The sequence below is a fragment of the Cololabis saira genome, chromosome 14 (assembly GCF_033807715.1).
Source record: "Cololabis saira isolate AMF1-May2022 chromosome 14, fColSai1.1, whole genome shotgun sequence".
NCBI classification, from domain to species: Eukaryota; Metazoa; Chordata; class Actinopteri; order Beloniformes; family Belonidae; genus Cololabis; species Cololabis saira.
This window is the reverse complement of record NC_084600.1, coordinates 46,220,596-46,292,684: the sequence shown is the minus strand read 5'-3', so window position 1 is coordinate 46,292,684 and position 72,089 is coordinate 46,220,596. Positions and strand designations below refer to the sequence as shown.

Sequence of the window (72,089 nt, the reverse complement as noted above, 5' to 3'; positions counted from 1 at the left end):
TGATGTTTTTTAGTTAGTGCCACGGTTACATGATGTTTTTTAGTTAGTGCCACGTTTATGTGATGTTTTTTAGTTAGTGCCACGGTTACATGATGTTTTTTAGTTAGTGCCACGGTTATGTGATGTTTTTTAGTTAGTGCCACGGTTACATGATGTTTTTAGTTAATGCCACGGTTACGTGATGTTTTTTTAGTTAGTGCCACGGCTACATGATGTTTTTTAGTTAGTGCCACGGTTACGTGATGTTTTTTAGTTAGTGCCACGTTTTTGTGATGTTTTTTAGTTAGTGCCACGGTTATGTGATGTTTTTTAGTTAGTGCCACGGTTACGTGATGTTTTTTAGTTAGTGCCACGGTTACATGATGTTTTTTAGTTAGTGCCACGGTTACATGATGTTTTTTAGTTAGTGCCATGTTTAAGCAATGTTTTTTAGTTAGTGCCACGGTTACGTGATGTTTTTTAGTTAGTGCCACGGTTATGTGATGTTTTTTAGTTAGTGCCACGGTTACGTGATGTTTTTTAGTTAGTGCCACGGTTATGTGATGTTTTTTAGTTAGTGCCACGGTTACGTGATGTTTTTAGTTAGTGCCACGGTTACGTGATGTTTTTAGTTAGTGCAACGGTTACATGATGTTTTTTAGTTAGTGCCACGGTTACGTGATGTTTTTTAGTTAGTGCCATGTTTACATGATGTTTTTAGTTAGTGCCACGGTTACGTGATGTTTTTTAGTTAGTGCCACGGTTACATGATGTTTTTTAGTTAGTGCCACGGTTACGTGATGTTTTTTAGTTAGTGCCACGGTTACGTGATGTTTTTTAGTTAGTGCCACGGTTATGTGATGTTTTTTAGTTAGTGCCACGGTTACGTGATGTTTTTTAGTTAGTGCCACGGTTACATGATGTTTTTTAGTTAGTGCCACGGTTACGTGATGTTTTTTAGATAGTGCCACGGTTACGTGATGTTTTTTAGTTAGTGCCACGGTTACGCGATGTTTTTTTAGTTAGTGCCACGGTTACATGATGTTTTTTAGTTAGTGCCACGGTTACATGATGTTTTTTAGTTAGTGCCACGGTTATGTGATGTTTTTAGTTAGTGCCATGTTTATGTGATGTTTTTTAGTTAGTGCCACGGTTATGTGATGTTTTTTAGTTAGTGCCACGGTTATGTGATGTTTTTTAGTTAGTGCCACGGTTACGTGATGTTTTTTAGTTAGTGCCACGGTTACGTGATGTTTTTTAGTTAGTGCCACGGTTACGTGATGTTTTTTAGTTAGTGCCACGGTTACGTGATGTTTTTTAGTTAGTGCCACGGTTACGTGATGTTTTTTAGTTAGCGCCACGGTTACGTGATGTTTTTTAGTTAGTGCCACGGTTACGTGATGTTTTTTAATTAGTGCCACGGTTACGTGATGTTTTTTAGTTAGTGCCATGTTTATGTGATGTTTTTTAGTTAGTGCCACGGTTATGTGATGTTTTTTAGTTAGTGCCACGGTTACATGATGTTTTTTAGTTAGTGCCACGGTTACGTGATGTTTTTTAGTTAGTGCCACGGTTACGTGATGTTTTTTAGTTAGCGCCACGGTTACGTGATGTTTTTTAGTTAGTGCCACGGTTACGTGATGTTTTTTAATTAGTGCCACGGTTACGTGATGTTTTTTAGTTAGTGCCATGTTTATGTGATGTTTTTTAGTTAGTGCCACGGTTATGTGATGTTTTTTAGTTAGTGCCACGGTTACGTGATGTTTTTTAGTTAGTGCCACGGTTATGTGATGTTTTTTAGTTAGTGCCACGGTTACGTGATGTTTTTTAGTTAGTGCCACGGTTACGTGATGTTTTTTAGTTAGTGCCACGGTTACGTGATGTTTTTTAGTTAGTGCCACGGTTACGTGATGTTTTTTAGTTAGTGCCACGGTTACGTGATGTTTTTTAGTTAGCGCCACGGTTACGTGATGTTTTTTAGTTAGTGCCACGGTTACGTGATGTTTTTTAATTAGTGCCACGGTTACGTGATGTTTTTTAGTTAGTGCCACGGTTACGTGATGTTTTTTAGTTAGCGCCACGGTTACGTGATGTTTTTTAGTTAGTGCCACGGTTACGTGATGTTTTTTAGTTAGTGCCACGGTTACGTGATGTTTTTTAGTTAGTGCCACGGTTACGTGATGTTTTTTAGTTAGTGCCACGGTTACATGATGTTTTTTAGTTAGTGCCACGGTTACGTGATGTTTTTTAGTTAGTGCCATGTTTATGTGATGTTTTTTAGTTAGTGCCACGGTTACGTGATGTTTTTTAGTTAGTGCCACGGTTACGTGATGTTTTTTTAACTAGTGCCACGGTTACATGATGTTTTTTAGTTAGTGCCACGGTTACGTGATGTTTTTTAGTTAGTGCCACGGTTACGTGATGTTTTTTAGTTAGTGCCATGTTTATGTGATGTTTTTTAGTTAGTGCCACGGTTACGTGATGTTTTTTAGTTAGTGCCACGGTTACGTGATGTTTTTTTAACTAGTGCCACGGTTACATGATGTTTTTTAGTTAGTGCCACGGTTACGTGATGTTTTTTAGTTAGTGCCACGGTTACGTGATGTTTTTTAGTTAGTGCCATGTTTATGTGATGTTTTTTAGTTAGTGCCACGGTTACGTGATGTTTTTTAGTTAGTGCCACGGGGCCACATTTCAGGCCAATCATATATCAATATATCAAACCCTGCGTATCCATCGGGAATAGTGGGCTATGACTTTAGGGGGTGAAATTCCCATTTATCCCAAAGTTATTCCCAAAAAAACGGCCAAAAAACTATGGAGGTAGATTTGTGTCTTAATTATTCAATCAAAAACAAGTTTTCTTCAATCAAAAAATATATTTTCAATTAAAAAAATCACTTCAATCAAAGAAAATGATTTCAATCAAAGAAAAATAGTGTTTGAATGTAAACAAATAGTTTATATTAATATAATGTTTTTTTAGTTTGAAGCAATTTTTTATTGAAGTCGTGTTGTTTTGTGTTTGGGCCATATTATTATGGGATGGACATTTGTGTCTTCATCATTTCATCAAAAAAGAAGTTTCTTCAAAAAGAAAAAAATATTTTCAATGGAAAAAAAAAAACTTCAATAAAAAACGTTTTTAATCAAAGAAAAAAAGTGCTTGAATGCAAATAAATATTTGAGACCCCAAAAATTGAATTTGGACACTTTTTTGGATTGAAAATATTTTTTTCGATTTGAAGTGATTTATTTTTTTTGGATTGAAGTGAAAAAAGTTTTGAAGTCTTTTTTTTAATTGAATCATTTTAATTCGCAGTGGGCGGAGCTTCCCCATTCAAAGTGGATGGCAGGAGGTAAAAAACACACAAAACCTTTTTCTGAGTCACCTAACTTTCTCATACCTGCACGTAGGAATGTCATTCAACTTCAAAACGGAGGAAAACTTATCTTCTCTCCAAAACACCAAACGGTCTTTTCCTAAGATGTAAACTAAACAAAATATGAGCACTCAAGCGAGGACTGGAAATCACCTTTTCCGTCAAATCTAGAGTGCGGAATGTCGGTTGATAGATTGCTGAAACAGTAAAAAATAACCCAAATATTTATTTGTAACTCGAGCTCACGGCCAAACCGTAAAAAGGAGACAAATCATTTTTGGTCAGAATGTAGACATAGGTGTTGGGATTCATAAAATGTGACTTTGACAGGCGGGGTATGCACAAAATTTAAACGGGGGGGCTTAGAGCGGCGCCAATACCTGTCTAAGTCCCCATTCACAATAATGTAATCAAACGTTTTCTTCAAAAGAATCTCACTCTGTCTTCGCACTGAGCTTACTCACTCATTTTAAGGAATATCTGAATAAAAGGAAGATTGTCAGAATCTGCCGGCTTCCGTGTCTCTCACGATGTTTTCGTTTTTCTGCTACGAGCTACGGTTTGATCACAAATCGGAGTTATTTCAGAGCTTGTCAGAAGTTTATCACCATGGCAACCGCAGATTTCCCTCCACAGGGAGAGCTGTCACTTGTCTCTGGGCAGAAATTGAGACTCTTGTCTGTGATTGGCTAAATTTGATACACACACGACACATAGACAGACACATTTATATTAACTAAAATATTACTTCTTCTAAATTAAAATATATGAAAACATATTAATGTATTGTGTAGTATTATGTTATGTAGAATTAGACTTAGGGTAAGTATTTCAGTTTAGGTCAGTGTAAGATGGATTAGATTAGTTCACAGATCAAAATAAACATAACAAATAAATTAAATATGATAAGATGAATGATAAATGATAAGAGGTAAAATAATAAAAAGCACAAGTTGTTAAAAATAAGGGCAGTAGAGTCCAGCAGGTCAGTATTTAATTAAACAGTAATGTTTTTATCCTGATGTTAGGATTTCATGAAATTGTTAAGAGTTTGAAGGTGGTTTTCTCTATATATGCAAAGTAATCTCGTATTCAGCAGTCAATGTCAATGTCTTACCTATTATGTGACCAACTTTGAGATGCATCCGCTCATCTCGCTTGGAGCACAGATGCATACTAGAAGACATGACAATTCCTGGTGCCAACAGGTGGCGCTACAACCGATCCTGAATATTCCACCATAGATGTCTTCAGGCTCAGCCTACAATCATGCACATACGTTTTCAACCACATCAAATCATGTATTGCTGAATTACAGCCAATTGATGTTTGATGGCGAGGCTTAAAAATGACCTCAAACTTCGCCGGATCACTACGGTCACGCCCTCTGGCAGAAACTTAAAAGCTTTGCAATTTAGCGTCGGCCATGTGTCTAGATTGTACAAACCAAGTTGTGAGCCAATCAGATAAAATCTCTAGGAGGAGTTTATTAATGTACGAGCCCTGGAAATGACCAGAATTCATGAAAAATGACGTTTTCTGTTCAAAATGCTGGACTTCCTGTGTAACTTAGAGCATGGGTCCAAGAGACTTTTTTGTAGAGCTTTGTCTGATACAATAGACACATAAAGGTCATTGCTGCAGGTCAAACTGTAGAATTAAAAATCCTGTTATAAGACCTTTGTCCAATTTTTCTAAGTTTTTAAACCTTTGGTCCAAGATAAAAAAAAAAACAAAAGTCGAAGTTTTGGCTGATGTTCGTCCCAGTACTGTGACGGTCTTTATTGCAAAAATACAATGCAAGACTTTTACACAGGAGAGCGATCACGGGTCCGGACGCGGAGGCTCTGAAAATCTCTCTCTCTCCCCTCCTTATATACCTTGTTTTAGATAAAGTAAGACATTATCTGTACTTTCTATGCACCGATCCATACATATCGCCCGAGATCCCTTTGAAGTCATGTTTTCCAGCACCCTCTTTATCATTTTTAATGAGCTCTGCCACCCTGGGGCCCCTCTCAGACTTACAGCTACCCTATTCTTCCCAGTTTGCCTTCTACCTCTCCTCAAGGCCGTTGCTTCCTTGCCTGGTGCAACGGGGCCCCCCTCCTTATCAGTGTATGGCAGGGTGTTTTTCCACTCTCTCTTTCTCTCCTCATACTGATAATATCTATCAACCATAGTTAAATGTTTTACTTAGTTTAAGTGATTATATAAAATATATGATTATAACAATATTCCATCTTGAACAAAACCATATTATGGGGCTCTTCAAAAAACATAAAATAGTTGGCGCTATGGAGCCCATTCTTGTCGACTGTTGTGGAAATTTTATAAATTGCACAAAGTAAAGTAGCTACTGATCCTTAACAAAACCACAGCACTGGTGCACCAGGAGAGTCAACTGCAGCCCGCAGGCTGGACGGTGAGTCTGAGGAAACATGTTCTTGACTTCTTTATATAGGAATGGGTCAGACCTGACACATCATTGGATGAAACCTGACAAATCATTCAATGGAAACTGTGGTCTCCTGCATCCGACACATCGGTGCTAGTTCTCTTAGAGAAAGGCATACAGTACAAAACAGATGACACCAACACCTTTTATCTGCATCCCCATCCTCCATATCCGCCCACCAGGCCAGCCGACAGTCCTGCCGGGGCCCCGGACAAAATAATCCAAGATGGGCCCCCCTGCGCCCGGATCTCTCCTTCTCTCCTCTTCCTCTCCTCTCCCTCTGTTCTTCAGGTTTTTATATAAGCTAATGGACGTTAGCATTAGAGATAGCCAGTTAGGTTAAGTTACAAGGTTGGTAAACGTTGTTTCTTACCTTGCTCTACGCTGACTATTAATTCCAGCTTCACCGTCACCACCTTTTAAAATATTTGTGTAGAGAATCTCTGAGGCCTCTATTTTCTTCTTCTCTTCTTCTCTTTTCTCTTCTTTTCTGAGCACCAGACTTGTGCTGACCGGACATTTTGACCATTCTAATGGTTGAATTAAATGATAACATCAAATTTTGATCAGCAGCCAAACCATTTTTGTGTTGGAGGTTCATGACCACAAGGACAATTAGGAAGAAAAGAAATAACAAGCTTTTATGGAACTCAAATACTACATATTTGTTCCACAAATAGGCATATTTTGAAAAATTTTGATAAATGATTCCATAATTTAATGAGTATTAAAGCAGCAGAATGTAACTTCCAGCTTTTGTTGAGTTTGGCGGCTCCTTTGGGCAAAAGCAGTAGTGCTTTACCAGTAGTGTGGCAGGGTTCCTACCATGCTCCTCAAAGTTACATAGTGCCAGTGAAGGAGATACAGACCCCTCAGACCATGACAGAGGTTCATTAAACCTGTTGGAAGTTGATGTTCCATCACAATGATGATGATGGAATATTAGATTAAGGTGGAAAAGTTACATAGTGCTGCTTAGTAGTATTTGCATTAAAACAGTTGTTGATCTTTTGTTAGAAAAATACAATGTTTGAATTTTTCCATGACAATCATTTAGCTTCTTTCCACATATGCATAACAATACTGGAGCAAATGAATGATAAAGTAAAAAATCAAGTACTGAAAAACACATTCATTAATGAAGTAGATCATTCAGATCATTAGCTCGTCCAATAAAGGCAAAAGATAGGTACCTTTATTGACAGCAATCTTAACTTTAGTAACAACACCGACCACATCTTTAAATCTTGTAATCAACGGCTACATTTACTACACAAGCTCAACTCTTTTAGTGTGAGCAGCAGATTATGGAGACTATAAGAAGCTCATAGAGAATCTGAACCTTTAACATGGCAACCTTAACACAAGAGAAACTTGAGTGGTATTTACCGTATTGGCCCGAATATAAGACGGTGTTTTTTGCATTGAAATAAGACTGAAAAAGTGGGCCTCGTCTTACATTCGGGGTCTAGACGTTATACCTATTCACAACGCTAGATGGTGCCAGATATCTTTAAAGCGAATGCTGAACTGAACTCCCCAGGCCAAAGTGAACCCCTGTCACAAAGAATAAAAATAAAAATAGCGGTAGCACAAAGAAGAAAAATTAAAAATATCGGTAAGAAACAAAAGAGAAGAAAATGAGAGAAGAGATAACATAAAAAGGAGAAACGTAGCGACAATCTGGAGAAAAGAGGGTGGAAGATCGGCAGGTGAACCGGCAGCTGAGGAGAAGTTATGATGCAAACTTCAAGATAATGATTTGAATGAGGCAAAATAACATGCTTTTTCTCTCCAATATATTGTTATAGTCATTTGTTTCAGATGTACTTTAATTATTTTCTGTATAAAAATAGAATTTGGTGTCCAAAAAGTCTTTTTTTAAACTTGAGTCTTGAAAAAGAGGGAGGTCGTCTTATAATCATGGTCGTCTTATATTCGGGACAATACGGTATAAGGAAGTGATTATTAAAAAAGCTGCCAGGATTAAATGATGGACATGACAGACTCCACTGTGATGCAATAAAGGTCCGTTCCAGAAAACTCAGCTGATAAATAGTTCACAGTTCTGCCTTCATCTTACCGAGCAAAGTAGAAACATCTGAGAAACCTTCTCATGTTATCAAGGTTTAAGAGTAAAGAATGAGTAAAGAAGAGAAACTTTCACACGACTCAGACTTGGCTGTAACATAAACTCAAATAAATTAATCATCAGCATCAAATCTGTCAATTACATTTTTCTTGAAATTTCAACAGCTTATCAATCTTGTTCTGCAGCATTATGCATGAAGAACATAGTTTGAATACATATAACTAAATTTAAAAAACAGGGTTTTCACATTTACCATTTATCATTACGATACAGATTAATACAAATGTTGACTTCCAAAGAAAGAAAAACCAAAAAAATGTACTTGTGGATTTAGTTGAGATTAGACGGTCACAATAATTCCCAGCAGGAGGAAAAAGTAAAAGTAAAAGTAAAGCCTGTGTTAAGAACAATATCAATGAACACGGGGTAACTAAAGAACTTATTGTCGTGATGGGAGTTCTTTTCAGAATTGTGGTGTTCAACTGAAAACGACTTCACGGCCATCTGCCATCTGAAAACATAATTTTGCCTCTTTTTGAAGTTATGTATGGGCAGAAATATGTGCCACTAGAAACTGAATTTGTACTTTTATACTTTTACTCGAGTAAAACACTTGGGATGATACTTCAACTTCTACAGGAGTATTTTTAAGCTCTAGTATCTAAACTTCTATCTGAGTAATAAATGTGAATACTTTTGACACCTCTGTTAAAAAGATACACACACACAGAAAAAAACATTGCTTTAATAAGATATTTAAACATGGGATTTCTGATAAACAGTTATTATTAATGTGAATATGATGACAAAGGAGGTAGAGCCAAAAATAGATCAGCGAAAACAGTTGCAGTGCGACCTGGATGCTCCTCCCCCTCCCCCGTCTGCCCCCCTCTCCTCCCTGTGCGCACTCATCACGTGTCAAGGCTGATTTATGGTTCTGCGTTACACCAACCGTACCGCACGCGTCGCCGCGTAGTACGGCGTAGGTTCTGCGTCCATTTAACGCAGAACCATAATTCAGGCTTCACCCGTTACCGCAAATCTTCACACACTCCTCAGCAGAAATGTTTCTACAAATCCGCAAGATATAAATCTACACTTTTTACACAGAATGGAAAAAACACAATAGGTTTAGAAATATCTAGCTCCCATTGGTCGTTTATATCGTTGAAAGAAAATAGAGGTTATAGTAGGCTACTTGAAAAGGAGTTCTATGTATCTGCACTCGATTGCTGTTCCTGCAGAAGACCCGGATGTCTGGCACAGTGACATTGAAATTGAATTGCAAGAACTGAATTTGAATTGTGAAAACTGAATGTAGATTCAGTTTTTCAATGCAATGATTCAAATTAAACAATACAAATTCAAATTATGAGATTCAGATTCAGTTTTTTTATGAAATTATTCAAGTTGAGCAATTCAAATTCAAATATAAATTATTCAAATTCAGTTTCTAGTGGCACATATTTCTGCCCATAGTTATGCCTGTAAATTCCTAAAGGATCTGAACCATAGAACATTCGAGCAAAACATGAGGAGCCGACATTCACATAGTTATTTACTCAGAAGCTGACGACCTCACGTTTCACGCTCGTCAACAGTCAATCCAATCATACACATCTCATACTTACAATGGCAAGAATTATATTTCTATACGATCAAAACATACAAAGACCCGGTCAAATACAGTATTGCAAAAGTAATCTGTATCAATTTGAACGGTGAATTAAACCAATTTCACAATTCTACGTCATTATGCCTGCATTCAGGGCTTAGAATAATTCAAAAATACTTTATTACTCTATTTCTGTTTTTCTTTTTTCAAAAAGGGAGCCTCTCACTTGAAACACTAGCAAATAAAAAGTCTCCCTCGTCAGACACCGATTACATCATCTAATGTCCAAATGGGAACAAATACGTCTACATGCCTGGATGTCGTCTGTGGGGTCCCACAGGGGTCAGTCTTAGGCCCTAAGCTATTTACTCTATATATCAATGACATAATCAAAACATCTGATTTATTAAAACTTATTTTATTTGCTGATGATACAAATATTTTCTGCTCAGGAAACGACTTGAATATACTGGAAAAAGCGATTAACAGAGAAATGACAAAACTAAATACATGGTTTAATATAAATAAATTATCACTAAATCTGGCAAAGACCAAATTCATGTTATTTGGGAGAAATAATGTAAAGAAAAGCATAAACTTGCAAGTTAATGGAAACAATATAGAAAGAGTGAGGGAACATACGGTTCTGGGTATATTAGTGGATGACCTCTTGACATGGCGACCACATGTAAAAATAATTCAAAATAAGATGGCAAGGAGTGTGTCTATTCTGTGGAAATTGCAGAAATCTCTCAATTTAAACTCGCTTAAGACCATATATTCGGCACTAATAGTCCCACATATGAGTTACTGTGTAGAAAATTGGGGTTTCACTTACAAGGGCATTACAGAACCAATATTTAAATTGCAAAAAAAAGCGCTTCGCATCATTCATTCTGTCCCAGCCAGGGCACATACGAACGAACTGTTCATAAAGACGAAATATCTAAAACTGAGAGAGATACTTCATTTTCAGATACTACAAACAATTTACAAAGCAACACAGGAGGCATTACCAGTAAATGTTCAGAAATTGTTCACTCTTAGTCAAGGTCCTCACAGCATGCGCAGCTTGCTGCAGTTTAAACAGAAAAAGATAAGGACAACGATGGGAAGCCATAGTTTGTCAGTAGCTGGTGTGAAAATGTGGAATAGCCTAAACAATGAATTAAAGTTAGCAAGAAATGTAACTGTTTTCAAACATGAGTTAAGGAAGCTGTTATTGAAGGAATATTGAAACTAGGTACAGGAAGGCAATGTCTGGCTATGTGTACAAAACAATGGCAATGTGGGAAATTCAGCACTGGAACACCTGGCATGGAAACAAAACATGGAAACAAAACAAAGTCACTATAAAATGTGTGTGTGTGACATTGAGCTAAAAATAACTGAACAGTGGACACAGTAGTAAATCACGGGAACGGTGATCAGGATGAGTGGACTGGACACGTGTACAAACATACATGCTATCTGGACTGTGAAGGATGAAATTAGACAAATTGCTATGTGGTAAACTATGTATCTTACTGAATTCTGTTGTTGATGTGATCATGAATCTTACATAGAACGGGGCGGGACTTTGATAAGCGTCAGCTTCTCCCGTACCCTTTTCGTCATGTGCTGAGTATGTAATGTATAATGTTCTGGAGATGAAATGTGTCTATATAAACATGCCGAAATAAACGAAATAATAATAATAATAATAATAATGAAGCTGGTTATTTGTATTATTTTAACAAAATGTTAACAGAGAGGCTCATAGGAAATTTAACATTTTACTTATGGAGATCTAGTCTTAAAATGAGAGGATATTTTCTATTCTCAGGCATCACTAAACCTCCCACTACAACCCTGGGGCGCGCACACACTGCTGCAGCTGTTACACACACACCCTGCACCATGGCCGTTGACCCTGCAACTTTTACGTATCTCTTTTACTTTTTCTGTCTTTTTCCAATTTCGCATTTTAAAGCCAACTACAAGGTCAATAAAAACCTATTTCTCTTTCTCTTAAAATGACAGAATGTATCTACTTTCAGCTGTTCACAAAGTCTACCATTTACACAGCATCTCATCAATGCACGTGAAAAACGTTGGTACACAGACGGCACATGCACAACCGAGCAGCACTGCACACACACACAATCACAGCCTGTCACACACACTCACTCGAGTACTTGTTCCAGCAGTTACTACCCTGCAACTCTTTTTTTTTTTTTTTTTTTTTTCTCGTCTTATGCCACTTGAGCCGGTCTGAAGATATGGCACGCTATTTCCCGAGTACCAGACCCTACCAGCCTGGGCCGTAAACCTTTGGCTGGAGACACTCAAGCCAGAATTCGGGTGGTCTCAATCCCGGGCCTCTAACCCAGCTTCATCCATAACACCTGTCGATGCTACGGTGGAGTCGCCACACTCAAGACTTTGGAATGCCAACGGTAACAGGGCCTAAAACCCTGCACCTCAAAAGGGCCTCAAACCCCGACACCCCGGGCCTCTAACCCTCTCGGTGGGCCTCAAACCCCCTTTATTGGCTTCAAACCCACTTTCTGGGCCTCAAACCCACTTTGTGTACACTTCCTCTTAATATTTATTTTATTATTTGTCTCCTTTTGTCATTAAATTTAGAAGTTGTCATAAATTTAGCAGTTATTAAATTTAGCAATTGATCTTAAATTTAGCAGTTATTAACTTTAGCAGTTGTCATTAAATTTATCAATTGTTCTTAAATTTAGCAGTTATTAAATTTAGCAGTTGGGTATTTACTAAGACTTCTGGACACGTTTCCTTTTAGTGGTGTCCAATGCAGATGAAAGGGTCTGCTTACCCTGTTTGTTCCGCGGCCCGTGTCCTTGGTTTGTTCGTACCCAGCTGTTTTGTCCTAATTACCTCTTTTTCCTCCTACTCGATCCCGGACGAGCCCCCAAATTGTTGTGTTCGAACCTGATCACCCCGGATCTGTTGATCGAGCTGAGCTGGAAAAGTTAAAGAAGGACAGAAGACTGGGATATAATTTAATAGTCCTTTGTAGAAGGAGAAGTCAGCCTGCTCCGCTGAGTTCTGACCGCTCTGTGTGTGAGACTAGATTTTCTTGGTTTTTCAAAGTGGGTGGATGACATCTCTTATCTCGTGTCTGGTACAGAATGCTCCTTTCAGAGACAAGTCAGAGTAACTCACACTAAGCTCAGCACATACACACATTCAGTTAATCGGTACATGCAGTTTACATATTCAGTGTGGTTATGAATTATTTTATTCAACACCACTAACGTTCAAGAATACTTTATTGCTGCAATGTTTCAGTGCTTTGAAGGTCTAGCATTGAACAGCGGTGGCTTGCCATATTTGGTTTTTGGCCAGTATATTTTTTTCTCCTTTTGTTCCCCCGAAGAGGGAGTCCCGCTGTTGCCACACTTCATCGACCAGGATGCCCATCTCCTCAGCAGTGAATGCTAGTGACCGCTTGGCCCGCTGCTTCTTAACTTCTGCCATTCTGTCTTAAAACCGTGGGGCGGGGAGTATTCGGCCACGCGGGACAGTGTCTCCCACGCACCCTTGGACGCCCCAGACCCCCCCACGCCCCCTCAGACCGAAGAAAGAAACTGAAGAAAACACTTTGTTAGAACATCAGAAGTTTTATTTCTCACTAAATATCCAGATTGTTAAACATGAAACATGGTCAACAGATTTGGACATCAGCAACATGTGATGTGCAGATCTAGTCTGGTCCTGCAGCTGCAGCGACGACTACCGGCCCCAACACACTCACACCAACTACAGGCTTCACTCAACCGTTTGCTGCGTTGCTGCTGTCACTAACGTCTCTGGAATCATTTACTTTGTTCTCATGGTTGGAAAATAGTTGTATCTTTAGAAAACCAGGACCTTTGGTTTGCTAATGAAGAATGCAGACGTGATATCAGAGATGAAGAAGGTCTGGTGGCTCGTCTGTTGGAGTCCATGAAGTGGAAGAAAAGAGAAATACAACATAGAAACACATCCAAACTAGTAGTTAACAACAATTACAACACAGGCTTATTTCTATGTTTTTATACTGAAATAGAAGATGTTAATATTATTAATATTTCCCAGGTGAAACTACAAAAGAACGACTTTCACCTCCAAAAGAGGAAATAACAACAAAACATCAACTTATAGAACAAAAACGTCCCTCTATCCATCAGAGTTTGAGACGATCATCTCTGAGAAGAAAAGAAAATCAATAAAGACATGAAGAGGGGGCACGGTGGCGCAGCAGGTAGTGCAGCCGTCTCACAGCAAGAAGGTCCTGGGTTCGATTCCCGCCGGGGACGCTGTGGGCGCTGAAGTGCGTGTTAGTTCAGCGCCCACACCTAACTAGTAGTTAACAACAATTACAACACAGGCTTATTTCTATGTTTTTATACTGAAATAGAAGATGTTAATATTATTAATATTTCCCAGGTGAAACTACAAAAGAACGACTTTCACCTCCAAAAGAGGAAATAACAACAAACCCCTGGGTGGGGTTGGTGAAAGGATCTTTCTGTGTGGAGTTTGCATGTTCTCCCCATGTTCCCCAGGGTAGCTAATGGGAGCTACCCTCACAAAAACATGCACACAGTCCTGGGCTCTACTGCCCCCTCTGGCCAACCGGGGAACAGATGGGGTGGGGAGGATCCGGCCGAAATAACGTGATCCTTCCACGCGCTACGTTCGGCCAGAGAAACCCCACCCTGTCTGGTGAAAAGATGCTGCTGCTCCTCAGGTTAAGGAGGAGACCTGAGCTCAGTGCAGGGCCCTCCCGGGGTTGGTAGAGGATGGCAATGCACAGGACTGTTAGGTAGGAGCACTGGGTGATAAAAAATGGGGAAAAATCCGGGATAAAAATAAAAATAAATAAATAAAAATAAAGACATGAAGAGTAAATAAGTCTATTTGAGTTTACAGAACTCAGCTGATCTTCCAGGATTTAAGTAAATCCTGACTCCAGCGCGGAGCGGCTCAGTGAAGGAGGTCTGGACTCTGTGGAGGAGGGTCATGGTTCCAGAGACGCTGTAGAAGGACAGAACTCCTGCTCTGTGATCCAAGTAAACTCCTATTCTGGAGCTCCAAGGACCTGAGATGGAGGTTTGGATGTTGTTGTACCTGAACATATAACTGTCTGAGGAACAATATAGTGACCAAGATTTGTCATTATATCCAAATAAACTTTCATTCCCTGATCTGCTGATATTCTTGTATGAAACTGCTACACTAACTCCATCTGCTGTCTCCACCTCCCAGTAATGACGTCCAGTCAGACTCTCTCTACTCAGGACCTGAGGATATTTGAATCTGTCTGGATGATCAGAATAAGACTGACGTTGGTCCAAAAAAGTCACCTTTCTGTTCTCCTCTGACAGTAACAGCCATGTGTGTACTGTGTTTGGATCCAGAGTGATTTCACATGAATACTTCAAGAATCCAGCTCTGCTCTCTGTTTCTGACAGTAAAACATCCACCTCAGTAACGGCCAGTGAGACATTTTTCCACGTGTCTCTCAGGATGTCCTGTAGTCGACCTCTGACCTCTGAAACAGCTGCTGTCACGTCCTGAAAGTACCTGAGAGGACGGACGCTGATGCTGGAGGAGTGTGTGAGAGGACGGATGCTGGTGCTGGAGGAGTGTGTGAGAGGACGGATGCTGGTGCTGGAGGAGTGTGTAAGAGGACGATTGCTGATGCTGGAGGAGTGTGTGAGAAGACGATTGCTGATGCTGGAGGAGTGTGTGAGAGGACGATTGCTGATGCTGGAGGAGTGTGTGAGAGGACGATTGCTGATGCTGGAGGAGTGTGTGAGAGGACGATTGCTGATGCTGGAGGAGTGTGTGAGAGGACGATTGCTGATGCTGGAGGAGTGTGTGAGAGGGCGGATGCTGATGCTGGAGGAGTGTGTGGACTCACTGAGTGGTGGCAGTGAGGGCCAGCTATGGAGGAACTGGTTGTGGTCCTCGGTGTCTGAGAGCTGCTTCATCTCGGCGTCTCTCCTCTTCAGGTCCCTGATCTCCTGCTGCAGCTTCTCCTCCAGCTCTCTGACTCTCCTCACTTCAATTTCCTGCTGGGATCTGACCTGCTGTTTCACCTCAGAGCTTCTCTTCTGGAGGAGAGAGATCAGCTCAGTGAACATCTCCTCACTGTCCTCCACTGTTCCATCAGCAGACTGATTGATGGCCTCCACCTCCTGCTGAAGCAGCTTCACATCTTTCTCTCTGTCCTGGATCTCCTGCTGGATTTGTTGTCGTCTCACCACCACCTCTCTCTGCCTCTCCGCCCTTTCTGCTGCAGCCGAGACTGTGTCATGGCCTTTATGTTCCTCCACAGAGCAGAGATAACAGATACACTTCTGATCAGTACGACAGAACATCTTCCTCAGATCACCGTGACGGGGGCAGATGTTGTCCTGCAGGTTCTTGGAGGGATCCACCAGCTGGTGGTGCTTGAATGTAGATGAATCACGGTGAGGTTGAAGGTGTTTCTGGCAGTAAGAGGCCAGACAGACCAAACAGGACTTGACAGCTTTCAGTTTCCTCCCAGAGCAGACGTCACAGGCCACATCTTCAGGTCCAGCATAGCAGTGATCAGCAGGAGCAGCTTGGAGTCCCGTCTTCTTCAGCTGCTCCACTAAAGCAGCAAACATGGTGTTTTTCACCAGCGCAGGCCTCGGGATAAATGTCTCTCTACACTGAGGACAGCTGGGGAGTTTCTTCTCTCCTTCATCCCAGTGGGTTTTAATACAGTTCATACAGTAACTGTGTCCACAGGGAATAGTCACCGGATCCTTTAAAACCTCCAAACAGATGGAACAAGAAAAGCTTTCCTGGTCCAGCTGATCTCCTTTCTGCGCCATTTCTCCTCTCGATAACTGAGACTGAGAGAGTTTTACTTCCTCAAGATGAAACTCGTCGAGTTCTGATCTACAAATCACGTGTCTGTGCAGAGAATGAAGGCTGTCAGCTCAGTGTTCAGCTGTTTTTGTTCAGACCCGTCTTATAGCTGCAGATCTGCAGGGGAGGGAACCAGCAAACACTGGTCAGACTGGATCAGCTGGTCTGAGCAGGAAGAAGAGGGAGGTTCATCGGGGTCAGATTTCAGCAAGAGAAGTTCTCTGAGAAACATTTATAAAAAACATAAAACTTTAAAAACTACTGTCACGTTCCAGGTTTCCAGACTGTTTCTAGAAGCGGTTTCTCAACAACGATAACATAGATAGGTTAAAGTGTCTAATGTTCTTATGTGAATGAATCCAACTTGTTGATAATTATTACATAAACAACGGCAGGTAAAAACTCCCCTTTAAGAGGGAAGAAACCTGGATCAGGACCTGGATTACGTTGTGCCACAAAGGGAGTGCTGGTTCAGTTATTAGAGCGTTATCAATAATTGTCTAATGATAATTATTAATAATTAATAAAGACGATGAATTATCAAAATGAATGAATCAGAACTTGGCACCACCTGACTTTGTCAGGAAATCATAACTAAACAGCAAAATCAGTCTCAAAGTAGCTGTTATTCCATACTAACAGCCTGTTGCCGGGGGTTACAGAACAACAGTGAAGGAAGGAATCCGAGCTCAGACCTTTAAACCAGCAGCTGTGACAAATATGTATTAAGTAAATAAGATGCTGTCATTTTCTTCCTTGTAACTTCCTGCTTCACCAGCCAGCGCCACCGTCAATCAGGTACGGCAAGGTACGGCAGTCGCCACACCTTGGCTTCAGGGGAAAATGTAAATGTTTGTTTTTTAAATACATTTATGGAATTACTTGTGAGGTTAATTAACCTTTAAACTTGTTTTTGTCCTTCTGAAGAGTGTCACATGCTTTGTCAACAGATGTCAGAACAGCCACTTCCTGATCTACTCAGGTTTTGAACTGTCCTGGTTCAATCACTCTACTGTAATGTCATGACTCAATCACATGTTATCACTTCCACCCATTGTTCACTGTTCACTGTCCATATACAGTCAGTTCCTGTCAAGGTTCTCAATAAAACCATCATGCAGGAGGAGGAACTTTGGGGAAGCTCAGGAGTTCTCAATGAGAGCCTCGTTACTCTGCACTCCTCTGCTCCCCCCTTCTGCAGAAGTGCGTTAAAAGACCATTCCAAGCTGTCTCTATGTTTTTCCTCGTTACAAACTTATGTAATGTTGATTTAGACCTAACATTTTCTGGTGCCGAAACCCGGGACCCAAGATCTGTGGCGTCAGGACGAAGTTGGATCAAGTGGCAAAACTCCCCATCGAGCCAGGAAGGGCACCTACGATTGGTAGGAAAACGCTCCTCTCGAAAAATACCTGGGATATTAAATGTGTTTTATGGTAAAATACGAGGGTCTGGGACCCACTGTAAAGTCAGGGACTTTAAAGTAATGTTATGGAAAAAAAACAAGAAGAGGTTTCTATTGGGATGGTTTTTTGTCTAATGTTTGTTTTTGTCTAATGTTCATGATTGAACTGTTTATTGCAAATGTTGCGGTTTCCAAAATTACGAAGTAAAGTTTCGATTGTTCACTAAATTAATCAGCGCTAAAACCAAACTGTCAAAACGGAAACTTATGAGCTGAAAGAAAGTAAAAAAAATTGCTAAAATAACAATTACGTGATTAAACTGAAACTTATTGTGAACCTAAAATAATTTCCAAAAGACTCTTGGTCTACGGGATGTCCCTAAAAATAGGTAATAAAAGATTGTGGAAAAATATTGTGCGAAATAATATATGGAACTTAACAGATCAAAAATAAAGTAATTTAAGGCTAATAGCAAAACTGATTTAAACATTCAAAATGGGACAAAGTTCCAGCCAAAAACTGCCGCCCAATACATGGTACATGATGCAACATTTACCTGAAAGTTGCGAACCTGTAAAAGAATGGCATAAGAAATATGGTTTTGATGGGAAATTGGAAAGTGGAGAAAAGTGAGCTGCCGCAAAGCTGCAGCAGGGCCAAAGGTCATGGTGTGTGTGTGTAAACGGCTGCAGTAGTGTGTGTGTAAACGCGCTCCATTGCCGGTCTGGCTGCACGTTCACGAGAAGCTGCGTGGGTGAGAGGCTTAGGGCCCGATTTACTAAGATCCTAAATAAAGAGTACTAAATTGCGTGTGCACTGAAAAAGTTTGCGCGTGCTGTTGTTGCGTGGTTTGCGGGTGATCAACTAAGATTGCGTGCGCAATTGATAACAGGTGCAAACAGCAGTATTTAAATGAGGTGTTGCGTGTCTTGCGGTTTGCGAGCGCAAACTCTGCGCCATGGAGAGTGGATGGAAAGCACAGTCACAAGCGCAAAATGAAATTTGACAAGTTGGAGTTAGAGATATTAGTGGAAGAGGCAATTAACACATTCATGAACTACAGCAAAGAAATTTAAACATTACCAAAAGAACCGCAATATCGGAGAAAACCTGCGATAGAATAAATGCAGTTGGTAAAACAAAAAACGGAAAAACGTCTGGTTTTTCATATTTCAATTTTAGGCACAGATCAAAAATACGAAATAGAAAAACGGGCCACAGGACTGAATTTGATTTTAATATTGAATTGGTCGGGTTTACGTGACCCCGCGGTGCTCGGCATGATCTGAGGAGAAAAAGACAATCAGACACAGAGCTGGAGAGCGCTTTGATTCAATCTATTTATGAGTTAAGTTTTTATTCAGATGTCCACAGTATATTGCAAATATTATATATTATATAGCAAACACTGACAGTAAATGTGTGACAGACGGGACCATCATATGGCAAGAAGAGAAGAGAAGTGTTCAGAACAGCGCACAGAGCGCACAGAGCGCACACAGCAGAGAGCGCTTTGCCACCTCGGTGGCAAAGCTGTATCCTGGGGTGCCAATGACGTGATCTGTAGTTTGCATTATTCGTTTTGGAATACTCAATTTAGATATATACTGCATGGGATTTGGACTCAGAATAATGGCTGTACACAAGTATTTACAGCTGATAATGAATCACTGTGAATACATCAATGTCAGTTACGTGTATTGAATGGATGGATGACAACTAAAAGCGTAATCAGACAAGCTTTTCAGTGTTATTTTGGACATAGACTAACATGACAGCTCGGACATAATTTTTAATCATCTCTCCAGTCTTGATGCTCCGGTCAGCTCGAGACAATTGTCTCCAGCTGACCGTGGCATGCCGTGGCAATTATAGCCATTATTCTGAGTCCAAATCCCATGCAGTATATATCTAAATTGAGTATTCCAAAACGAATAATGCAAACTAGTAGATCACGTCATTGGCGCACAATAAGAAACACTTTTTTCTCCATGAAAACACGTGATTTATTTATTATCACAAATAAAAAAAAAATAATGTGCCTCCTGTGGCAACCTTTTGCTGAATAATACTCGATTTAACATTCAAATAAAATATTTCTCCTTTTGCATGTGGAGAATCCTCACCACAATAGTAATGCTGTGCAGATTAGCACCTTCCTTTCGAACGTATTAAATACAGACGCAATCACAATACGCGCAAAAACTTTCAGGCTTGGTAAATCTCATTGCGCGTGGTAAATGGAGATATTTGCATCTTCCCCTCCCAGTATTTAGCGCGTTCTGGTGGGTACGCCCCATATTGATTATTCATCAGGGCAAAAGTACTAAATGGATTGCGTGTGTTACGCTATTCTTTGCACGCTGTTAGTAGATCAGCTGGCACTTTGGTTTGCGGGTGCTGTCAAGTTTGCACAGGTTTTTACACACGCAAACCTTTAGTAAATCAGGCCCTTAGTGTAGCCTGAGAATAGAAGTGTCCTCTCATTTTGAGACTAGATGTCCATGGGTTGAATGTTGAATTTCCTATGGGCCTCTCGGTTGACATTTTTGTAGAAAATTATACAAATAACTGGCTTCTTTAGATATTGTGGTCTGTGTCTGATGAGGGAGACTTTTGTCGGCTGAAAAACACAAGAGCTAATTCAAATTCAAAACAACTTTATTAATCCCTTGAAGGGCAATTTGATTTGGCAGCTCTCACCCAAACACACACATAACACATTCAATAAAACACAGAGAGAAAGTTGGCAGCTGTGTGCAAAAATCTGCAATTTGTTGCATTAAAAAAGTGCTGATACCAATACATTAATTAAAAAACAGTCTATACAAACACTGTATAGACATTCCTAGAAGGTACACAGTACCTAAGTACATAGTCCAAACAAATTCATAAGGATAACTTTAGCAGCAGTGAAAATTCTGTTCCTAAGACATGCCCAGAAGTTCCCAGAATACTCTGAGTCTTCCTCAAATGGCCGGGACCGTTGTGTGATTAACCGTTTTGTCACTGGACTGTTATGTTATTAACTCGTGTGTTGTTACTTCAATAAAACCATAACCCACTTGGGTTGATATAAGAAAATTCTGTAGTCCTTGACTAAGGTAGGAGACAGAATTTAACGGGTTTTGCCACACCAAGTTATCTAATCTAAGGTGACAGCGGGGGGATCTGAGGGACATAGAGATTAGTTAATTATTAAGCCAGACCCCCGACCTGCCAGGGTGCAGAGGTCACGAAGTGGGACAACCACTTATCTGGGGAGAAGTCAGGACTCTGGCAGCCCTGACCCTTCCAGGGAAAGGTCAGGAAGAAGAGGATGATGAGAACAAGACCCTTATCCCTGTTGACATCCAACTCAAATTCTTTTTTATTTATCCTTTATTTATACAGATAAAACACTTGAGTCCGAAGACTCATTTTCAAGTGTGACCTGTTCACATCCACACAGTTGCATAAAACATAAAAATGAGACATGACAAGATATGACAGGACATAACACTTGAAACTGATGCAGAGTGGAAATGACAATACACTATGACCGTTAAATAGCTGGAAAATAGAGATATCAGGTTAGTACACTAGCCCCAGACAAAAATAAAACTTGTAGAACACAGACTAGCTTATGTGCTTTAAATGCTTAGCTGCGGCAGAGGTCATCTAGTGTAAGTACAAGATAAAGATGCACTCTCCATGTCTCTAAGCAAAAGCTTAAAACTAGCAATACTAGCAAAATTCTAGTTGACATACAAACCAGTACTTCCAAAAAACTGTTCCCCCTGGTGGCTAAATTGAGCCATGGGAAGTCCCATGTCCCAACAGGAGGGATGTGGAGTATGGTACACAAAGTACAAGGTATTCCAATACCTACCTTAAAAGATTTTGTAGGAGCAGGCCTAGTGGAACGAACTAATGGCACTGTTTAGCTGAGGCTCAGGAAAACCATGGAAGAAACTGGAAAACCATGGCCTGAATGCCTGCCATTAGTCAAAATGTACATGAGAATCGTCCCAAACCCATCAGGCCTCACACCCTTCGGGGTAGTGCATGGTTGTCCGTTCCAGCTCCCTCTATGGGAAGGGGAACCATGGCAAGAGAAAACCGAAGAGGCAGATCCACTCTCGATGTGGATGAGTAAATTGTTTGCTGAAAAGATGTTCAAAGTTCTTGTAAGCTGCCGCTTTCCCCTCTCTCTCCTACGCAGGAATTGCTGAAACCAGGTGACCAGATCCTGATTCGAGTGGTGAAAGGTCATCACCCCGTTGGGACGGCCCCTTCGTTGTCCAAATCGCGACCCCGGCAGCAGTAAAGGTTGCTGAACGATCTATGTGGGTTCACCAGTCACAGTGCAAGCTGGTAAAAAACTTTCCAGGCCCTGAGTAGGCCGGAAGTCAGACGTATCAAAACCTTTGTCCGCTGAAGAACTCATCTGACACCTACTCACCAGCCACAGGTCAGTGCCCCCTTGCACTGCCATCATGAGTCCCACTCATCATCATGGCCATTGTGGCCCTCCTGACCACAATCTGGTTCCTGGTGGAACAGACTGGAGAGGAGCTCCGAGAGAAGAAATCAGTAACGGCCATACAAATCTGCAAGTGGTATGAAGTCAGACAAACCAAAACTCGGTTTGAAATTTACATGTGGTACAATTTTGCTGTGTTTATAGCCAAGGAACAAAACACTGGTATGTGTGTAGCCAAATGCCTTTGTTAGCAGGTAGCCCACCAGTACATCCCATTCCCATAGATCCACGCAATGGTTCGTACTACCCGGATATATTGAGATCCAGGTACAGCCCAGGCTTGTTGCCAAATTACTTTAAAGGAATCAACAGCACGGCCCCAGCTAATAAAGGCCTTGGGTTTGACCATTTCCTATCATACAATTGGTCGCCCCCAATCATGATACAGAAGATAACGTTCCCACAACACCTTAAAGCAGTCTGTTACAGAAACAAAATAGATTGGGGGAAACCCACACCCATAGCTCCGTCAATCTAGCCGCTTGCGGCCGGAACACATCTGACCCTACCAAATTTAATGAAACCTTATTGCCCACGAGTGCCACTTGTACTGAGTACTAGGCAGCTCCTGATGCAGCTGGGACTGACCCACAAGAGGATGTCTCTTGGATGTGTGGCAACTCAATCTATCTGCTCCTTCCACCGGGATGGACAGGTAGATGCACGATGGTGAGATTGGTCCAAGACGCATTTGTGTTTCATGGACATCATGTCCCTGCACGTACTAAACGTGCCACAGGTGTCCTCCCCCATGACTCAGTCTGGGGTAGAGATGTCCCTGACGACCATAAACTCTGGTCGACAAGCCAAAAGATAGTTCTTTCAGCCCTTCCCCAGTTGGGAGTCGGAAAGACCATGTTAAGGATTGAGACTATAAATTATCGCATGGGTCTGTTCATTAACTCCACTCTTAAAGCCTTAGGGGGACTGACAGCTGAAGTTACTGCCATTAGAGAAATGGAGCTCCAAGATAGAACTGTGTTGGACTTGATAACTGCTAAGGATGGTGGAGTCTGTGCAATGATTGGGAAACACTGCTGTACGTTCATCCCTGATGAAACTGGTGCTGAAGGTAATGTTACCAAAGCTATAGCCGAATAACGTCAGTTGGCCAAAGTCGTGTCAGAAGACAGACGCTCAGCAGGCACCACTTTTTGGTCCTGGCTGACTTCCGGCCCCTGGACTGACGTAATGACTAAAATTATGATTCCGATTATTACTGTCCTTGTACTGTTCTGTGTTTTCATTACCTGTATCATTCCGTGTCTCCGTGCAATGGTCCAAAGAACCATCCAAACTTCCTTAGTCCAGTATTATGAAGTCTATTACCAACAACTCCAAAGAACTAACTGATGACAAGGATGATTATGATGACACTGGACTGTGAACTGTTTCATTTTGTTTACTGTGATTTGTTTTAAGCTTGTATGTGTCTTGGCCATGAGTGACCGCTCATTAGGAGGGACGGAGAGGAATTTTACCCTATATAATCTGGGTTTTTTCGCCTCTCCCTTGACATATAATTACTTGTTAACAAGCTTGCATTAAGTGTGTTATAAGCTCTCCTTGCTATTTCTTAAATGTTTGAACTTAATATGTTCCTGCATCGGCTCCTGCACCCAACATGGGTCCATTTAACTCAGATTCAACTATTTACTGTTTTAATTCACTTATTTCATCTTTATTTACCAGGAAACCAGGATTGTGGAGATTTAAAGCCTCTTTTCTGAGTGAAGTCTGGCCAGAACTAGAGCAGTGAAATCAGTAAAGACACATTTAAATCCAGAAATATGATCTGTTGTGAACATGAACTCTGTACTTTGGGATGTTTCAGGAGGAAAACTGCCTCAGTTTTACTTGAATATTAGATTCATGTTTTCTCCCTCAGATCTGAGTCAAATCTTGGAATGAAGACTGAAGAAAACAGTTAGAACATCAGAAGTTTTATTTCTCACTAAATATCCAGATTGTTAAACATGAAACATGGTCAACAGATTTGGACATCAGCAACATGTGATGTGCAGATGTAGTCTGGTCCTGCAGCTGCAGCGACGACAACTACAGGCTTCACTCAACCGTTTGCTGTGTTGCTGCTGTCACTAACATCTCTGGAATCATTTACTTTGTTCTCATGTCTGGAAAATAGTTTTATCTTTAGAAAACAGGAACCTTTGGTTTGCTAATGAAGAATGCAGACGTGATATCAGAGATGAAGAAGGTCTGGTGGCTCGTCTGTTGGAGTCCATGAAGAGGAAGAAAAGAGAAATACAACATAGAAACACATCCAAACTAATATTTAACATCAATTACAACACAGGCTTATTTCTATGTTTTTATAATGAAATAGAAGATGTTAATATTATTAATATTTCCCAGGTGAAATTACAAAAGAACAACTTCCACCTCCAAAAGAGGAAATAACAACAAAACATCAACTTATAGAACAAAAACGTCCCTCCATCCATGAGAGTTTGAGACGATCGTCCCCAGGCCAAAGCCAACACCTGTCACGAAGAAGAAAAATAAAAAATAGTATAAGAAAGAAAAGAGAAGAAAATAAGAGAAGAGATAACAGAAAGTGGAGAAACGTAGCGACAATCTGGAGAAAAGAGCGTGGAAGTTCGGCAGGTGAACCGGCAGCTGAGGAGAAGTTATGATGCAAACTTCAAGATGATGATTTGAATGAGGCAAAATAACATGCTTTTTCTCTCAAATATATTGTTATAATCATTTGTTTCAGATGTACTGTAATTATTTTCTGGATAAAAATTGAATTTGGTGTTCAAAAAGTCTTTCTTCAAACTTGAGTCTTGAAAAAGAGGGGGTCGTCTTATAATCGGGGTCGTCTTATATTCGGGACAATACGGTAAGTCTATTTGAGTTTACATAACTCAGCTGAGTCTCCACTATAGTTAATCCTGACTCCAGCGTGGAGCGGCCGAGTGAAGGAGGTCTGGACTCTGTGGAGGAGGGTCATGGTTCCAGAGACGCTGTACAAGGACAGAACTCCTGCTCTGTGATCCAAGTAAACTCCTATTCTGGAGCTCAGAGGACCTGGGATGGAGGTTTGGATGTTGTTGTACCTGAACATATAACTGTCTGAGGAACAATATAGTGACCAAGATTTGTCATTATATCCAAATAAACTTTCATTCCCTGATCTGCTGATATTCTTGTATGAAACTGCTACACTAACTCCACCTGCTGTCTCCACCTCCCAGTAACGACGTCCAGTCAGACTCTCTCTACTCAGGACCTGAAAATAACCAGTGAATCTGTCTGGATGATCAGGATAAGACTTATTTTTGTTCATAACCGTCACCTTTCTGTTCTGCTCTGACAGTAACAGCCGTGTGTTTACTGTGTTTGGATCCAGAGTGATTTCACATGAATACTTCAAGAATCCGGCTCTGTTCGTTGGTTCTGGTTCTGGTTCTGGTTCTGGTTCTGGTTCTGGTTCTGGTTGTGACAGTAAAACATCCACCTCAGTGAAGGCCAGTGAGACGTTTGTCCACGTGTCTCCCAGGATGTCCTGTAGTCGACCTCTGACCTCTGACATAGCTGCTGCCACATCCTGAAAGTAGGTGAGAGGACGAATGCCGATGCTGGAGGAATGTGTGAGAGGATGGATGCCGATGCTGGAGGAGTGTGTGAGAGGACAGATGCTGATGCTGGAGGAGTGTGTGAGAGGACGGATGCTGATGCTGGAGGAGTGTGTGGACTGACTGAGTGGTGGCAGTGAGGGCCAGTTGTGGAGGAACTGGTTGTGGTCCTCGGTGTCTGAGAGCTGCTTCATCTCAGCGTCTCTCCTCTTCAGGTCACTGATCTCCTGCTGCAGCTTCTCCTCCAGCTCTCGGATTCTCCTCACTTCAGTTTCCTGCTGGGATCTGATCTGCTGCTTCACCTCAGAGCTTCTCTTCTGGAGGAGAGAGATCAGCTCAGTGAAGATCTCCTCACTGTCCTCCACGGTATTATCAGCAGACTGATTGACGGCCTCCACCTCCTGCTGAAGCAGCTTCACATCTTCCTCTCTGTCCTGGATCTGCTGCTGGATTTGTTGTCGACTCACCTCCATCTCTTTCTGCCTCTCCGTCCTTTCTGCTGCAGCTGAAACCGTGTCGTGGCCTTTATGTTCATCCACAGAGCAGAGATAACAGATACACTTCTGATCAGTACGACAGAACATCTTCCTCACCTCACCGTGACGGGGGCAGATGTTGTCCTGCAGGTTCTTGGAGGGATCCACCAGCTGGTGTTTCTTTAGTGGAGCCGCATCACGGTGAGGTTGGAGGTGTTTCTGGCAGTAAGAGGCCAGACAGACCAAACAGGACTTGACAGCTTTCAGTTTCCTCCCAGAGCAGACGTCACAGGCCACATCTTCAGGTCCAGCATAGCAGTGATCAGCAGGAGCAGCTTGGAGTCCAGTCTTCTTCAGCTGCTCCACTAAAGCTGCTAACATGGTGTTTTTCACCAGCGCAGGCCTTGGGATAAATGTCTCTCTACACTGAGGACAGCCGGGGAGTTTCTTCTCTCCTTCATCCCAGTAGGTTTTAATACAGTTCATACAGTAACTGTGTCCACAGGGAATAGTCACCGGATCCTTTAAAACCTCCAAACAGATGGAACAAGAAAAGGTTTCCTGGTCCAGCTGATCTCCTTTCTGCGCCATTTCTCCTCTCGATAACTGAGACTGAGACAGTTTTAATTCCTCAAGATGAAACTTGTCTGAGCTCTGATCTACAAATCAGGTGTGCAGAGAACGAAGGCTGTCAGCTCTCAGTGTTCAGCTGTTGTTCAGACCCGTCTTATAGCTGCAGATCTGCAGGGGAGGGAACCAGCAAACACTGGTCAGACTGGATCAGCTGGTCTGGGCAGGAAGAAGAGGGAGGTTCATCGGGGTCAGATTTCAGGAAGAGAAGTTCTCTGAGAAACATTTAACCCTTTTTAGATCAGAAAACTTTAAAAACCACTGTCACGTTCCAGGTTTCCAGACTGTTTCTAGTAGCGGTTTCTCAACGATAACATAGATAGGTTAAAGTGTCTAATGTTCTTACGTGAATAAATCCAACTTGTTGATAATTATTACATAAACAGCGGCAGGTAAAAACTCCCCTTTAAGAGGGAAGAAACCTGGATCAGGACCTGGATTACGTTGTGCCACAAAGGGAGTGCTGGTTCAGTTATTAGAGCGTTATCAATAATTGTCTAATGATAATTATTAATAATTAATAAAGACGATGAATTATCAAAATGAATGAATCAAAACACGGCACCACCTGACTTTGTCAGGAAATCATAACTAAACAGCAAAATTAGTCTCAAAGTAGCTGTTATTCCATACTAACAGCCTGTTGCCGGGGGTTACAGAACAACAGTGAAGGAAGGAATCCGAGCTCAGACGTTTAAACCAGCAGCTGTGACAAATATGTATTAAGTAAATAAGCTGCTGTTTCTTTCTTCGTTGTAACTTCCTGCTTCACCAGCCAGCGTCAGCAGCATCGGTTTCCAATGAATTTCCACCGTGTTTCCTGCCTGGAGCAAACCCTGACGAACGGCTGCAGGAGGAAGTGAATCCAGGGCCGTCAATCAGGTACGGCAAGATACGGCAGTCGCCACACCTCGGCTTCAGGGGAAAATGTAAATGTTTGTTTTTTAAATACATTTATGGAATTACTCTGTGTCTATTTGTATTGATTATTCTAGTATTTAATACATATAAAATAACTACAAATGCAAATCAGAACAACATGATGGATTTCACTAGGTATTATCTTTCCCAACACTCATATCTTGAAATGTGATGTCCCAGCATCCCTGACGACAGTGGTCGCTATCAATCTGGTTTTTAGCGCGCTCTGCAGTGTTACTAACTTACAAAAATGAAAAGGAAGCAGACAACCCTGCAATTTCTTTTCAAAAATAGACGTCAAGTGATGGTTCAATTTTTCCCCCCCAGGGAGGGAGTCAGAATATTAACGAGGCTGTTAGCCACGTATGGATTAATTATGCAAGTTCATCTTAAGGTAAGATATAAAATCATCCTACCCTCTTATAAATCTGTTTAATGGAAATTTTTTACTCTCTATTTCTTTCTCTCTTCTGCTCCTCCCTCTCCTTTTTGCATTTGGACTTTAACTGTTTGAAGTTAAACTGGGATGTCCACTTGATAATGTTGCACTGACTAGTGAATGAAGTGAAGAGAATGAGTTAAATTGCTTTGTCAGATACGAGATTTCTGCCTATTTTACCCAGTAAGTACTAGGTATTTTCTTGTACCATGTAATTATGTGTATTTACCATGTAATTACATGGTAAATACCTGGTTGTTTAAACTAAACATTACTAGGCAATTACAAAGACATTAGATGGGAACTATGAGGGAAATTACAGCTATTTACCAGGTTAATATTGGTAACTACCAGTCAATTTACCATGTAATTACTCTGAAATTACATGAATTATTTCTAAGTAAGTACCAGGTAATTACTAAGTATTTTTCTGCAAACTACCAGGAAATTATAACCTATATTTGAGGTAGTTACCAGCTAATTACACTTCAATGACCTTGTAGTTACCTTGTATTTACTATACATTTCATGGATAACTACCGGGTATTTACCCATTCATTATTGATTTATGTATTATCTTTTTTTTTTTTTTTTTTTCCCTTGTCTGCACCCATATTAATGATTGATACCATGACGGTAGAAACCAAAAGTATATATATGTGCATTATTACTATATTTAATATATATACATATATATACGCATACATATGCGTACACATACATAAATATACACATAGAGACCCAGTGATTTTTTTTTTTTTTTTGGGGGGGGGGGGGGGGTGACGACATCCACTGCCAATCCAGGAAGCAGGAACACACGGAAACACACGTCAAGCACTGGAAATCTGCGACAAAAAACCACAAACAAAGCACGAAACCGGCACGGAGCCAACCAAAACAATAACAGCAATCAACCTAAATCTTGAGATCTGATTGCAGTCTGAGCTAAGCTACCGCTACCGCTACCTAACCCCAAAAACTAGAGAGCCAGCATGCAGGTGAACAAGCCAGTGTGTATGTCTATGTGTGTGTGTGTGTATGTATATGATCATGCGTGTGTGTGTGTGTGTGTGTGTGTGTGTGTGTGTGTGTGTATATGCATGTGACTAAGTGACTATGTGTGTGTGTGTGTGTGTGTGTGTGTGTGTGTGTGTGTGTGTGTGTGTGTGTGTGTGTGTGTGTGTGTGTGTAATAAACCAAACAAAGCTCCACCTGAAGTGTATCTATAGTGGGGGACGGGGGGGAGCAACCCCGCCACCCGCGAGACCAGAGGCCGACACGGAAGAGCCCGGAACCCAGGCCACCGGCAACCCCACAGAGGGGAGGAGTAGGAGGGAGGCAACCCACCGCCTGCGAGGCCCCCCCCCCCCCCGGCGGCGGCCGAGGGGGCCCGCGGGCGGGGCCCCCACGGCGCGGGAAGAAGCAGCCAGGGATCCCGCGGCGGCGGACCGCGACCCAGGCAATCCCCGGCCACCCGGTCCGGGCCGGACACGCGGCCAGGAGGCCCTCACCCTTCAGGCCAACGACCCCCACCCGGCAGGGGGCCAGCCTGCCCGGAGAGACAGAGCCGCCCCGGCCGCCGACGCGGGCAGGCGCACCCGCCCCCCACGAAAGTGGCCCTCCAAGACCAGAGGGGCGCCCCGCCGTGGAGGCAGCGGGGGGGACCGGAGACGGGCCCGGAGAGAGGGAACCCCCCAACAAGGCGACACCCGTGCAGGCCCGACAACAGAGGGCCCCAGACCCAGGCATCCCATTCATTCATGCATTCACCTATCCGATACCTATACTAATAATAAGATATACTATACATAATAATAATAATAATAATAATAATAATAATAATAATAATAATAATAATAATAATAATAATAAAACAACAAAAATGTGCAATACCATTCTCTGGTATTGTAAATATCCTCTGTAATATCATCTGTAAATATCCATCTGTTTTTCTTTTTGTATACTAGTATTTTTTTTTATTTATTACTATTTTTATTCTCCTTCTTCTTCTTCTTATTATTATTGTATATACTGTTTATAGTGTTTTTCTATTATTATTATTATTGTATATACTGTTTATAGTGTTTTTCTATTATTATTATTATTGTGTGATATTGATGCCTCTTGTGTTTTGCACTATCCACTTTGCTGCTGTAACCTGGAAATTTCCCCTCTGGGGGACTATTAAAGGATTTCTTATCTTATCTTATCTTAACCATCTTTGTATAATATAATATTGATAAATTATTAAGTTTTGTTGTCCTGCCAATGGAGGCCCAAATCCTCCATGGCAGGACCCTTCCACACCGCATTCTCACCGACACAGACACACAATCACGCACCGTTTCCCCGTCCCCGGGGGGGTCCAGCACCGCCAGAAGGCGCCCCAGGCTGCACGGCGGGCCCCGCCAGGCCCGGGTATCCCGACCCACCTATCCCAGGCCGGTGAGGGAGCACGGGTGATGTGGGACCCCCTCCCGCCCCTAGTGTTGAGTGCATGTGATTAATGCCATAAAAACGGGGAGGGGGAGGGCCAAGTATCGATTGACACCGACCCCCCCCCTCCCGAACTACGTGTCCTTGTCAAATGTATTTATTAAGTGTTGAATGTGCAGTGTCTATTTTGCTGTTAAAACCGTGAGGCGGGGAGTGCCGGGCCACGCGGGACAATGCCCCCCACGACCCGGACCCCCCGCCCTTCGCCTATGTGCGTATGAATCGTGTAGGGGGGGAAAGAGGGGGAGCGGAGGCCGAAGCCAGGAAGCAGGACCAGCAAAGCCGGCCCTGATAAGACACCCGCGTCCCCCCACCGGCCATCCAGTAGACGGGGGCCGGCCCTCCGAGCCCGGCCAGGGCCCCAACGTACCTCCACGGGCGCCCCCGGCGCCGCCGGAGCCCCCAGACGGAGGGGGAAATGGTCCAACATTCCTCCATTCATACTGACAACATAAGACATAGACACCTGGGAATGGTGCCACCCCGCCGCCGCGCCCGCCCGTGCACCCCCCGGTCAGGGGAGGCCCGATCCCCGGACCTATCCCCGATCCCCCAGATTTATGTATTATCAATGGATTGGTGCATGTACCCCCGAGGGTGTAAATGACTCTATTGACCTTGTAATTAACCTGATAGTTACCATGTTTTACCTGGCAATTGGCAGGTACTTACCTTGTAGTTACTTGCCCAGTAATTCTATTTCCTAAGTATCTACCCAATAAGTACAGAAATGTTTACCTGGCTTTTACTCAGTAATTAAAGTGAAACTGGATTGTAAAAGAAAGCGTGTGTTGTTTCCATAATATTACCTAGTAAATTGTAGATTATAATTATAAAGATTTGAACAATTGGCAAAACGTCTGATAATTACCTCCCCTTTACCCCGCAATTAGAAAGTTGGACCACACCCCCTCACACACACCCCCTCACACACACCCCCTCACACACACCCCCTCACACACACACACCCCCTCACATACACCCCCTCACACACACCCCCTCACATATACCCCCTCACATACACCCCCTCACATATACCTCCTCACATACACCCCCTCACACACACCCCCTCACACACCACCACCACCTTGTAACAAATACGCCAAAACAGGTGATCTGTATTCTGTAAGTTCTGTATAAAAACATATTGTACAGTGTAAAACGTATTGCATAGTGTAAAACATAAAACTAGGCACAGTGTTGAAAATATAGGCACATTCAGTCAATCAATGCAACAAATAAAAAATACAGTGCATTCAATAACAACATATTTAGATCTCAAACTTGCATGTCAAGGACCCCAGTATTATCTGCATTTGGCCATCACCCTTAATCTCTATTTTTTTTTTCCAGAAACCCTCACAGAAGCGAAACAGAAGATTTGAGACATGTAAACAACAAAAACACGGGACGAACCACAATAAAATATGACAAGTTAATCATTGCTTGCATATTTTACCAACTCTGGAGCAGCGTTAGCATGCTCGGACGGGAACAGGAAGTTAAGCTTCGTCAATAACGGAAGTAACAGAGGAAGAACAGTGCTCTTCAAAATAAAAGCATAAAAATAAAACGTAAACACCTACTTTAAATATTGTAAAGTAGCTGTTGAAAAATAGCAAATCTACAAGCTCATATCGCTGCACTCAGGGCAGAGTGCTGCGATATAAGTTTGTAGATCTGCTATTTTTCAGATGGTGGTGCGTGTAAATGGCAGCAGATTACGTGCAGAGTGAATTAAGCACTTCTGTCATTTTACGTTTTATTTTGTGTGTGTGTGTGTGTGTGTGTGTGTGTGTGTGTGTGTGTGTGTGTGTGTGTGTGTGTGTGTGTGTGTGTGTGTGTGTGTGTTCGCGTGTGTGTGTGTGTGTGTGTGTGTGTGTGTGTGTGTGTGTGTGTGCTGGTTCAACAATCTGCTGGGTTTCTTTCTTAGCTGAAAGGGAGCAGCTTTACGGGGGGAATCAGCTGCTCTTTGTTAGACCTGCAGTTCTTTACTGAAACCTGAAACCTGAGGATCCAATCAGAGCAGAGATCCAGCTGCACCAGGTCCTGGTCCAGGTCCTGGTCAACGTTCTGGTCCAGGTCCTGGTCTCCAACACCAGCGGAACAGATCTTAGATAAACCGGGACATTAAATCTAATATAATATCTAATTCCAGAGGTTTTAACTGGTTTTATTCCAGTCCCACCATTAGAACCAGGTTTATTGGTTATTTATTTGCATCAGTGTATATTTTCACAAAAAATAATAGTAAATGCAAAATAAATTGAGTCTAAAGAATAAATATATATTTTTAAAATGATTATTGTTTTCCATTTACAATTTCACGGACGACCTGTAATACCGCCACAGACCACCAGAGGGCGGCAACCACCGGTTGACAATCCCAGGACATTAAATCACTGGCTGCTGATGATTCCTGAGAAACTAAAGTAACAAAACACGACCTTCATCATCCTCTTCTTCCTCCGAACAGTAAAGAGGGGAGGAATCCGTCCATCGATCTGCTCGGATTTCCCCCCAGACCTCCCTCTGACCCCTGACCTCTCTTTCTCTCTTTCTCTTTCTCCCCCACCTGTTCCCCCGTCCCCCCAGCTCTCCCTCATGTCCATCTGCCGCTGGGATGGAGGTCTGGAGGAGGAACCAGAGGAAACCAGAGTTATTCTGCTGCCTCCTGATGCTGCAGCAGAATGGGGATCATTTACAGCCAGACTCAGACCCGTTTCCACGGAGCAGAAACGGTGGTGTTTTCATGCGTTTAGGCCGTTCGTTTACACCAAAACGAAGCTCAAAGTCTCCAAAAACCATCATTCCAGTAAACTCCGGCCAAAGTGTAGATTTTTCAAACCTCCGTTTTCACGTTTGCTTGTAAACGGAGAGAAACGGACATTTATTCTTCAGAACGTCACATTATGAGACAGAAACGTCACCAGCGTCATGAGTGACACCTGTGGTTACAATTAGTTTGTAACCGTCAATATTTTCTTGTATTTTACCTGTTTTATATTCTAAAGTCACACTTAAAAGTAACTCCACTTCTCTGTCACTCCAAACCAAAGACTCTGGTTCATCTTGGAAGTAACTGGAAGTTACTCGTGTCATTTGTTGATGTTTTTTTCCAGGATTCTGATTGGCTAGCATGACTTTATCTTCTGGTTACACTGCCCCCTGTAGGTTTGGCTGCTCATAGCACCTTAACAGATATTTATGCAGGTTCCTGGAAATGATGGTATTTTTACAAACGTAGAGGGGGAAATATCTGTTTTTGTAAATACCCGGCTACGTGGAAACGTGGCCTTAGATGTAAATACTATTTCCATTAAAGATGTAAATACTATTTCCAGCAAAGATGTAAATACTATTTCCAAACAGATGTTAATACTAAATACTAAAAAGACGAAATTTTGAGAAAAAAGTCGAAATATCGAGAAAAAAGTCGAAATATCGAGAAAAAAATCGAAATGTCGAGAAAAAAGTTGAAAACTTGAGTAAAAAGTTGAGAAGAAAGTTGAAATTTTGAGAAAAAGTCAAAATGTTGAGGAAAAAAGTCGAGAAAAAAGTCAAAATGTCGAGAAAAAAGTCGAAATTAAAAAAAAGTCCAAATTTTGACCAAAAATTCAAAGTTTTGACAAAAAAGTCAAAAGTTTGTGAAAAAAGGTCGAAATGTCGAGAAGAAAGTCGAAATATCGAGAAAAAAGTCGAAATGTCGAGAAAAGTGTCGAAATGTCGAGAAAAGAGTCAAAATGTTGAGAAAAAAGTTGAAATTTTCAGTAAAAAGTCGAGAAGAAAGTCAAAATGTTGAGGAAAAAAGTCGAAATGTCGAGAAAAAAGTCAAAATTTTGAGAAAAAAGTAGAGAAAAAAGTCGAAATGTCGAGAAAAAAGTCAAAATTTTGAGAAAAAAGTCGAGAAAAAAGTCAAAATTTTGAGAAAAAAGTCAAAATGTCGAGAAAAAAGTAGAAATGTCGAGAAAAAAATCTAAATCTTGAGAAAAAAGTCAAAATGTTGAGAAGTCACTCCAGACGAAAGACTCTGGTTCATCTTGGAAGTAACTGGAAGTTACTCGTGTCATTTGTTGATGTTTTTTTCCAGGATTCTGATTGGCTAGCATGACTTTATCTTCTGATTACACTGCCCCCTGTAGGTTTGGCTGCTCATAGCACCTTAACAGATATTTATGCAGGTTCCTGGAAATGATGGGATTTTTCAAATGTAGAGGGAGAAATATCTGTTTTTGTAAATACCCGGCTACGTGGAAACGTGGCCTTAGGTGTAAATACTATTTCCATTAAAGATGTAAATACTATTTCCAGCAAAGATGTAAATACTATTTCCAAACAGATGTTAATACTATTTCCAGTATCTTCTGGATAGTATCTTTTTGCAGTTTCTTTCCTCCATAAGTCACTTCTTCAGAGGAAACAGGAAACTGCAGCAATCAAGCTTCAGTAGATGTAAATGATATAATTCTTAAAAAGCTGCTTTACACGTATGAAACTTGTTTGGGGGCAAAAGAAAGCAGGTTTCTACATGTAGGGTTTGGTATTTAGACTAATGACCTCTGCTGAGAAGTCTATGTGGTGGTACTGAATGAGTTTCTGTTTGGTTTATCAGTGGATCTCAATAATATTCCCAGTAACACCAATGCGTGTGTTGCTGCTCGGCTGCAGCACCAACTCCCCCCGTCTCCAGACGTCCCTCCACCTCCTTTGTTCCTGGGGGAGACAGCAGGCCGGTGGAGGAGTGACCACAGCGTTTCCCCTGGGGGGGTCATGTTTGCTGCCCCCCCCCCAAGCCCCACCCCCGGGTCCCTGGGGGCGTCCGTCAGTGTACATGAATGAACAAAATGTAAATGCACCCAATTGAAGCCAAAAGGCTCATTTCCACTGGCAGACGGAACACAAGGCATAGTAGTAAAAGCAACAAATTAAAGTAAAAACAAAGACATGTCATGCACTACATGCACTACGGGTAGTTCAGGGACTACATGCACTACAGGTAAATCAGGGACTACATGCACTACAGGTAAATCAGGGACTAGTGCACTACAGGTAAATCAGGGACTACATGCACTACAGGTAAATCAGGGACTACATGCACTACAGGTAAATCAGGGACTAGTGCACTACAGGTAAATCAGGGACTAGTGCACTACAGGTAAATCAGGGACTAGTGCACTACAGGTAAATCAGGGACTACATGCACTACAAGTAAATCAGGGACTAGTGCACTACAGGTAAATCAGGGACTACATGCACTACAGGTAAATCAGGGACTACATACACTACAGGTAAATCAGGGACTACATGCACTACAGGTAAATCAGGGACTACATGCACTACAGGTAAATCAGGGACTAGTGCACTACAGGTAAATCAGGGACTACATGCACTACAGGTAAATCAGGGACTACATACACTACAGGTAAATCAGGGACTACATGCACTACAGGTAAATCAGGGACTAGTGCACTACAGGTAAATCAGGGACTAGTGCACTACAGGTAAATCAGGGACTACATGCAATACAGGTAAATCAGGGACTACATGCACTACAGGTAAATCAGGGACTACATGCACTACAGGTAAATCAGGGACTACATGCACTACAGGTAAATCATGGACTACATGCACTGCAGGTAAATCAGGGAGTAGTGCACTACAGGTAAATCAGGGACCAGTGCAGTACAGGTAAATCAGGGACTAGTGCACTACAGGTAAATCAGGGACTACATGCACTACAGGTAAATCAGAGACTACATGAACTACAGGTAAATCAGGGACTAGTGCACTACAGGTAAATCAGGGACTACATGCAATACAGGTAAATCAGGGACTACATGCACTACAGGTAAATCAGGGACTAGTGCACTACAGGTAAATCAGAGACTACATGCACTACAGGTAAATCATGGACTACATGCACTGCAGGTAAATCAGGGACTACATTCACTACAGGTAAATCAGGGACTACAGGCTCTACAGGTAAATCAGGGACTACATACACTACAGGTAAATCAGGGACTATATGCACTACATGTACATCAGGGACTAGTGCACTACAGGTAAGTCAGGGACTAGTGCACTACAGGTAAATCAGGGACTACATGCACTACAGGTAAATCAGGGGCTACATGCACTACAGGTAAATCAGGGACTACATGCACTACAGGTAAATCAGGGATTACATGCACTACAGGTAAATCAGGGACTAGTGCACTACAGGTAAATCAGGGACTACATACACTACAGGTAAATCAGGGACTACATGCACTACAGGTAAATCAGGGACTAGTGCACTACAGGTAAATCAGGGACTAGTGCAGTACAGGTAAATCAGGGACTAGTGCACTACAGGTAAATCAGGGACTAGTGCACTACAGGTAAATCAGGGACTAGTGCACTACAGGTAAATCAGGGACCAGTGCAGTACAGGTAAATCAGGGACTAGTGCACTACAGGTAAATCAGGGACTACATGCACTACAGGTAAATCAGAGACTACATGCACTACAGGTAAATCAGGCACTAGTGCACTACAGGTAAATCAGGGACTACATGCACTACAGGTAAATCATGGACTACATGCACTGCAGGTAAATCAGGGAGTAGTGCACTACAGGTAAATCAGGGACTACATGCACTACAGGTAAATCAGGGACTACATGCACTACAGGTAAATCAGGGACTAGTGCACTACAGGTAAATCAGGGACTAGTGCACTACAGGTAAATCAGGGACTAGTGCACTACAGGTAAATCAGGGACTACATGCACTACAGGTAAATCAGGGACTACATGCTCTACAGGTAAATCAGGGACTACATACACTACAGGTAAATCAGGGACTATATGCACTACAGGTAAATCAGGGACTACATGCACTACAGGTAAATCAGGGACTATATGCACTACAGGTAAATCAGGGACTAGTGCACTACAGGTAAATCAGGGACTACAGGTAAATCAGGGACTAGTGCACTACAGGTAAATCAGGGACTAGTGCACTACAGGTAAATCAGGGATAAGTGCACTACAGGTAAATCAGGAACTAGTGCACTACAGGTAAATCAGGGACTAGTTCACTACAGGTAAATCAGGGACTACATGCACTACAGGTAAATCAGGGACTAGTGCACTACAGGTAAATCAGGGACTACATGCACTACAGGTAAATCAGGGACTAGCACACTACAGGTAAATCAGGAACTAGTGCACTACAGGTAAATCAGGGACTACATGCACTACAGGTAAACCAGGGATTACATGCACTACAGGTAAATCAGGGACTACATGCACTACAGGTAAATCAGGGACTACATGCACTACAGGTAAATCAAGGACTAGTGCACTACAGGTAAATCAGGGACTAGTGCACTACAGGTAAATCAGGGACTATATTCACTACAGGTAAATCAGGGACTACATACACTACAGGTAAATCAGGGACTACATGCACTACAGGTAAATCAGGGACTAGTGCACTACAGGTAAATCAGGGACTAGTGCACTACAGGTAAATCAGGGACTATATTCACTACAGGTAAATCAGGGACTACATACACTACAGGTAAATCAGGGACTAGTGCACTACAGGTAAATCAGGGACTAGTTCACTACAGGTAAATCAGGGACTACATGCACTACAGGTAAATCAGGGACTACATGCACTACAGGTAAATCAGGGACTACATGCACTACAGGTAAATCAGGGACTACATGCACTACAGGTAAATCAGGAACTAGTGCACTACAGGTAAATAAGGGACTAGTGCACTACAGGTAAATCAGGGACTAGTGCACTACAGGTAAATTAGGGACTACATGCACTACAGGTAAATCAGGGACTACATGCACTACAGGTAAATCAGGGACTACATGCACTACAGGTAAATCAGGGACTACATGCACTACAGGTAAATCAGGGACTAGTGCACTACAGGTAAATCAGCGACTAGTGTCGACAAACGTAGCTGTCGATCAGCCATTTCTTTAGATCTTTCTTAATTGATCTGCATGAGTTGGACTCTCTGATGTTTTGAGGGATTGTTTTCCACTCATTAGCTGCCCAGGAGGTAAAAACTGAATCAGAATAACAATCAGAAAAAGGTTTATTGCCAAGTTTGTTAAGAAAACACACACAAGGAATGTGTTGTGGTGATTGGTGCAATACAATACAAGAGCAAATATATAATGAAAAGAGTGAAAATGTACAACATGAGAAGTGTTAATGAGTCCGTGCAAAAGTGACCTAGGATTTGCGTCCGGTCTGTTTGACCAAATACAGTTTTCCTGAACGGGATCTCACAGTCCCCTCCAGCAGCTGGGGGGGTCATGTTTGCAGCCCCCCCCCTCCCCGGGTCATGTTTGCAGCACTAACCCCCCCTCCCCGGGTCCCTGGGGGGGTCGGAGCTGCTGTTGGGCTGGAGAAGAGACAGATGCTACTCAGAGTAATAATAATGGGAGGTCCGGGTGGGTGGGGGGGTCCTCTTAGGTTCCCAGGCCCCCCCCCGGCCCCCCCCGGCCCCCCCCGGCCCCCCCGGCCCCCCCGGCCCCCCCGGCACACTTCTGTCACACTCCCCAGTAACACAAACACCAGCCGGTCCATCTGCTGCCTGATATCTGAATATCTGAGGTCTGCTTAGCGTAGCATAGCCGCGTCCCCCCGCCAGTGGGGGGGGCAGCAGGGGGGGTGTAAACGTATAAACGACAGGCGTCAGAGTCTCAGAACATTCAGAAACACAGAAACGCTGTTAGACGTTGTACTTGGTGAATGTGAGAATATTAACAGACTTTCATCATTTCAGTATCGAGGGTTTTATTTCTTCCTCCCGGTTGATGTTTCTGGTAGAAATCCGTCGTGAACCAGGTCCCCCCAACCCTCCCAACGTCTGACTCCGTAGCCACGGTACCAGAATCAGAATCAGCTTGAACATTATCCAACAAAGAATTTGACTCCGGTTATTTCGCTCACTGTACCAGATTTAAAAGTAACAACAGTAAATAACAAATGTGGCACTTATTAAAAAGTGAAAGATGCAACAGGATGAGGTAGATGTGATTATTGTTGGAAGGTGCGTTGTTACAGCATATGATTGTGTTATCATAATTACAGTTATTATTAATGTATCTGTAGGAATTGTTTTCCTCGTTCTTGTTTTCCTTGTTTTTCTCGTTTTTATTTTTCCGACGAGTCGGGGAGCATTTGGACGTGGTCGTGAACCAGGTCCCCCCAACCCTCCCAACGTCTGACTCCGTAGCCACGGTACCAGAATCAGAATCAGCTTGAACATTATCCAACAAAGAATTTGACTCCGGTTATTTCGCTCACTGTACCAGATTTAAAAGTAACAACAGTAAATAACAAATGTGGCACTTATTAAAAAGTGAAAGATGCAACAGGATGAGGTAGATGTGATTATTGTTGGAAGGTGCGTTGTTACAGCATATGATTGTGTTATCATAATTACAGTTATTATTAATGTATCTGTAGGAATTGTTTTCCTCGTTCTTGTTTTCCTTGTTTTTCTCGTTTTTATTTTTCCGACGAAATGAGGGCCTTTTTTCCCCCTAAACGTTCCCCAAAAGTCACCAAATGTTGCACCAAGCCAGTCCTGCTGAAAAATGTGATATTTAATGGTTTGTATTAATGGGCGTGGCCTAACGGCTCAACCGCGCCCCCTAGAAAACTTTGTGCCTCAAGCCCCACAATACGGTTTGACGTACATGCACGAAAATCGGTACACACCTGTATCATGTCGCAACTTAAAGAAAAGTCTCTTGGCGCCATGGCCGAAACCAAACAGGAAGTCGGCCATTTTCAATTAATCGTGTTAATTATGGCGCAATTTATGCCATTACTTCGGCAGTTAATACGCCCCGAAACGTAACGTGCACCCAGGTGTGTTATACATCAAAATGTGCGTCTCCATCCTGCGACAACACGCATTACTTTTCTCAGTCAAAAGCGTTACCGTGGCAACGCTAGACGCCAAAAAGCGCGCCCCCCTTCATCTGAGTGGTCCATATTTGATAGTTCCTATTTTCTGCCATAACTTTTGAATGGTTTGGTATAGAGTCGTGGGTGGTTTCATCCGCTAAATGTCCAGGTCTGAAGAATTTACATGTAAGTCATACAAGCTTCCACTGCAGCCTGAATTGGCACAAGAGTGGAGGCCCGTTCATCCGTTCATCGCTGTTTACAGCTTTAATTATTATTATTATTATTATTATGGGCATGCCAAGTAATGGCATGACCATATTGCAATCGTCCAGAATAGCCGAAGGGCAATGTTGCTAGCATTTTGCTAACAAGCTAAAGCCACAAAAGTCCCACGTCACACCAGCGGGTGTACAGCCTGACCCCGCTCTGATGTGGGAAAAAAAATCCCCAAAAAATAAAACACCACCCGAAAAACTGAAAAATGAAGGCGATATATTAATATACAGAAATGGTTTCCCTTTTCTTATTCTTATTATTCCGCACTCTTTTTTCGTCCGTTACGGCCCGAACCGGAACGTGCACCCATGCATGCCATACATCGTTAGATGTGTCTCCATCGTTGCCTTGATGGGCATTACTTTTCTCAGTCAAAAGTGTTACCGTGGCAACGCTAGATCCCAAAAAGCAAAAAAAAAAGGCGAAAATTCGGACGCTTATTGCTTGGCCGAACTTTATCGTAGAGACATCGTTCAAACTTTCAAACACTCGGCCCGATTGGCACTAACGGACCCTACAACCTCATTATGCCAATTATTACAGTTTTTGTGATATTTACCTTTAATTTTTTTTATAATTTCCATTTGAATTTGGACACTTGTTGCTAGGCAACAGGATATCGTAGAGACATCGTCCAAATGCTCCCCGACTCGTCACGCTGTGGACTTCAACATATCCAAATTTCATGAATCTGTGATTTAAGGAAATTTTATGTCAAAACCCATGCCAAATGGCCCCATTCATTCGGATGGGGTTTTTTACCACGGTGAAAAAAAAAACAATCCGTTAACGTAGCTTGAACCGGAACGTGCACCCATGCATGGCATACATCGTTGGATGCGTCTCCATCGTTGCCTCGATGGGCATTACTTTTCTCATCAAAAAGCGTTACCGTGAGGATGCTAGACGTCAAAAAGCGCACCCCATTAATAACTATTGGGAGCACAGGAATGAATGCAATACAACCGTAAACACCTCAAACTGACATAGAACCACCCCGAACACAAACACTACAGCCCCAAATCAAAGCAGCGAGAGGGGACGAATGGGCAGTAGGGCATGCCCATATCAAAATTTCCTGAAATTTTATAGTTATTGTTATTATTGCACGGGGATTGATTCTCTGAGACTCTATGAGTGATGATCATCAGAGCAACAGTTGGGGGAAGAAACTGTCTCTGAGTCTGACCACGGGGAGGTTGTACCGTAGAGGTCTGAGTTTCCTTCAGGACCAGAACCGGAGGAGACCAGAGTTGTGAAGGAGCTGAAACTAAACAGAGGTCAAACATTCATCTGTTTTTCTGCTTCCTGCTGCTTTGTTGTTGTCCTGCCTGAAGTGTGCAGGAGGTTTGGGGGGGTGTTGGCGTTGGGGCTCCTCAGGCACGCGTCCCCCCTTTCTCATGGTAATGCCCCCCGTCCTAACCCCCCCCCAACCGACCAGCTGCTGCTGAAACTCCTCTGTGTTCAGTCCTTTAATCACTTTTAATGTTTCACTGCTGCAGCTTTTCTTTAAAAGTCTTTAAGACCTCAGACTTGTTTCTTTATTCAGAATGGACAGGTCCTTCTACATCTCTAGAGACATTGGTTAGATCACAGAAGTCCTGGGAAGTGTCTTCCTGCTGACGGAAGATCCCTTAGTTCTTTGATGTGATCATCGTCCCACCGGTAACTTAGTCCTTTTTGAAGAAACTGTGGTTTCACATCGTCCTTTTGGAGAAAGCTTACATATTATATATAAAATCAACCGTCTTAAACAGTGTGTCTACTTTTGGACAACCCTGATTCCACTTATTCAAGGTAGAACATGTAGCTGAAGAACGAAGGACAGGAGGGTCACCTGCCGCTGCATCACATGACAGAGTTCAGACTTTTATCGTCATCATACGAGGCGTACGAGGAAATTAAAGCAGCACGGAGTGATGTTTTCTACGGAGCCTGTGAAGGATCATGCAATATATTGTTAATGTTGACAGAATCGAGCGCACGTTTTATTAACTCGTTCGCGTGATTTAATAAAACGTGTGCACGTTTTATCAACTCGTGTGCACGTTTAATTAAATTGTGCGCACAAGTTAATATAACGTCCTCAGAGCCGGATTAACGCAAAGGCAAAGTAGGCATGTGCCCAGGGCCCGGACAGGGGGGGGCCCAGACAGAGGGACAAAAAAAAAAAAAAAAAAAATTTTTTTTTTTTTTTTTTTTTTGTCTGCACACATATTAATGGTTGATAACATGCCGGTAAAAACCTAAGTGATATATATATGTGCATTATTACTATATTTAGTATACATACATATATATATACGCATACATACGCAAGGGATGTGCGAACCGTGCGACCGCACGGGGCCTCACGCCCCTAGGGGCCTCCCTCGCGCCCCAAGGGGCCTGGTGCTATGGGCCGTTTTTTTTTTCGCCCAATTTGTTTTGTTTTTTTTTCGTTTTTTTTTCGTTTTTTCCCTTATAAATATCAACAGTCACGTTCCATTACAGACCTAAATGTGTACTAGTCTGTGCATATCAATAAATATATGTGCAATGATGACGCGTGTCTGTTGTTCAATACAACTGATCAGACCAAGCGCAGACACAAGCTGCTCTGATCCAGACGGGTGGAGTTGGAACAAACTGTCACACAATGTCCAGAGAACGAGAAAGATTCAGGAAATTTCCATCAGGGGATGAAAAAAGAAAAAAACTAAAGAAAATGGAAGAGTTTAATGCCTCTCTGAAAGCCACGTTTGATAAATTTGTTACAAAAATCACCGATCCGCCCGGGTCTCCAGCAGCCATGGGGCCCCGCGTCGAGGCAAGCCCAGATGATGATGACGAGGCAGGGGAAGGTATCCAGTATTTTGCTAATTGGAGAGTTAAAATTGCGTATATAGACACCCGATCCGACCCGAAAAACCCAAAAATTTCGCGCACGCTCGCTACGCTCACGCGCGAGGGCCCTTCTGGCTATTTCACACAGGGCCTCGCAAATCTCCCAAACGGCTCTGCATACGCATAAACATACATACATATACACATACAGACATACATACTGCAGCACACTTTGTCTTACTGCAAATTTTATTGGTCTTTGTAGATTTGACTTATTATTTAACTATTCAATTTAATCAACACATTTAATTAAGATTTTCTGCAAAATGCTCACAATCGATAAGATAAGGATAATTTAATAGCATTTAATAGAGCATTGTAATAACGTATAAATAATAAAAATCTAAAAATAGTCTGATAGACATAACACATGACTTATTTTGGAATACAAAGAACCAACTTGACTATGACTATGCTATGTAAAATGTGAATTAACTTTTATTAGTAACTTTGGTAAGTTTTAAGATTTCATAAATAACATCGATGGAGGGGGGCCCAAAAATCACAGTCTGCCTAGTGTAGTCCATTTATTTAATCCGGCTCTGAACGTCCTCACGAGTTATTAAATCATGAACACGATTTCATCAATTTAATGTGTGGGTAGAGAGCAGGTAGGGGCGGGGTGAGCACAGGAGTTGTGAGTGTGCGCATGCGTGTGGCGGTTGGTCGGAGCTGATGAGACCTAGATCATCATAATTCCGACGGCGGAGATTACTTGCTCTAAGCATTCTTTTTAAAGTGGCTAAACTGATCACTATACCATGTTGGGAGGCTAGAGTTGCCTAACCCATGGTAAATTCTTAGGAGATCCATGTTTCAAGGATCTTAATGCCCTTATGGCTGATAAGGGACGCATTACAGCACGATTGAATATAACGTGCGCACGTTTATTAAATTTTGATCAAGGGTAAGTAAATCGTACTCATGATTTTATGATATATTGTGCGCACAATTTTCCAAAATGTGCGCACGCTTTGTTAATCGTACCCACGCTTTAATAAATTGTGCTCACGATGACACATAACGTGCTCTCGATTAACTTTAACGTGGCCACGAAGTTACTTTTTTTTCTTCACTTGAGCTCTTACAGGCTCCGTAGTTTTCCTTCAGAGATGTAAGTAAAACAAGTAGAATAAGTATCCGGGACTTCAAGTAGCAGCAGTCCGACTGTGGGGGTCGATTTGGAGATCAGGGTTAATAATTAACAAGTGAAGTGTTTGAGTCCTGAACTGCAGAATCCGGCGTGAAGCTGCTGGTGAGCAGGTGTTACTGAGCAGGTGAGGCTCAGGTGTGTTTACCCCCCCCGTGACAGGTGTCCCCCCCCCCCCCCCCCCCCCCCACCTCTAAATCAATAAGGGGTCAGTCTCTCCTCAGGGAGACAAAGACGTTTGCAGGAACTTGGTCGCGCTTGCGCTGGATTAGCGATTAGCATACAGCTGTTGCAGCGAGCAGACAAAGAGAAGAGAGAAAAGAGAAGAGACCCCCCCTTAAAGAGACCCCCCCCCCCCCAACACACGCCAGTAACCGCTACCCTCACAAAGGGCCCCAGACGGCCCCCCTCCCTTAAAGGGCCCTCCCGCCTTTGTGGCCCCGCACGCGTCTGCACAATAAAGTAAAGAAAAGAAAGTCTGTCTCCATTCTTCTCCCTCTCCTCCTCCTCCTCCTCCTCCTCCTCCTCCTCCTCCTCCTCCTCCTCCTCCTCCTCCTCCTCCTCCTCCTCCTCTCCTTCTGTTCTTCTTCTCCTCTTCTCTTCTTTGTGTTGCAGGACATCCATATATAAATGTTTCTCTGCCGTCAAACTCAATCTGTTTCATAATAACCCGAGCGAAGTTGAGAATTAGCTCTAAACTCTACAAGCTTGTTTCTATGTTTGTCCCTGTCAAATAAACACACCAGAATCAGAATCAGAATCAGAATCATCTTTATTTTCCAAGTTTGAACTTTGTCCAACAAGGAATTTGACTCCGGTTTTTTTGCTCACTGTACCACATTTAAAAAGTAGCAACGATAAATAACAAATGTGGCACTTATTAACATATATACAATTAAAAAGTGAAAGGGGCAGCAGAATGAGGTGGACATGGTACTGACGGCTCTAAATAAGATACAATACAAAAACATATGTACAATTTGTTTTAAAAGTGAAAGGTGCAGCAGTATGATAACTACAAATAACTACAAATAACTACAAAATAACTACAAATACAAAATCATGAAACTTGGATGAACGTAGTTAAACTTCACAACTAAGTGATAGAAATGTACACACGTGTTTATTACGTTCAGTTTTGAAAAAACAGCAACAAAAAAGGAAGAAAATTAACAAAAAAAACAACACATGAACCCAAATATATTTTATTTTTCAATCGTAAACTCTGAGAAGATTTACCAAAGTGGCATCTTTAACCGAGGCGGGTTTGGACCGGTTCAGTCTCCAGTTATTTTCATTATGGGTCATAATTAACGTCTTCTGCTGCAGCAGCTTCTCATGCATATTCCTGACTGTCGGGTCCAGATGTAGCGGGCCCGAACCCGCTCCCTGGGGCCCCTGATGAATCCCCGCCCCCGTCCCGAAGCCCCGCCCCCTCCGTGACGCGCAGGCGCGCGTCTATAAAAGCTGCGCTGCGTCTTTACGCACCAGAAACCCGAACAAGTGCCAGAAGAAAGTCAGGAGGAACTCAGGATTAAAGAAGAAACAGAAGAAACAGAAGAAACACAAGGATTTAGAAAAAATAAAAGGATTTAGAAGAAACACAAGGATTTAGAAGAAATAGAAGAAACTGAAGAAACTGAGGGAGTAATGAGACGTTTCTGAGACTTTTCCTCCCACTCTCTCCCTGGAATCCGAGTTTATTTGATTAATTTCTGAAAGACTTTTCCTCCCACTCTGTCCCTGGAGTTTATTTTTATTAATTTCTGATAGTTTTCCTCCCACTCTGTTCCTGGAGTTTATTTTATTGATTAATGATCAGATCCGGTCTGGACCGGACAGAACGGAGATGGAACCGCTCAGATTTCTGCTGGTTCTGTTGCTGGTGAACCTGGTGAGTCCGGGCTGCTTTATTTATTTATTTATTCATTTATTTAGTCTTTATTTCATTCATTGATAAAATAAAACAACAAACAATTCAATACAAACACAAACGTTCCTAAATTGTGAATGAAATTGAGCAGAAAGAAGAAGAATCTTATTTATTCTGCCCCTTTTTCCCAAGAAATCAATTTACAAAGAACGTAAATTAAAAAACAACAACAAAGCAAAATTAAAATAAAAGTCAAAATGTCGCCTTTTCTCTCAACATTTAGACTTTTTTCTCAACATTTCAACTTTATTCACGAAATTTCGCCTTTTTTCTTGAAATTGGATCTGGTTGTGTTTCAGAAGCTGATGAGGATGTTTATTCCTGATCTCTGACCCTCATCCCTCCATCATCCATTCCTCCATATATATATATATATATATATATATATATATATATATATTTTTTTTTTTTTATTATTACGCTCAGAAATACTTAAAGAAACGCCTACTGATATTTTATTTAATTATTTTATTTAATTATTTTATTTATATGCATCCCTGCAGGACTGCTCCTCCGGCGTGTTATTTTATTTATTTTATTTTATTTAAATCATCCCTCCAGGTCTGCTGATATTTTACGTATTTATTTTATTGTATTTATAGGTTTTCTCCTCCGGGGTATTCGAGCTGAAGATCCACTCGTTTCACTCATGTATTTATATATTTTATTGTATTTCCAGGTTTCATCCTCCGGGGTATTCGAGCTAAAGATCCACTCCTTCCCCTCATGTATTTTATATATTTTATTGTATTTATAGGTAATATCTTCAGGCGTATTTGAGCTGAAGATCCACTCGTTCCACTCTTGTATTTATTGTATTTATTGTATTTATTTCCAGGTTTTCTCGTCAGGCGTATTCGAGTTAAAGATCCACTCGTTTCACTCATGTATTTATATATTTTATTGTATTTCCAGGTTTTATCCTCCGGTGTGTTTGAGCTAAAGATCCACTCCTTCCACTCTGTATTTATATATTTTATTGTATTTATAGGTAATATCTTCAGGTGTATTCGAGCTAAAGATCCACTCGTTCCACTCGTGTATTTATATATTTTATTGTATTTATAGGTAATATCTTCAGGTGTGTTTGAGTTAAAGATCCACTCGTTCCACTCGTCCCAGCGCGTCTGCCGCCGGAGCCGCGACTGCCTCATGTTCTTCCGGATCTGCCTGAAACACGCGGAGGACGTGATCTCGGCCGAGCCGCCCTGCACCTTCGGAACCGGCAACACCAACGTGATCCGGGCCGACCACACGTCCGTGTCGGCCAGCGAGCCCATCCGGGTGCCCTTCCACTTCAAGTGGCCGGTAAATCAATACACCAGCTTAATTCATTCATCTGGACTCATTAATACATTATCATAATAACACATTCATAATAATATAATAATACTTACATAATCTGGACTCTTTCATACATTATCATAATAACACATTCATAATAATATAATAATACTTACATTATCTGGACTCTTTCTTTCTTTCTTTCTTTCTTTCTTTCTTTCTTTCTTTCTTTCTTTCTTTCTTTCTTTCTTTCTTTCTTTCTTTCTTTCTTTCTTTCTTTCTTTCTTTCTTGCTTTCTTTCTTTCTTTCTTTCTTTCTTTCTATTGCTTTACTTTATTTAACACAAGGAATGTACAGATCAAGGCAGGAAATAATGGAATGGAATAATGGAAATAATTACAGCAACAATGGTGAAGAAAACAGATTCACACAAGAAACAAAAACAAACAGATTTAAAGTAGTTGGTAAAAAAAAAGTAGAAATATAATAAAGGACAGGGTTAGGGTTAGGCTAAATGTAGGGTTAGGCTAACTGTAGGGTTAGGCTAACTGTAGGGTTAGGCTAACTTTAGGGTTAGGCTAACTGTAGGGTTAGGCTAACTTTAGGGTTAGGCTAACTGTAGGGTTAGGCTAACTGTAGGGAAAGGCTAACTTTAGGGTTAGGCTAACTGTAGGGTTAGGCTAACTTTAGGGTTAGGATAACTTTAGGGTAAGGCTAACTTTAGGGTTATGCTAACTTTAGGGTTAGGCTAACTTTAGGGTTAGGCTAACTGTAGGGTTAGGCTAACTGTAGGGTTAGGCTAACTGTAGGGTTAGGCTAACTTTAGGGTTAGGCTAACTTTAGGGTAAGGCTAACTGTAGGGTTAGGCTAACTGTAGGGTTAGGCTAACTGTAGGGTTAGGCTAACTTTAGGGTTAGGCTAACTGTAGGGTTAGGCTAACTTTAGGGTTAGGCTAACCCTAAAGGAGGGAGTTTTTCCATCCACTTACAAGTGTGAATAAGATATTTACCCAAAATAATCACCAGGTTGATAATGTTTGAATATTTAGAATCCAAGTTATCCATATAATAAATTACATTGTAATAAAAACAGGAATCAATTATCAATGTCGGACCAAAAGGACTTTGTAAAAGATGTTCAATAGTTTCGGCCTCAGAAGAAGAAAATATGCAAGAATCAACTTCCACTTTAAACCTTCTGTGTAACAAATCATTACCAGGGTAAAGAGCTGATGCTGTTTTAAAGTTTTACTGAACCTTGTTGTTGTTGTTTTAGGGAACGTTTTCCCTGATCATTGAAGCCTGGAACGCCGAGTCGCCCACCGAGTTCACAGGTAGGAGTCCCGGGTCCTGCTGGTCAGCCACCACCCCTCTCTTTGGTTCTCACCTGTCCCTGTATCTCCCTTTATGTCTCTGGGGTTCTCACCTGTCCCTGTATCTCCCCTTATGTCTCTGGGGTTCTCACCTGTCCCTGTATCTCCCCTTATGTCTCTTTGGTTCTCACCTGTCCCTGTATCTCCCCTCATGTCTCTTTGGTTCTCACCTGTCCCTGTCCCCCCCCCCCCCCCGTCATGTCTCTTTGGTTCTCACCTGTACCTGTATCTCCCCTTATGTCTCTTTGGTTCTCACCTGTACCTGTATCTCCCCTTATGTCTCTTTGGTTCTCACCTGTACCTGTATCTCCCCTTATGTCTCTTTGGTTCTCACCTGTACCTGTACCTGTCCCCCCCAGACAACCAGAACAACCTGGTGAGCCGCCTGGCCACGCGGCGGCGTCTCTCCGTGGGCGAGGACTGGTCCCAGGACGTCCACTTCGGCGAGCAGAGCGAGCTGCGTTACTCCTACCACGTCTTCTGCGACGACTTCTACTACGGAGACGCCTGCGCCGACTACTGCCGGCCGCGCGACGACACGCTGGGACACTACGCCTGCGGGGAGGACGGAGAACGCACCTGCCTGGACGGCTGGCAGGGCAACTACTGCTCCGAGCGTGAGTCCTGCCGGGGCCGCTGGGCAAGGCACTAGGGAGGGGGTGGGGGGTAGAACCAGTACTGCCGGGGGGCCGTTGGGCAAGGCACTAGGGAGGGACGGGGGGTAGAAACTAGTGATGCACCGAAATGAAAATGTGTGGCCGAAACCGAAACTTAAAATAATAATAAACACTTGGCCGAATACCGAACATGGTTCTTCAGCAGTTTTTCATTTATTTTGCCAATTTTTTCACCATTGCATAAATCAAATACATTTGATTTAGGCTTTTCAAAGAAAAAAATCTTTTACAAAATTACAAGGAAGAAAATATTTATTGAACATAAAAAATTGAACATGTTTTAATTTCCAGCATTATGTTGTTTTGGTTCCACCTCCTGGTGAATGTTGGTAAAATTCTTATGGGGTTAGTTTTTGGTTGGCCAATGATTTATGTTTGTGGCGCAACCGTTACGGAGCGGCCAGTCTATTTCCTTATTTTACAACGCCGTTATTAATTTTTCGTTTTTTTTCCCACTTATTCCACCGAACACCGAAAGTGTTTTTTTGCCATTTTCGGCCGAACAATTTTGGTTACTGAACAATCGGTGCATCACTACTAGAAACCAGTACCGCTGGGGGGCCGCTGGGCAAGGCACTAGGGAGGGATCGGGGGGGTAGAAACCAGTCCTGCCTGGACGGCTGGGTGACATGGACCAAAAGTCATATCTCCATACTTTCTAGCTGAATGTTGATACTCGATATATCTCCATATTTTTTCTGTGCCATAATTGGGGTTTCCCCCAAAGCATTATAGCATAGCATCTCTGTTAGCATCTCTGTTAGCATCTCTGTTAGCATCTCTGTTAGCTTCATTTTTTCTGAGGCAAACCCTTAAAAAAACAGTCAGTTTTAATACAAAGCCTCGTGCCAAATGTCACACAGGTTCCTTTATTAACAGAGGTCTGCACAATATCAACATGTATAAAACACATGAAATAAAAATAAACTGCCTGCATATATAGAATAAAAATGCTTCTTGAATAAAATAAAACAAATATCCCTTTCCTGCATAACAATTAAATTAAAATACACTGTAATTAATACAATGTAGACAGTAACAGGCAGACTTTTCCACTGAGGTTGACAGTTGTGCAAATAACAAAACATTTGTGCAAATCTCAAATAAAACATTCAAGTCAATTTGTCACAAAATAAGCTATATCAAAATCATTAAAAAAACGAAAAAAAACAAAAACATTTTCTCGATATAAACGATATTGTCTCGTACCATATCGCGTTTGAAAATATATCGATATATAGTAAAATCTCGATATATCGCCCAGCCCTACCTGCCTGGACGGCTGGCAGGGCAACTACTGCTCCGAGTGTGAGTACCGCTGGGCAAGGCACTAGGGAGGGGGTGGGGGGTAGAAACCAGTACTGCCGCGGGGCTGCTGGGCAAGGCATCATCAAAACAAGCTAAAACCTCAGAGACACAGGTGACACAATCATCTCTATAGATTAGGAAGATAAAACAGGAGTTCTGGTTTGTTGGTTCTGAGTAAATGTGTTGGTGAATAGATGATGATGAAGTTATTACTATAAAGTAACACATCTATCTATAAAGTAACATCATCTATCTATAAAGTAACATCATCTATCTATAAAGTAACACATCATCTATCTATGAAGTAACACATCATCTATAAAGTAACACATCTATCTATAAAGTAACACATCTATCTATAAAGTAACACATCATCTATCTATAAAGTAACACATCATCTATCTATAAAGTAACATCATCTATCTATAAAGTCAAACATCATCTATCTATAAAGTAACATCATCTATCTATAAAGTAACACATCTATCTATAAAGTCAAACATCATCTATCTATAAAGTAACATCATCTATCTATAAAGTAACACATCTATCTATAAAGTAACACATCTATCTATCTATAAAGTAATGCATCATCTATCAAAATAAAGTTACATAAACAATGGAGGTAAAAACCTAGAGGGAGTAAAATCTTCAGCCAAACTAGAACCTCCTGTATCTGGAGTCCCCCAGGGCAGCGTTCTGGTCCCCCATAGGTCTAGAACCAGAACCAGAACCAGAACCAGAACCAGAACCAGACCCAGACCCAGAACTCCTGTATCTGGAGTCCCCCAGGGCAGCGTTCTGGTCCCCCATAGGTCTAGAACCAGAACCAGAACCAGAACCAGACCCAGACCCAGACCCAGACCCAGAACTCCTGTATCTGGAGTCCCCCAGGGCAGCGTTCTGGTCCCCCATAGGTCTAGAACCAGAACCAGAACCAGACCCAGACCCAGACCCAGACCCAGAACTCCTGTATCTGGAGTCCCCCAGGGCAGCGTTCTGGTACCCCATAGGTCTAGAACCAGAACCAGACCCAGAACCAGACCCAGACCCAGAACTCCTGTATCTGGAGTCCCCCAGGGCAGCGTTCTGGTCCCCCATAGGTCTAGAACCAGAACCAGACCCAGAACCAGACCCAGAACCAGAACTCCTGTATCTGGAGTCCCCCAGGGCAGCGTTCTGGTCCCTCTGGGCTCCATCACAATAAGAGAGTGGGGGGGTAGAAACTGTTGTGGAAAATGATCTGTGTGTGTGTGTGTGTGTGTGTGTGTGTGTGTGTGTGTGTGTGTGTGTGTGTGTGTGTGTGTGTGTGTGTGTGTGTGTGTGTGTGTGTGTGTGTGTGTGTGTGTGTGTGTAAAGTAGATAATAGAAAGCTTTTCTCCAGCGTCCACCAGCTGCTGCTGAACATTAACTAACTGAAGCAGATGGGGGTGTGTGTGTTTGTATGTGTGTGTACATGAGCACGTGTGTGTATATATGTGGGCGTGTGTGTGTGTGTGTATATGTGTGTGTGTGAGGGGGGGGTGTAAACTAGATAAAAGAAAGCTTCTCTCCAGCGTTGACCAGCTGCTGCTGAACATGAACTGCAGTCTGGACTGAGACGTGTGTGAGCGTGTGTGTGTGTGTGTGTGTGAGTGTGGAGGCCGGTGGTAACCACACTCTCCCCCCTGTAACCATCTGCTCTATATGTATATGTGTGTGTTTGCAAAGACTCTTGGAATATTTGTCTTATTTCTAGTTAAGATGTCTTATTTTTAGTCAAAAAATCTCATTACACTTAAAACCAGAGTCATTACCAGAAAAATAACTTGTTATTTTCACTTGAAATAAGTAGAAAAATCTGCCAGTGGAACGAGATTTATCTTCTCATTACATGCATAAAAATCTTGTTCCACTGGCAGATTTTTCTACTTATTTTAAGTGAAAATCTACTTGAAACAGGTGAAAATTAAGTGTAATGAGATTTTTTTTTTACCAAAAATGAGACATTTTAACTAGAAATAAGACAAATATTCTTGTTAAGATTTTGAGTTTTTGCAGTGCAGCCGTGTGCGCGGCCGACTGCTCCCCCCTGCACGGCTACTGCGTGTTAGCATATATGTATATATAGGTGTATATATGTGCATATATGTGTATATATATATGGGTGTATATATATTTATATGTGTTTCTAACCTCCCTCCCTCTCTCCTACAGCCGTCTGCGCGGCTGACTGCTCCCCGCTCCACGGCTACTGCGAGGCCCCGGGCGGCTGCACGTGCCGGCTGGGCTGGCAGGGTCCCGGCTGCAGCGTGTGCGTGCGTTACCCCGGCTGCCTGCACGGCACCTGCAGCCAGCCCTGGCAGTGCACCTGCCGCGAGGGCTGGGGGGGGCTGTTCTGCGACCAGGACCTCAACTACTGCACCAACCACCGGCCCTGCCGCAACGGCGCCACCTGCAGCAACACGGGCCAGGGCAGCTACACCTGCAGCTGCAGGCCCGGCTACGGGGGGGCCGACTGCGAGCTGGAGACCAACGAGTGCGACAGCAACCCCTGCAAGAACGGAGGCAGCTGCAACGTGAGTCCCGTTAGAGTTAGAGTCCCCACCCATTAGACCCTGGTACCCCCATGGTTTAGTCCAGGGGTCTCCAACTGGGGCTCCGCGACCCCTAGAGGGCCGTGGAGGTCCTGCAGGGGGTACTCCAACTTAAAAAGAAATAAAGACAATTTTAACCAAAATAATTTGAGTTAAAAAAAAATTAAATAAATAATATATGGGCTAGGGCTGGGCGATATGGACCAAAAGTCATATCTCGATATTTTCTAGCTGAATGGCGATACTCGATTTATATCGATATTTTTTCTGTGACATAATTGGGGTTTCCCCCAAAGCATTATAGCATAGCATCTCTGTTAGCATCTCTGTTAGCTTCTCTGTTAGCTTCATTTTTTCTGAGGCAAACCCTTAAAAAAACAGTCAGTTTTAATACAAAGCCTCGTGCCAAATGTCACACAGGTTCCTTTATTAACAGAGGTCTGCACAATATCAACATGTATAAAACAAATGAAATAAAAATAAACTGCCTGCATATATAGAATAAAAATGCTTCTTGAATAAAATAAAACAAATATCCCTTTCCTGCATAACAATTAAATTAAAATACACTGTAATTAATACAATGTAGACAGTAACAGGCAGACTTTTCCACTGAGGTTGACAGTTGTGCAAATAACAAAACATTTGTGCAAATCTCAGATAAAACATTCAAGTCAATTTTTCACAAAATAAGCTATATCAAAATCATTAAATTTTTTTTTTTTTAAATCGATATAAACGATATTGTCTCGTGCCATATCGCGTTTGAAAATATATCGATATATATTAAAATCTCGATATATCGCCCAGCCCTAATATGGGCTGTATATATATGTATGATTGAGAAAACTCCATTAAAAGGTGATAATAATCTACTTTTGACAATAACTATCTAGTGTACAACTCTACATAAATGATTCCCATGAGTCATATGACTAACGTCAACTTTAGAGCGGAAAAACAAACCTGAAGGTTTTTCACCTAAATCTGAACCGTCTCCGTCTCCGCCTGCAGGACCTGGAGAACGACTACTCGTGCACGTGTCCTCAGGGCTTCTACGGGAAGAACTGCGAGATCATCGCCATGACGTGTGCGGACGGGCCCTGCTTCAACGGGGGCACCTGCGTGGAGACGCTGGCGGGGGGCGGCTACACCTGCCGCTGCCCCCCCAGCTACACCGGCTCCAACTGTGAGAAGAAGCTGGACCGCTGCAGCAACCGGCCCTGCATGAACGGTGAGGGGGGGGGGGGGGGCTGGCGCCCCCTGGTGGCCGACGGCTGCAGGGCTTTGTAGGGTTCATTTATGACACTTTTCCACCAGCACCTACTAGCACTTACTAGTACCAACCAGTGTTGTGTTAGTTACTGAAAAATAGTAACTAGTTACCGTTACTAGTTACTTCATTACAAAGTAACTCAGTTACTTAGACCAAAAAGTAATGCGTTACTATGAAAAGTAACTTTTTAGTTACTTTAAAAAAAGTAATATGTAGTCCAGCCCTTAGAATGTCTTCTTTAGCTAATTTTCCTCATCCAAGTAGTTTGAAAAAGTTTTCCATCCCATTTGCCGCCTGGGCATGTTAGCATGCTAATTAGCATGCTAACATGCTAATTAGCTGCCTGGAAGCAGGTGACTTGTTAGGTTCCTAAGGAACATACATAAATTAATAACTTAGGAAAGACACAGAGACTGTGGAATGATTTTTCAGGCCTTCTGCAGAAGCTTTGGAGAGAAGTCTGAGGAGCTTCAGGGCAACACGGCCCTCCTCTTAGAACTCGTCAGGTCTTCTCTCTAAATCCTCTTGCAGCATGATGCTTTTATTTGAGAATCCGGTGACAGGAATGACCATATTTGGTAAACAGACTGTCAGTGTATAGATAATGGACAATGAACAGATGGAGAACAGACATGGTATCAGATGATGGTTAAAAAGGTCATACCTATGACTTTTCAGTTAATAAGCATCTTATCTGTGGCGTGCAGAGCAACAGACATCCTTTTAAAAAACTCAAATGGTCAAGGGGGTCTTGTGTCACCAGATGGTCAACTAACCCTTAGCTAACCTTTAAAGACAATGAGGTATTTGTGGGACAGCCCAAAACCCTGACGGAACACAGGAAGGGCTGCCCTCATCTTTTAACATAGATAAGCATGTGAATAAACAGTGAGCTCTCCAAAGCTGACCTAATTCTGATTCTGATTCTTCATAGTTTCATAAAGACAAATTTGTTCAAAAAGGTTGATTAACCTCACAGACTCCACTGTAGAAATAGCTAGCATGTTTTCAATTGTTTTGTCCAGTTGGACCTGGCTTACAGACGTCCCTCGGTTAAACTCTGAAATGTTTTTGTCATTGTGCTGCTCGACAAAACCCAAATAATGACAATATCTCCACGTTGGGAATCTCCTTCTCTTGGCTCATTCCTCCGGTCTCTCTGGGGAAAAAAAGCTTCGCTGTAGCTTCAGAAATAACGGAGTAACGCACTGTTTGGTAAACGAGTTACTGAATTTAAAAAGTAATGTGTTAGAGCAGGGGTGTCAAACTCATTTTGCTTGCTTTGCGGATTTGACCAATTTTTGTCTCGAGGTCGCACACTCAAAATAACAAAAACGGTGCGAAACTTTTTCTAATTCTTTTTTTTTACTATTGTTATCTAATCCAATATCAGTTTAGTTAATTTTAAAGGAAATATGCACTTTGTTTACACTAATTATGTAAAATATATTTCTTCAGGATCTTTTCTTGAAATTTCTCGTTTTTTTTTTCAAATTATGTAAAAGATACTTTTAATATCATTTTACAAAGATAAACAGAAACAAGTATGTTTTTTTTATATTTCGCTTTTTATAGGAAATTTAATTCAAAGCAAAATCTTTCTTTTTACATCCGAGAGTGTTTCTTTGTGATTTAGACATTTTTCCAGTACAATTAAGTCTATTTATTTTTAAAACATGGCGGATATTTACGCCAGTGTGCCGAAAAAGTCAGCACTTCTTTTTTAACTGTTTTACTTTGTCACTATCCTCGTATTCAAAACTGAAATTCTCTGAATAAATATCTTCTATAATAGCAGAAGAAGAAGAAGACTAGAAGAAGAAAATATAGAAGCAATATATTATGGGATATGCTGCGATTCATGGCAATTATTTATGCCTTCCTTTTTAGTAAATTAACATTTCGTTTTTTTGCGTTGGAAACTTCTCGCGGGCCGCACATTTACACCCCTGTGTTAGAGTATTAGTTACTAACGGCGTTACTAAATAAAGCGTTAGTCCCAACACTGATACCGACTAGCTTCTACTAGCACCAAACTGGGCCGAGTAGGTTTTAGTGGAAAAGTGCTGTTAGCTAGTAGCTGAGAGGTGGGGGGTTATGTATTCCTGGTTCAGGTAGCTCTCTGCTCGGTGCTGATGTTCGTATGTTGGTCTCTCCCCAGGCGGCGAGTGCCTGGACCTCGGCCAGAGCATCCTGTGCCGGTGCCGGCCCGGCTTCTCGGGCGCCAACTGCCAGGTGAACGTGGACGACTGCGCGGCGGCGCCGTGCCAGAACGCCGGCACCTGCCAGGACGGGCTGAACGACTACAGCTGCTCCTGCACGCTGGGCTTCACCGGCAAGAACTGCAGCGTCCGCTCGGACGCCTGCGGCGCGCGGCCCTGCCAGAACGGCGGCACCTGCTTCACCCACTTCACCGGGCCGGTGTGCCAGTGCCCCAAGGGCTTCATGGGCCCGAGCTGCGAGTTCACGCTGCAGCCGGGGCTCCGGCCGGCGCTGCAACAGGCCCAGCCGGCCTCCGGCGCTACGCTAGCCGCCTCCGGCGTCCTGCTGGGGCTGCTAACGCTGCTGCTAGCCGCCGCCGGCCTGGCGCTGCGGCGCCGCAGGCGGCTGTCGCAGGGCCGGAAGCAGCTTAGCGACGTAGCCGTCTACAACGACCTGGAGACCAGCAGCAGCAGCAGCCTGGGGGGGGACCGGGACGCCTTCCTGGGCCCCCAGGGGCCCCAGGGGGGCCAGGGGGGCCAGGGGGCCCTGGGCCTGTTCAAGATCAGCAACAGCACGGCCCGACTCAGCCTGGCGCTCTGCCCCCCCGACCGGTACCGGCACCAGCCCGGCCTGGCGGGGCAGGACTTCCTGTGGGCCGACGAGGGGCTGGGGGCCGGGCTGGGGGCCGGGCAGCCCGGGGGGGGCCTGAGGTGAAGAACCGGACCGGAGGGACTGCTAGCACTTGCAGGTGATCGGTTCTGGGTTGGACCAAACCCAAACGGGCCTTCGCTCTTCCAGACCCAAAGACACAAAGATTACCCAGAATTCCTAGGACCTACAACACAAACCAAATACAGGAAGACACAAACGTCAGACTACCTTTGGGGGGGCGGGTGCTGGTCCGGTACCAGGTACCGGTGGAACTAGTGGACCCGGTGGACCCACTAGACCAGGGGTCTTCAACCAGGGGTCCGCGACCCCTAGGGGGGCCGCGTAGGTACTGCAGGGGGACCCCCAACTTCAAATAAATAAAGACAATTTTAACCAAAATAATTTGAGTTAAAAAAAATAAAAAAATAGAAAAATTTTTTATAAATTATATATATATATATATATATATATATATATATATATATATATATATGATTGAGAAAACTCCATTAACAGTTGATAATAATCTACTTTTGACAATAACTATTTAGTCTACAACTCTACATAAATGATTCATGACGTGATTCATGTGAGGGAAAAACCAGCTAGCTGTTTAATAAAAGAGAATTTGTTGCTAAATTAACTTGGCTATTTCCTATTTAACGCTAGTTAAACCTGAAGGATAAATTAGTGATGATAACGAACCTAAAGCTGGAGATTGTAACGTTCCAGCTCGGCCTAACGTTACTCCTTCCACGTCTGACGAAGTTTCATCAACCGTAAACACGACGTGTAACTAATAACCCAGTCAGGAATTATAGAAGCAGAATAAAACACATTAATCAGTTATTATAATAATAACCCAGTCAGGAATTATAGAAGCAGAATAAAACACATTCAACAGTTATTATTATAATAACAGGAATTGGTTAATAAGGTGATAGAAGCAGAATAAAACATTCAAACGTTGGGGGTCCCTGTTCTGTTTTTCTCTCACCCAAGGGCTAAAAAAGGTTGAAGACCCCTGCGGTACCGGCCCGGTGGACCCGGTAAACCCGGTAAACCCGGTAGACCCAGAACAGGCCGGTTTCACGCTGACCGGGTCATTTTTCTTCAACATATAACTTTGCTTTTCTTTAGTTTTTGTTTTTCAATCTTCCTTTGACCATTATTTCCTTATTGTGAGTACCATCATTTTTATTATTATTCTTTATATTATTATTTATTTATTTGAAATGTTAAGTTAATGGCTTCACTTTGAGATGAAAAGATATATTTATATGATGTTGAATGAGGAACGACATTTGATGTTGCTCCGGATGTTTAAAGGGCCGTTGGAAATGTCCCAAAGAAACCTGTGACGTCAGGAGACGCTGCTGCGCACAATGTACTTCACATTGCTGTCATATTGTGTATGTGGATATATTTATATCACATTGCTGTCATGTGCCATTCTGTGTTCATGCCAAAGTTTGTGTCACTTATTTTCATTCATGTTATTTAAGTTTGTCATGTTTTTGTTACGACGTGAAATAAAAAGGACTTGGATGCAAATCCAGATTTACGACAGATTTTAAAAAGTGATTAAAGTGTCCTGGGTGGTTTTTCTTCTAATGTTGGGGATTAAATTAGATAAAACTCAATCATGCTTCAGTTTTTTCTACATTAATTTATGTCCAAAATAACAGAGATAATTTCTGAAAACTGCTAAATGTACTTGAAAATAAAATATATATGATTTTTCTATCTTAATATATTTAAAAGTTTAATCTGAAGAAGCATTTAATTGTGTGGAGGGTCAGGTGACTGTGGTGGTTGAACTGATGAATGGAGTCGCGGCAGTTTTAACATTTAACAGTTTTAACATTTAACGTTTTAACATTTAATGGCTAAGTTTGACCATCGGAAATTAACATCCAGCTCTACGTCACCACCAAACCCTCGTCCTCTCTCCCGCCCACCGTTACTGACTGCATTTCTGAAATAAAAACCTGGTTCACCCAACACTTGCTTCAATTAAACAGTAATAAAACAGAGGTTCTCCTCATTGGCCAAATAAGGGAAAATAAGTAATTTTCATGCAGTAATTGATATGTCCACTAGAGGGCAAATAAGTAATTTTAATGCAGTAATTTATGTGTCCACTAGAGGGCAAATAAATGCATTTTAATTCAGTAATTTATATGTCCACTAGAGGGCAAATAAGTCATTTAAATGCAGTAATGTATATGTCCACTAGAGGGCAAATAAATGCATTTAAATGCAGTAACTAATATGTCCACTAGAGGGCAAATAACTGCATTTAAATGCAGTAATTTCTGTGTCCACTAGAGGGCAAATAAATTAATTTAAATGCAGTAACTTATATGTCCACTAGAGGGCAAATAAATGCATTTAAATGCAGTAACTAATATGTCCACTAGAGGGCAAATAATTGCATTTAAATGCAGTAATTTCTGTGTCCACTAGAGGGCAAATAAATTAATTTAAATGCAGTAATTTATATGTCCACTAGATGGCGATTAAATACATTTAAATGCAGTAATTTATGTGTCCACTAGAGGGCAAATAAGTAATTTTAATGCAGTAATTTATGTGTCCACTAGAGGGCAAATAAATGCATTTAAATGCAGTAATTTATGTGTCCACTAGAGGGCAAATAAATGCTTTTAAATGCAGTAATTTATTTGTCCACTAGGGGGCAAATAAATGCATTTAAATGCAGTAATTTATGTGTCCACTAGAGGGCAAATAAATGCTTTTAAATGCAGTAATTTATTTGTCCACTAGGGGGCAAATAAATGCATTTAAATGCAGTAATGTATGTGTCGACTAGAGGGCAAATAAGTCATTTAAATGCAGTAATTCAGGTGTCCACTAGAGGGCAAATAATTGCATTTAAATGCAGTAATTTCTGTGTCCACTAGAGGGCAAATAAATTAATTTAAATGCAGTAATTTATATGTCCACTAGATGGCGATTAAATACATTTAAATGCAGTAATTTATGTGTCCACTAGAGGGCAAATAAATGCATTTAAATGCAGTAATTAATGTGTCCACTAGAGGGCAAATAAATGCTTTTTAAAAGCAGTAATTTATTTGTCCACTAGGGGGCAAATAAATGCATTTAAATGCAGTAATTTATGTGTCCACTAGAGGGCAAATAAGTAATTTAAATGCAGTAACTTATATGTCCACTAGATGGCAAATAAATGCTTTTTAAAAGCAGTAATTTATTTGTCCACTAGGGGGCAAATAATTGCATTTAAATGCAGTAATTTCTGTGTCCACTAGAGGGCAAATAAATTAATTTAAATGCAGTAATTTATATGTCCACTAGATGGCGATTAAATACATTTAAATGCAGTAATTTATGTGTCCACTAGAGGGAAAATAAATGCATTTAAATGCAGTAATTAATGTGTCCACTAGAGGGCAAATAAGTAATTTTAATGCAGTAATTTATGTGTCCACTAGAGGGCAAATAAATGCATTTAAATGAAGTAATTTATGTGTCCACTAGAGGGCAAATAAATGCATTTAAATGCAGTAATTTATGTGTCCACTAGAGGGCAAATAAATGCTTTTAAATGCAGTAATTTATTTGTCCACTAGGGGGCAAATAATTGCATTTAAATGCAGTAATTTCTGTGTCCACTAGAGGGCAAATAAATTAATTTAAATGCAGTAATTTATATGTCCACTAGATGGCGATTAAATACATTTAAATGCAGTAATTTATGTGTCCACTAGAGGGCAAATAAATGCATTTAAATGCAGTAATTAATGTGTCCACTAGAGGGCAAATAAGTAATTTTAATGCAGTAATTTATGTGTCCACTAGAGGGCAAATAAATGCATTTAAATGCAGTAATTTATGTGTCCACTAGAGGGCAAATAAATGCTTTTAAATGCAGTAATTTATTTGTCCACTAGGCGGCAAATAAATGCATTTAAATGCAGTAATTTATGTGTCCACTAGAGGGCAAATAAATGCTTTTAAATGCAGTAATTTATGTGTCGACTAGAGGGCAAATAAGTCATTTAAATGCAGTAATTCAGGTGTCCACTAGAGGGCAAATTAATGTATTTAAATGCAGTAATGTATGTGTCCACTAGAGGGCAAATAAATGCATTTAAATGCAGTAATTTATGTGTCCACTAGAGGGCAAATAAATTAATTTAAATGCAGTAATTTATATGTCCACTAGATGGCGATTAAATACATTTAAATGCAGTAATTTATGTGTCCACTAGAGGGCAAATAAATGCATTTAAATGCAGTAATTTATGTGTCCACTAGAGGGCAAATAAGTAATTTAAATGCAGTAATTTATGTGTCGACTAGAGGGCAAATAAGTCATTTAAATGCAGTAATTCAGGTGTCCACTAGAGGGCAAATTAATGTATTTAAATGCAGTAATGTATGTGTCCACTAGAGGGCAAATAAATGCATTTAAATGCAGTAATTTATGTGTCCACTAGAGGGCAAATAAATTAATTTAAATGCAGTAATTTATATGTCCACTAGATGGCGATTAATACATTTAAATGCAGTAATTTATGTGTCCACTAGAGGGCAAATAAATGCATTTAAATGCAGTAATTTATGTGTCCACTAGAGGGCAAATAAGTAATTAAATGCAGTAACTTATGTGTCCACTAGAGGGCAAATAAGTAATTTAAATGCAGTAATTTATGTGTCCACTAGAGGGCAAATAAATGCTTTTAAATGCAGTAATTTATTTGTCCACTAGGGGGCAAATAAATGCATTTAAATGCAGTAATTTATGTGTCGACTAGAGGGCAAATAAGTCATTTAAATGCAGTAATTCAGGTGTCCACTAGAGGGCAAATTAATGTATTTAAATGCAGTAATGTATGTGTCCACTAGAGGGCAAATAAATGCATTTAAATGCAGTAATTTATGTGTCCACTAGAGGGCAAATAAATTAATTTAAATGCAGTAATTTATATGTCCACTAGATGGCGATTAAATACATTTAAATGCAGTAATTTATGTGTCCACTAGAGGGCAAATAAATGCATTTAAATGCAGTAATTTATGTGTCCACTAGAGGGCAAATAAATGCATTTAAATGCAGTATTTTATTTGTCCACTAGAGGGCAATTAAGTAATTTTAATGCAGTAATTTAAGTGTCCACTAGAGTGCAAATAAATGCATTTAAATGCAGTAATTTATGTGTCCACTAGAGGGCAAATAAGTAATTTAAATGCAGTAACTTATGTGTCCACTAGAGGGAAAATAAATGCTTTTAAATGCAGTAATTTATTTGTCCACTAGGGGGCAAATAAATGCATTTAAATGCAGTAATTTATGTGTCGACTAGAGGGCAAATAAGTCATTTAAATGCAGTAATTCAGGTGTCCACTAGAGGGCAAATAAATGCATTTAAATGCAGTAATTTATGTGTCCACTTGAGGGCAAATAAATGCATTTAAATGCAGTATTTTATTTGTCCACTAGAGGGAAAATAAATGCATTTAAATGCAGTAATTTATGTGTCCACTAGAGGGCAAATAAATGCATTTAAATGCAGTATTTTATTTGTCCACTAGAGGGCAATTAAGTAATTTTAATGCAGTAATTTAAGTGTCCACTAGAGGGCAAATGAATGTATTTAAATGCAGTAATGTATTTGTCCTCTAGAGGGCAAATAAATGCATTTAAATGCAGTAATTTATATGTCCACTAGAGGGCAAATAAATGCATTTAAATGCAGTAATTTATGTGTCCTCTAGAATAAATGCAATTAAATGCAGTAATTTATATGTCCACTAGAGGGCAAAAAAATAATTTTAATGCAGTAATTTATGTGTCCACTAGAGGGCAAATAAGTAACTTTAATGCAGTAATTTATGTGTCCACTAGAGGGCAAATACATGTATTTAAATTCAGTAACTTATGTGTCCACTAGAGGGCAAATAAATGCATTTAAATGCAGTAATTTATGTGTCCACTAGAGGGCAAATAAGTAATGTTAATGCAGTAATTTATGTGTCCACTAGAGGGCAAATAAATGCATTTAAATGCAGTAATTTATATGTCCACTAGAGGGCAAATAAATGTATTTAAATGCAGTAATTTATGTGTCCTCTAGAATAAATGCAATTAAATGCAGTAATTTATATGTCCACTAGAGGGCAAATAAGTAATTTAATGCAGTAATTTATGTGTCCACTAGAGGGCAAATAAATGCTTTTAAATGCAGTAATTTATTTGTCCACTAGGGGGCAAATAAATGCATTTAAATGCAGTAATTTATGTGTCCACTAGAGGGCAAATAAGTAATTTAAATGCAGTAACTTATGTGTCCACTAGAGGGCAAATAAGTAATTTAAATGCAGTAATTTATATGCAGTCCATTTTAAATGAGGCCCCAGATCATTATTGTTTTTGTTGTGGGAAGAAAGAGCTACCGGCCCAAATAGATCAGAAATATGTGGAGAATAACGGTCCAAGTTCAGGTTCAGGCCTAAAAGGAGGAATTGAACCTGATCAGAAACTTCTCCAGGGGCCTCATGTACAAAGACTTGCATGGATTTCCTACTGAAACATGGCGTACGCTTAAATCCAGAAAACGTCCTACGCACAAAAAAATCCAGATGTATGAAACTGTGCGTAGGCATGAATCCAAGCACATTTCCTTTGTACATCCCAATCAACGTGGAATTGAGCGCACATGTAGGAGTACCAGACTCCTCCCTGTCCACGCCTCCATTTAAATATGCAAATGTATTTAAATAGGCCCTCGAGGGCCGGTTTCCCTGTTTAATTGCACCATGATACAAGGAGCTGTGTCATCAACAGAACTATCCAGACTTTGATGACAAGCTGGTGACGATGATTAATTAGAATCAGGTGTGTTAAAGCAGTGAAACATCTAAACATGCAGGACACCGGTCCTTCTGGGATTCAGTTTGACACCTGTGACATATTTTTCAATTTTTTTTTAATATTCTTTATTTCATTAAAAAAAATAAAATGATTCAGTACAAATACAAATGTTCTTAACTCGTGAATGAAAAGCAAGGAGAAAGAAGAAGAATCTTATCTGGTCTGCCCCTTTTTCCAAGAAATAACTTCACAAATAACATAAATTAATCATACAATCTGTACATTAATGGAATGAAAATGCTTCCTGTTAACGTACACATATTCTTCCAGTGATGGTGCTTTTATAGCAATGTGTGTGCAGTCGATAGCTCCGATTACATTAGGAAATTTGCGATATCTTCTAACACTGCCAAAGCTGCCATTGTTGTTAACGGTATTTCTGCACAACTCTGCGCATGCTTTTATAACCACTCATGTAATTGCAGACAGTTGAATGTGTTAATTGTTCATCAGTGTGTCTCTGATGTGCACATCACTCTGAGGGCTAATTGTTTTCACATTATTAACAGTTTCCCAGCATCACCACTAAGTGTCGCCAACGGACCAATAGCTGTGGAAACGTGCGTACGCCAGCCATGAAGTTGGCGTCAGCACCGCACATTTCCACGGTCATTTCACTTTTGATACATCTGAACATTTGCGTGGAAAAGGGCGTACGCCATGTTTTTGTCCGTACGCACCCTTTGTACATCAGGCCCCTGGTGTTTTTGATTGCAAGGCTGCCCCCCCAACACAAAGCAGCAAAAAAGAGTGCACTGGCCACCATCGTGTGGTAGAACATAGCCTTCATCTCCACACACACATCAAAAGACCTCAGTGTCTGTATGACATAAGCTAATGAAATGTCAAATGTTAAGAGGCTGTGCGCATTTACGCACAAGGCACAGCACCAGTAACTTCATTAACACCGGATCAGGATCAGATCAGGATCTAATGGTAATTCATGTTCTTTGTTTTGCTACACACACCTACAGGTCAGCTGTTAAACACACACATTCTAGATTTATATGTTTATATGGTGGAATTGTTTGTAATAAAGCAGCCCCTTATGTATGGATGAATCCTGAACTCCGTCCTGTTACTTTTATTTTTAAATCCGATAAGTCCACAACCCCACTTGATCTGATTGTCTACAGTCATGTCTGAATGTAGATTTCACCCTTAATATCATTCAGTATCACACAGGCTTGAATGACATTGAAGAGAGAGAGAGAAACAGAGACAGATGGGGAGTGAGGAGTGAGTTTGCGCGCAGTTTAATACACACTTCTGAAAGACGGTATTTGCTCCACTATTTTTGCGTGTGGCAAATAGCGCTGGCCTTTGTGAATTAGGCGCTTTTTGCAATGAGGCTTATTTGCATAGAAAGGGGGCAATTTTGCGCCGAATGTATGAATATTACCTAATTTGCATGCATGCAAATGGCACCGGCGCAGACTGCCACTATTTGCTTGGCAGCGGAGTTTGTGGAGCAATTCGCCCTTTGCGGGTGCTTTGTGAATTAGACGCTCTCTTTTTGTCTCATTTGCACCGGTTTAGCGGCCGCAAAAGCCGCGCAATCCTTTTGTGGATTTGGCCCTAAGTGTCGCCAATGGACCAATAGCTGTGGAAACGTGCGTACGCCAGCCATGAAGTTGGCGTCGGGCACCTTTCCACGGTCATTTCACTCTTGATATATCTGAACGTTTGCGTGGAAAAGGGCGTACGCCATGGTTTTGTGCGTACGCACCCTTTGTACATGAGGCCCCTGGTCTCCATCTCGCTGCGTCCTGTGGTTTTCATCGTGTCACCTGTGGTCAGTTCCTGGTTCCTTGTTCCAGGTCCCTGGTTCTGGTTCCTTGTTCCTGGTTCCAGGTGCCTGGTAATAGGTGCCTGGTTCCTGGTTGTTGTTCCTGGTTCCATGTTCCTGGTTCCAGGTTCCAGGTTCCAGGTTCCCCTGGTTCCAGGTTCCTTAGTTGCCATAGCGACTCACGAGCCTCACCTTTGGTGGCAGATTTGGGGCAGATTTTGGGCAGATTTGGGGGAAGATTTGGGGGCAGATTTTGGGGGCAGATTTGGAGACAGATATGAGGGCCTGGGGGGCAAATTTGAGGGCAGATTTTGGGGCCTGGGGGGTAGATTTGGGGCAGATTTGGGGCCGATTTGGGGGCAGATTTGGGGGAAGATTTGGGGGGAGATTTGGGGGCAGATTTGGAGGCAGATTTGGGCCAGATTTGGGGGCAATTTAGGGGCCATGGGGGCAGATTTGGGGGGAGATTTGGGGGCAGATTTTGGGGAAGATTTGGGGGTAGATTTGGGGTAGATTTGGGGCAGATTTGGGGCCAGATTTGGGGGCAGATTTGGGGAAAGATTTGGAAGCAGATTTGGGGGCAGATTTGGGGCAGATTTGGGGCAGATTTGGGGGCAGATTTCGGGGCAGATTTTGGGAAAGATTTGGAAGCAGATTTGGGGGCAGATTTGGGGCAGATTTGGGGGCAGATTTGGGGAAAGATTTGGAAGCAGCTTTGGGGGCAGATTTGAGGGCAGATTTGGGGCAGATTTGGGGGCAGATATTGGGCAGATTTGGGGCAGATTTGGGTGTAGATTTGGGGGAAGATTTGGAGCAGATTTGGGGGCAGGTTTAGGGGTAGATCTGGGGACAGATTTGGGGGCAGATTTGGAGGCAGATTTGGGCCAGATTTGGGGAAGATTTTGGGGCAGATTTGGGGTAGATTTGGGGCAGATTTGGGGCCAGATTTGGGGGCAGATTTGGGGAAAGATTTGGAAGCAGATTTGGGGGCAGATTTGGGGCAGATTTGGGGCAGATTTGGGGGCAGATTTCGGGGCAGATTTTGGGAAAGATTTGGAAGCAGATTTGGGGGCAGATTTGGGGCAGATTTGGGGGCAGATTTGGGGAAAGATTTGGAAGCAGCTTTGGGGGCAGATTTGAGGGCAGATTTGGGGCAGATTTGGGGGCAGATATTGGGCAGATTTGGGGCAGATTTGGGTGTAGATTTGGGGGAAGATTTGGAGCAGATTTGGGGGCAGGTTTAGGGGTAGATCTGGGGACAGATTTGGGGGCAGATTTGGAGGCAGATTTGGGCCAGATTTGGGGAAGATTTTGGGGCAGATTTGGGGGCAGATTTGGGGCAGGTTTGGGGACAGATTTGGGGGCAGATTAGGGGGCAGATTTGGGGCAGATTTGGGAGCAGATTTTGAGGGCAGAATTGGGGGGAGATTTGGGGGCAGATTTGGGGCAGATTTGTGGCAGATTTGGGAAGATTTGGGGGCAGGTTTAGGGGTAGATCTGGGGACAGATTTGGGGCCAGAATTGGAGGCAGATTTGGGACAGATTTGGGGGCAATTTAGGGGACTGGGGGGCAGATTTGGGGGGAGATTTGGGGGCAGATTTTGGGGAAGATTTGGGGGCAGATTTGTATGCAGATTTGGGGCAGATTTGAGGGCAGAATTGGGGGCAGATTTGGGGGGAGATTTGGGAGCAGATTTGGGGGGAGATTTGGGGGGAGATTTGGGGGAAGATTTGGGGGGAGATTTGGGAGCATATTTGGGGGCAGATTTGGGGACAGATTTAGGAGCAGATTTGGGGGCAGATTCTAAGGCAGATTTGGGCATAGATTTGGGGGCAGATTTGGGGGCAGATTAGGGGGCAGATTTGGGGCAGATTTGGGAGCAGATTTTGAGGGCAGAATTGGGGGGAGATTTGGGGGCAGATTTGGGGCAGATTTGTGGCAGATTTGGGAAGATTTGGGGGCAGGTTTAGGGGTAGATCTGGGGACAGATTTGGGGCCAGAATTGGAGGCAGATTTGGGACAGATTTGGGGGCAATTTAGGGGACTGGGGGGCAGATTTGGGGGGAGATTTGGGGGCAGATTTTGGGGAAGATTTGGGGGCAGATTTGTAGGCAGATTTGGGGCAGATTTGGGGGCAGAATTGGGGGCAGATTTGGGGGGAGATTTGGGAGCAGATTTGGGGGGAGATTTGGGGGGGGATTTGGGGGCAGATTTGGGGGGAGATTTGGGAGCAGATTTGGGGGGAGATTTGGGGGCAGATTTGGGGGCAGATTTGGGGGGAGATTTGGGAGCAGATTTGGGGGGAGATTTGGGGGAGATTTGGGAGCAGATTTGGGGCAGATTTGGGGGCAGAATTGGGGGCAGATTTGGGGGGAGATTTGGGAGCAGATTTGGGGGGAGATTTGGGGGAGATTTGGGAGCAGATTTGGGGGCAGATTTGGGGACAGATTTAGGAGCAGGTTTGGGGCTATTTGGAGGCAGATTTGGGGAAAGATTTGGGGGGAGATTTGGGAGCAGATTTGGGGGGAGATTTGGGGAAGATTTGGAAGCAGATTTGGGGGCAGATTTGGGGCAGATTTGGGGGCAGATTTCGGGGCAGATTTTGGGAAAGATTTGGAAGCAGATTTGGGGGCAGATTTGGGGCAGATTTGGGGGCAGATTTGGGGAAAGATTTGGAAGCAGATTTGGGGGCAGATTTGGGGCAGATTTGGGGGCAGATTTGGGGAAAGATTTGGAAGCAGCTTTGGGGGCAGATTTGAGGGCAGATTTGGGGCAGATTTGGGGGCAGATATTGGGCAGATTTGGGCCAGATTTGAGTGTAGATTTGGGGGAAGATTTGGAGCAGATTTGGGGGCAGGTTTAGGGGTAGATCTGGGGACAGATTTGGGGGCAGATTTGGAGGCAGATTTGGGCCAGATTTGGGGAAGATTTTGGGGCAGATTTGGGGGCAGATTTGGGGCACATTTGGGAGCAGATTTTGAGGGCAGAATTGGGGGGAGATTTGGGGGCAGATTTGGGGCAGATTTGTGGCAGATTTGGGAAGATTTGGGGGCAGGTTTAGGGGTAGATCTGGGGACAGATTTGGGGCCAGAATTGGAGGCAGATTTGGGACAGATTTGGGGGCAATTTAGGGGACTGGGGGGCAGATTTGGGGGGAGATTTGGGGGCAGATTTTGGGGAAGATTTGGGGGCAGATTTGTATGCAGATTTGGGGCAGATTTGACGGCAGAATTGGGGGCAGATTTGGGGGGAGATTTGGGAGCAGATTTGGGGGGAGATTTGGGGGGAGATTTGGGGGAAGATTTGGGGGGAGATTTGGGAGCATATTTGGGGGCAGATTTGGGGACAGATTTAGGAGCAGATTTGGGGGCAGATTCTAAGGCAGATTTGGGCATAGATTTGGGGGCAGATTTGGGGGCAGATTAGGGGGCAGATTTGGGGCAGATTTGGGAGCAGATTTTGAGGGCAGAATTGGGGGGAGATTTGGGGGCAGATTTGGGGCAGATTTGTGGCAGATTTGGGAAGATTTGGGGGCAGGTTTAGGGGTAGATCTGGGGACAGATTTGGGGCCAGAATTGGAGGCAGATTTGGGACAGATTTGGGGGCAATTTAGGTGACTGGGGGGCAGATTTGGGGGGAGATTTGGGGGCAGATTTTGGGGAAGATTTGGGGGCAGATTTGTAGGCAGATTTGGGGCAGATTTGGGGGCAGAATTGGGGGCAGATTTGGGGGGAGATTTGGGAGCAGATTTGGGGGGAGATTTGGGGGGGGATTTGGGGGCAGATTTGGGGGGAGATTTGGGAGCAGATTTGGGGGGAGATTTGGGGGCAGATTTGGGGGCAGATTTGGGGGGAGATTTGGGAGCAGATTTGGGGGGAGATTTGGGAGCAGATTTGGGGGGAAATTTGGGGGCTATTTGGAGGCAGATTTGGGGAAAGATTTGGGGGCAGATTTGGGGCAGATTTGGGGGCAGAATTGGGGGCAGATTTTGGGGTAGATTTGGGTGCAGATTAGGGGGCAGATTCTAAGGCAGATTTGGGGGCAGATTAGGAGGCAGATTTGGGGAAAGATTTGGAGGCAGATTTGGGGCAGATTTGGGGGCAGATTAGGGGGCAGATTTGGGAGCAGATTAGGGGGCAGATTCTAAGGCAGATTTGGGGACAGATTTTGAGGGCAGAATTGGGGGGAGATTTGGGGGCAGATTTGGGGCAGATTTGTGGCAGATTTGGGAAGATTTGGGGGCAGGTTTAGGGGTAGATCTGGGGACAGATTTGGGGCCAGAATTGGAGGCAGATTTGGGCAAGATTTGGGGGCAATTTAGGGGACTGCGGGGCAGAATTGGGGGCAGATTTGGGGGGAATTTTGGAGCAGATTTGGGGGGAATTTTGGAGCAGATTTTGGGGGAGATTTGGGGGAAGATTTGGGGGCAGATTTGGGGGAAGATTTGGGGGCAGATTTGGGGCAGATTTGGGGCAGATTTGGGGGCAGATTTGGGGGAAGATTTGGAGGCAGATTTGGAGGCAGATATGGGGCAGATTTGGGGGCAGATTTGGGGAAGATTTGGGGGCAGATTTGGGGCAGATTTGGGGAAGATTTTGGGGCAGATTTGGGGGCAGATTTGGGGCAGGTTTGGGGACAGATTTGGGGGCAGATTAGGGGGCAGATTTGGGGCAGATTTGGGAGCAGATTTTGAGGGCAGAATTGGGGGGAGATTTGGGGGCAGATTTGGGGCAGATTTGTGGCAGATTTGGGAAGATTTGGGGGCAGGTTTAGGGGTAGATCTGGGGACAGATTTGGGGCCAGAATTGGAGGCAGATTTGGGACAGATTTGGGGGCAATTTAGGGGACTGCGGGGCAGAATTGGGGGCAGATTTGGGGGGAGATTTGGGGGAAGATTTGGGGGCAGATTTGGGGGAGGATTTG

General features: G+C 42.4%; 3 protein-coding genes across 3 annotated transcripts; 1 reads left to right on the top strand and 2 right to left on the bottom strand.

The window, feature by feature from the left end:
- Positions 1–14,440: 14,440 nt before the first annotated feature.
- LOC133459411 (E3 ubiquitin/ISG15 ligase TRIM25-like) lies at positions 14,441–16,393 on the bottom strand. The gene is made up of 3 exons (XM_061739306.1): positions 15,253–16,393; positions 15,187–15,197; positions 14,441–15,100 (listed from the first exon to the last, which is right to left on the bottom strand). The coding sequence occupies exons 1-3, from the start codon at positions 16,391–16,393 to the stop codon at positions 14,441–14,443; spliced, it is 1,812 nt and encodes a 603-aa protein (XP_061595290.1).
- Positions 16,394–25,233: 8,840 nt separating this feature from the next.
- On the bottom strand, positions 25,234–27,124 carry LOC133459410 (tripartite motif-containing protein 16-like). Its single transcript, XM_061739305.1, has 2 exons — positions 26,053–27,124; positions 25,234–25,935 (listed from the first exon to the last, which is right to left on the bottom strand). Exons 1-2 carry the CDS (start codon positions 27,028–27,030, stop codon positions 25,234–25,236), a joined length of 1,680 nt encoding a protein of 559 aa, XP_061595289.1. The 5' UTR covers positions 27,031–27,124.
- A 19,811-nt stretch (positions 27,125–46,935) lies between these two features.
- dlb (deltaB) lies at positions 46,936–58,873 on the top strand. The gene is made up of 7 exons (XM_061740667.1): positions 46,936–47,069; positions 48,177–48,416; positions 49,668–49,725; positions 50,124–50,381; positions 53,946–54,307; positions 55,340–55,559; positions 57,763–58,873. The coding sequence occupies exons 1-7, from the start codon at positions 47,025–47,027 to the stop codon at positions 58,515–58,517; spliced, it is 1,938 nt and encodes a 645-aa protein (XP_061596651.1). The 5' UTR covers positions 46,936–47,024; the 3' UTR covers positions 58,518–58,873.
- The last annotated feature ends 13,216 nt before the right edge of the window (positions 58,874–72,089 follow it).

Bases quoted from the DNA above. Each gene is read 5' to 3' on its own strand.
- LOC133459411 (XM_061739306.1), bottom strand. From the start codon at position 16,393: ATGGCGCAGAAAGGAGATCAGCTGGACCAGGAAAGCTTTTCTTGTTCC.
- LOC133459410 (XM_061739305.1), bottom strand. From the start codon at position 27,030: ATGGCGCAGAAAGGAGATCAGCTGGACCAGGAAACCTTTTCTTGTTCC. The intron at 25,936-26,052 runs CCTCTCACACAC...ACCTACTTTCAG, and splicing joins CCTCCAGCATCAGCATCCGT to GATGTGGCAGCAGCTATGTC.
- dlb (XM_061740667.1), top strand. From the start codon at position 47,025: ATGGAACCGCTCAGATTTCTGCTGGTTCTGTTGCTGGTGAACCTG. The intron at 48,417-49,667 runs GTAAATCAATAC...TTGTTGTTTTAG, and splicing joins CCTTCCACTTCAAGTGGCCG to GGAACGTTTTCCCTGATCAT. The intron at 55,560-57,762 runs GTGAGGGGGGGG...GTCTCTCCCCAG, and splicing joins CAACCGGCCCTGCATGAACG to GCGGCGAGTGCCTGGACCTC.